General features: G+C 36.1%; 1 protein-coding gene, 2 long non-coding RNA genes and 1 other non-coding gene across 7 annotated transcripts; 1 reads left to right on the top strand and 3 right to left on the bottom strand.

Moving 5' to 3' along the window:
- Nucleotides 1–13,368: 13,368 nt before the first annotated feature.
- Nucleotides 13,369–15,454, bottom strand: LOC145640899 (uncharacterized). Of its 2 annotated transcripts, XR_014115000.1 has the most exons (5): nt 14,498–15,454; nt 14,247–14,399; nt 14,048–14,154; nt 13,786–13,858; nt 13,369–13,708 (listed from the first exon to the last, which is right to left on the bottom strand). It is a non-coding gene; the product is annotated as an uncharacterized LOC145640899 (long non-coding RNA). The 2 variants fall into 2 exon arrangements; XR_014114999.1 differs by having other exon boundaries at nt 14,048–14,399.
- Nucleotides 15,455–16,033: 579 nt separating this feature from the next.
- On the bottom strand, nt 16,034–17,182 carry LOC145640898 (uncharacterized). Its single transcript, XR_014114998.1, has 2 exons — nt 16,681–17,182; nt 16,034–16,287 (listed from the first exon to the last, which is right to left on the bottom strand). It is a non-coding gene; the product is annotated as an uncharacterized LOC145640898 (long non-coding RNA).
- Nucleotides 17,183–20,950: 3,768 nt separating this feature from the next.
- LOC145641242 (small nucleolar RNA R71) lies at nt 20,951–21,057 on the bottom strand. Its single transcript, XR_014115300.1, has one exon. It is a non-coding gene; the product is annotated as a small nucleolar RNA R71 (small nucleolar RNA).
- A 24,577-nt stretch (nt 21,058–45,634) lies between these two features.
- LOC145640897 (ribonuclease MRP protein subunit POP4-like) lies at nt 45,635–65,309 on the top strand. 3 transcript variants are annotated; one of them, XM_081692129.1, is made up of 10 exons: nt 45,635–45,892; nt 46,456–46,627; nt 48,614–48,862; nt 49,396–49,469; nt 49,567–49,826; nt 53,819–53,887; nt 54,022–54,086; nt 58,840–58,941; nt 64,605–64,725; nt 64,993–65,309. In XM_081692129.1, exons 2-9 carry the CDS (start codon nt 46,456–46,458, stop codon nt 64,703–64,705), a joined length of 1,092 nt encoding a protein of 363 aa, XP_081548255.1. In that variant the 5' UTR covers nt 45,635–45,892; the 3' UTR covers nt 64,706–64,725; nt 64,993–65,309. The 3 variants fall into 3 exon arrangements, with proteins under 3 accessions (XP_081548255.1, XP_081548253.1, XP_081548254.1); XM_081692127.1 differs by having other exon boundaries at nt 64,850–65,309; XM_081692128.1 differs by having other exon boundaries at nt 45,635–45,972; nt 64,850–65,309.
- Nucleotides 65,310–72,089: the final 6,780 nt, after the last annotated feature.

Genomic DNA, 72,089 nt, shown 5'->3' with positions numbered 1-72,089 from the left:
CAGTACGGCCTACTTCAAACAATTCCTTCCGGGGATCTTCGTCGTCCCTATGAGTTCCCTATCTCTCAAGAAGTAGACAAATTTGATACTTATTGGAGCGCTAGACCTTTATGGGAAGTGATTACCCAAAAGGTTCCTCCTTCCTTGCCCAATTATGTGAAAAGGTGGCTTCTGAAGAAACCTTCAAAGGACATAAAGAAAAATCAGAGTAAAACTGATGTGAAGAGTCGTCTAGGTGACAAAGTGATTCCTGTTAAGGAACGCTTGGGTGAAAGAGTTGAGTTCAAAACACCTACAATGCCTAAGAAGAAAAGCTCTGCGAAGGATAAAGGAAAAAGGAAAGCTGACACTACAGAGAAGAAGGCTTGGGTAGAAAAGAAACACGGGGTCCTAGCTAAAGGAGAAACCATTTACTCCAAAATTGAATGTAGGTCCTCGAAAGAATGCCTACTAGCTAAAGTTATGGATGAGGAAGAAGACGCAGATAAGAATTGGAAAAGGGCAAAGAAAGAGAAAAAAACATTAAAAGCATTGCTTAACTTTCAATTATTAGACTTAGTTTTAAATTCAAAGTTAATTTATTTAGGCTTTATTTAAATTCCATCAATAATGTAATTTATTTTATTAATGAAATTCTAGCTTTTTAATTAAATTATTTACTTTAAATTTAATTTATTAAATCAATGAAAACCGAAAATTTAATTTTCCAGAAATTTTTTTTTTCGAGTACGGAAGTCGAAAATTTTCCGAAAAACACCGAAATATTCCTAGATATTTTGCAGAACATTGGCGCCGCGATTTTGCGATTGGCGCCAGCTACGGCAGTCAGGCAACAGAGTCTGTCGTCTGGCACTAAGGTTCATCGGCTGGCGCCAGAATTTTTTCTGTGACGCCGATGTTTCGTCGATCTTCTGCTGAATTTTTTATTAAGTCTGGGATGCGAGGTTTGAAAAAAAGATAAAGTGGCCGCACCCGTAAAGGGTTGCCTACGTATCCTTTCTTAAGGAATCAGGCCAAATGTAGCTCTCTTGAGTGTCCTATTCAAGTGATTATGGGTAGTATTGGTCAAGATTTGTCATGTTCGAGAACTCATTACCATCCATGTCAGTTAATTTTGCTGCACCTCCTGAGAGGATTGTTTTTGATAATGTAGGGTCCAGACCAATAAGGTCTGAATTTTCCCCTTGGATCTAAAACATTTTTCCTTAATGCATTTAACACCAAATCTCCTACTTTGATGTTTCTTGTCTTGACCTTCTTATTAAAATGCCTAGCCATACGAGTTTGATAACATTGAGTGTGATGTAGAGCGTCGTTTTTCATCAAGTAGAATTAGCTCCTCATATCTTGCCCTAGTCCATTGAACTTCATCGAGTTTGCTTTCTAATGTGATGCGTAGAGATGGAATCTCTATCTCTACAGGTTGTACGACATCCATTCCATAGACCAAGGAAAATGGTGTATTTCCTGTTGACATGCGAATTGACGTGCGATAACCCCACAATGCGAAGTGAGGTTTGTCAGGCCAATCCTTGTAATTTTCCGTCATTTTCTCGATGATAGTCTTTAAATTTTTATTAGCTGCCTCGACTGCTCCATTTGCTTGAGGTCTATAAGGAGAAGAATGATGATGTTGAATACCATATTTTTGTAGCAATTCTTCACATTCGGCTTGAAAATGAGTTCCATTGTCACTTATCATTTCATGTGGGACTCCATATCGACAAATAATATTTCTTTCGATAAAGAGTGCTACATGTTTTGCAGTGAGTTTGGCGTATGATTGTGCTTCGACCCACTTTGTGAAGTAATCAATTGCCACTAAGATATATTCGTGACCTCTTATTCCTGGGGGAGTGATTTTACCGATGATGTCAATTCCCCATGCAGAAAATGGCCATGGCAACGTGTAAGTGTAGAGTAAAGATGGAGGAACATGTTGTAAATTAGCGTAGATTTGGCACTTAGGGCATCTTTTTACGTATTGGTGGCAATCCCTATTCATTGTAGTCCAATAATATCCTTCTCGCATTATCTTTTGGACTAACATTTTGCCATTTACGTGAGTTCCACAAATTCCTTCATGGACTATCCTCATTACTCTTTGAGCATCCTTTTTTCCTACACATAATAGAGCTCGACCCTTAGGTACCCTTTTGTGTAGCTCGTTGTCTATGAGTACGTATTGGGAAGCCAAGAGTTTTAATGCTCGTTTTTCTCTTTTGTCAGCGTGGGGAGGGTATTCTCCTTTGGTGACATATTTGAGTATATCCGTATACCACGGTTCTTCTTCTTCTTCTTATTCTTCATCCTGGATTACTTCATCGTCTTCTATAGCTTGAATATAGGCCGGTTTATTCCTTTTTTCTATAGTTAGAGGCATTTGCTCAATTTCCGTAGGAATCCTAACCATTGAGGAGCAAATTGATTTTCTTCTCCAGGTAGATATGTGTATTCCACCTTCTCTAACTGATTAGTGAGAGTTTCCAGATAGGTTTGGTAAGGGGCTAGGCTTTTTCTCCTTACTTTCCATCTTTTGGAGATTTTATTGATGATCAATGAAGAGTCTCCGAATATCCGTAACTTTTTCACTCCCAATGCCAAAGCTGTTTCAAGGCCTACCACGCATGCTTCGTATTCAACAGCGTTGTTGGTAACGTCGAAATCAAGCTTTATGGAGATCAGAACTGTAGGCGTCGCTCGAAGTGCGCCTACGTTAAAAGCATGTGTGAATATGCTTGGCACTCATAGGAAGTGGGAATTGACATATACGATTAGGGACAAGGAAAGTAGGGAGCCGCCAACAAGTTTTTAAGGAACTTGTAAACCGTTCACGGATCATAAAAGGCAACCACGAATAAGGGACAACGATAGGCAACAACGATTGACCCGTGAAGGTTACACCCCATTCATAATCCATGAGATTACTAACTCCATATGGTTCGGAACCACGAAAGGAGGATCAGGGATGATGGTACAAAGTGAGTCATGGAGTCACATTCGCCCGTATTGGCCTCTACTCGATTTTTATAGTGAAAAGTGATTCCTGCGATCTCAAAGGCATACAAACAAAATATTCAATTTGCTCCAATCTATTATTAAGCTAAATTGGTTTAATATTAATGCAACACATAATTCTAAAATATTAGTGATCACTTGAATTAATAATAAGATTAAAAAGGAACCTAAACCGGTTGTCCAAATTATCTTATTAGGCGTGTTTTTCAATTACATATTCCCTTATATGATGATCAATAAATATAATAGAATAAACATTAATATTGGAAGCAATTTAACAATAATAATGTGAGTCAAATCAAATAATAATAAACCTAATCATGATACTAGCAATATAAAAATAAAATAAGAGTAATTAAATTAATTAATTACTCACATGTCGCGCGTTCCTTTAAATTGCTACATCATGAATAAATTTTTAGTAACTTCAATAAAATATATAAATCAAATGAAAATTAAATTAAATAAATATAGATTTGATTTGGTCCAAACCCTCAGTTAATTCTACCTTTTCACACCTTGGTTTTAAGTATAAAACTTTGGGTATTGTATGAACTCCTTGGAGTGCTTAAGGGAAGGAATGAAAGAATAGGGAGGCTAGTGTTTAGGCTAAAGAGGGAGAAGAGAATTATTTGATGATCAAGCTTATTGATGATTGTAAAAGGGGTGATATGACCTCTATTTATAGAGAAAAAAGAGGGTAGAAGAATCAAGAAAAGATCGAGTTCGAATCGGATTAAAACTCTTGCGATAGACAGCAGTTTTTGCGGTTTTTGTTTTTATCATATCTTTTGATCCAGAAATCGGAATAAGATGAATAAGATATCTTTGGAAAGCTCTTGAAGTCTACTTTCTAACCCACTTAAAATAATATTAAAATATTTTGTAGAAGTAAAGATATGGCCGAAATAGTGGGACGGTGTCAGTTTTGGATAGAGTTTTTTATTTAATTCATATATTTTCCGTTATAGCTCGCAATTGATATTATAATATATCATTGGAAAGATAATTTCAAGTGCTATCCGACCATATAAAATTTGGATAAAAACTATGATGCACGAAAATAATATATGTCTATCTTTGAATGTCTTTCAATTTAGATATAAATAGGATTTTCAAAAAGAAAAGTTTTATTCAATTTCAAACTATTTAATCTTATCTTTTCAAAACGGATAATTAAGATATTTTATAAACTTATAGAAGCTTCCAATTAATCCTAGTTGGTTTAGGAATGATATTAAATAATTTGGACCCTCCACATGATCATTGGGTCGTAGGTAAGGTGGGCTTAGGTTCGGTTTGGGCTCAGTTTAATATTTTGGCCATAACTTATTCGTTATAACTCGGATTTGGGCTTATAATATATCGTTGGAAAGATATTTTCAAGCCCCATCCAACTATTCAATCATTGGACCTAGATTATGGACCAAAATAAACTGGATCAAACGTTTTTATAAAAAGGACACGAAATGAATTATTTTGGGTTTAAAGGCACGAAAAGAGGAAAATAAGTTATGGTTTGGGGAAATGGGCCAGAATTTGGGTTGGTTTATGAAATGGAAATATGGATTTAAGCACTCCAAAAATTAAATACTCAACCCGACCAATAATGGCGGTGAAAGGTTGTTCATCATCGGGTTTGGTTTTGGGGAGACATTTTTAGGTGTCTACAGGAACATGCTCTTCTTTAGGTGATACTAGTAATACTCCAATGCCACATCACTTTTGGTTTGAGGCTCCGTCGAAGTATAAGGTCCAACAATCGTCTTCCGTGACCATCAAATCTTCGTCTGCAAATTCATTGTCGTGTATTGGCATCGAGTCTTCTATTGGAAAGTCTGCTAGAAAATCCAAAAACATAGATCCTTTGATAGCTTTTGTGGCATGAACCTTACATTGAACTGGGCTAAGTTGATTATTCATCTCGATATGCGCCCATTGAGTGTAGATTTCTCGAATAAATACTTGAGTGGATCTAATCGGGAAACTACGAAGACTGTATGCACGAGCATGTAATATCTTAACTTGGTTGTGGCCCACACCAATGCGAGGCACAATTTCCCAAGTGGTGTATATCGTGCTTCATACTCAAGCATCTTTTTTCTTAGATAGTAGATCGCATTTTCTTTGTCTTCTACTTCTTGTGCTAGCATGGCTCCCATCGTCTCTTTGGTGACTATTAAGTACAGTCTAAGAGGTATTCCCGGAAGTGTTGGTGCTAATACGGGAGGATTTGCGAGATAGGCTTTGATCTTTTCATAGGCTTTTTGACACTCGTCATCCCATATCACTGGTACATTCTTTTTAAGCTTTTTGAAGATTGGTTCACATATTGTTGTCAATTTTGATATGAACCTGCTTATATATTGCAACTGGCCAATAAATCCTCGAATGTGCTTCTCGATTTTGGGCGGTGGAATTGACATGATTGCCTTGATCTTGATTGGGTCTATCTCTATTCCTCTAGAGCTTATGACATAACCCAAAAGCTTGCCTAAGGTGACCCCAAAAGCATACTTAGATGGATTTAGCCTCATGTTGTATTTTCTTAGCCTTTCGAAGAATTTTCTCAAGGCTATTTGATGGCCTGGGCGATCTTTTGATTTTACAATCATATCGTCCACGTATACTTCAACTTCTTTATGCATCATGTCATGGAGCAAGGCAGTCGCTGCTCGTTGGTAAGTAGCACCCGCGTTTTTCAACCCAAATGGCATTACCATGTAGCAGTAAGTACCCCATGATGTTATGAAGGTTGTTTTCTCCATGTCTTCTTCCGCCATGAGAATCTGATTATAGCCCGCGTATCCATCCATGAACGAGAGGAGTGCATGATTTGCTGTGTTATCTACCAGAATATCGATGTGTGGTAAAGGGAAGTCGTCCTTTGGACTTGCCTTATTTAGATCTCGATAGTCGACACACATTCTTACCCTTCCATCCTTTTTCAGAACTGGGACGACGTTGGCGACCCATTCGGGGTAATTGGACACCTTGATAAAACCTGCAGTTATTTGTTTTTGAAGTTCTTCTTTTATTTTAAGAGCTACGTCGGGTTTCATTCGATGTAACTTTTGTTTTACAGGTTTCATTCCTGGAATTAATGGTATAGTGTGTTGAGCTATTTCACTATTAATGCCTGGCATATCTTCATATGACCAAGCGAATACATCGATGAATTCTTTAAGTAAGTTAATTAAATCGGTTCTTTCTTGTTCATTAAGTGTTAATCCGATTTTAACTTCTCTTTTATTGGTTGAATCATTTCAGATATCAACCGTCTCAGTTTCCTCAATTATCAGTGTTTTATTTTCAAGTGTTTCCATTGCTTTAATAAGTTCTTTGTAATTTTCATTGTTAGTTAAGCAATGCTCATCATCTTGGGTTAAAGATGAACACAAGGAGTAAGGAGAAGAAGACATATTATCAAATTCTGAGATCATTACATCAAATAGGGATATGTCCTCAGGGATTTGATCACTAACTATCCTAGGGGAAGAAATAAAAGGAGGGGGCGCTACAACTAAAGACTTAGATGACTCTATAGGGAGAGACTCTGACTCAGACGACTCTTTGAACATCGGTCCTTGCCCCGTTGTGATGGAGATTTTCCTTCCGCTTGGAGTAGTCACCTTGACGGTCTTGCGCCACCCTTGTAGTGATCCTTCCGCTGGAGTGATGAGCTTTGAGGGATCAAAGCTTTCGCTTTGTTGGACTGTTTGGATGAGCGAGGAGTTATCCTCTTTGTATGTTGGCTCATCTTTTTCTCGCCCGAACAGTATTCCCATGACATTAAAGCCAAAGCATGGGGGTGCTTTCTCCTTGTGGATAGGAGTTGAGATTTCTTCTATGAAGTAGCAATCTAAGAAAATCTCAAATCCCGGTTGCCTTATGTCGTTTACGACAAATGGCTTGGGAAATTCAAAGCATGGATAGTCCTCTCCTTCTTTTATGAATTGTCCATTGAGGGTAAGAGGATACTGATCCATTGGGATTTCTTTCTTGTGGATGCAAGCGTCCCTACGTGCCTTTGACTTTTCCTGGGCTCGCTTGAGATCTTCCCGAGTCAGTTCGAAACCAAGTCCGAAAGTGTCTAATTTAGGGAGGCCAGGTGATTCCAGCGGTTTTGCTATTCTTTTCTTCTTTCCTAGGGTCATCCCAGGAAAATGTCCTTGCTTCTTTAGAATAGCGTTCACTATCATATTGGAGTGGGGGTCGTGGCAGAGAGGGGTCCTTTTATCCTCCTTGATTAAGGAGACCTCTTCATTAACGCCCCACAAATCTTCATCATCTTCATCGTGCTCCACATTAATTATTGGATTTTCTATAGCTTTAATCCTCATGGGTGAAGCATCGATTGTAATGGGAATTCCTCCAACTATTGCTTTTACTTGTTGGTGGAGAGATGAGGGGACAGCCTTTAGGTCATGGAGCCAAGGGTGTCCCAAAAGTAGATTGAATGAAGCCTTAATATCTACTACTTGGAATGTAGTAGCGTGTTCTATTGCTCCCGCCGTTATATTCATAGTGATTTTACCAAGAGCTTGAAGACGAGTGTTGTCGTAAGCTCTTATTCCTTGCGTTGACGGGGTTAGGTCTTCATCCCTTATGCCTAGCATTCTCGCAGTTCTAAGTGGTCAGACATTAATGGCCGATCCATTGTGTACAAGAGTCATAGGGATGTTCATTCTCTTGCAAACCACTGTGAGGTTTAATGCCTTGTAATGCTTATAACCTTCTGGAGGTAAATCCTTGTCGGAAAAGGTGATCAAGTTGATAGGACTAGGGAGATCACTCATAAGGAAGTTAGCCAACCCCTCAGGAGTGGTGTCAGAATCTATCCTAATCTTATCCAAGGCATTCATTACAGCCAACCTATGCTCTCGAGATGTTGCCAGAAGCTTCCATACGTTCATTTCAACCTTGGTTTTCTTGAACTGTTTGACAATGTCATTATCTTTTATGATGGGTATGGGAATTTGCTGTGTGGTTGGCATAGGTTGTGTCAAAACAGGAGGTTACATTCTCCCGGATCTTGTGAGGACGTCTATGGATGAATCTTCTTCAACCCAGAAGTCATCCATGGCATATGACACCGAAGGTGGAGGTCCTACCATGTCTTTCAAGTAAACGTCTTCTTCATCGCTGCCCCAAACTCCATTAATATTTACATCTTCTTCTTGTGGGACTTGGACTAGTCTTTTATCATCAATCAAATTCTGAATTAAATCTTTGAATTTAAAATAATTTTCAATAGTGTGACCCCCTGATTGATGATATTGACAATAAAATCTATTTGTTCTTTTTAACGATTGAAATGGTCTCGGTTCAAGAGGTTTGACCACGCCACTCTCGAAGAGAATTTTGAACATTTGAGCATATGGAATCCCAATTGGAGTGTAGAGTCTATTACTCTTCTTGGGTTTATCGATTACTTGCAAAGGAAAGTGTTTCGCATCGTAGGTCTTTCCTGTGGGTGTGAACTCTTTGCTAGGTTTATTTTTCGAGGGTGGAACCTCGTCATACTTCTTCTGAAGTTCCTTCACAACTTCGAGGGCTTCACATAGCAAGTTTGATCCTTCCAACATGGACAGTGTGAGCAATTGTATGTCCTCTTTACTTGCTAATTCTGGAAGGTTATCCACGACATTGAAAAAGATCTCCTCCTCTTCTTCGATAGCGTGGATTTCTTCAGCAGGTTTGATGAGAGATGAGGGATCAACCTCGTTTTCCTCATCAGAGATGGCCAAAGAGTGAGCGAGAGGCGCATTATCAATACTTGGCTTTTTACTGGCAGGGGGCAATGGTAGCTTGTTATTGTCGATTAAGTCTTGGATAGCTTCTTTAAGCTTCCAACAGTTCTCGGTAAGATGGCCCCTACCTTGGTGATACTTGCAATGTGCATTGGGGTTCCAATTAGTCGTCCTCTTCTCAACTGGTGGGTCCCCAAATGGTCCAATAGGAGTTATAAGACCTTTTGCATTTAATCGATCAAATGCGGTTTCATAACTCATACCAATAAGAGTAAAGTTCCTCCTAAATGGTTTCTTTTGTCCTTGATTATTCATAGCAAGGACTTCACTTAAGTTAAAGGTATCAACATTATTTGAGTGGGTGGTTTTGGAAGAAGAAGGATTGTCATTCTTCTTGCCTTTCCAGCCACTGTTGGGGTTATTGTTAGCAGCTTTCAACTTAGCCAGGTCGTCTTCAATATTAATTCCAATGTCGTAGACAGCCTTGAAGGTATGAAGATTATTCTGGTATTTGAGATGTTTGGAGTATTTCTCTTGAAGGTTTTTTTATGAATAACCTTACGGACTCTTTTTCGCTTGGCACCTCAATCATCTTAGCAGAGGTTTCTCTCCATTTGTTAAAGAAAGAGGTGAAACCTTCATTCTCTTTCTGCTTGAGGATTTCAAGTTCCCTATAGTCGGTCTCAACTTGAATATTGTATTTGTATCTATCAATGAAAGCGTTTACTATGGACTCCCAAGTAGAGGTTCTTTCTTTCTCAAGAGAAAAGAACCATTGTTGGCAAACGGTTTCGAGAGATAGTGAGAACAGAGAGGGAAACACCTTCTTGTTGATACCCTTAATACTCATTATTGTTTCGAAGTCTCTTAAATGAAAGTAAAGTTTGTCAGTTGCTTTGAATTTCGGGATGTCGTTGGCATTGAACTTCTGCGGAAGAAGATCCTTGTCCACCGAGACCCCTTGTGAGCTAATCCCTTGAAACTTGTAGTCACTAGACAGTTTGCTCAGAATCTCTTGCATGGGGTCCATGTGTTGTTGTTTCACAGGATCATCAATCTTGAGGGTTAATACCTTTAACGCCTCAGTCACAGTAATCAGTTGGTTCCTAAGCTCATTGACTTCCTCTTGAGTTTCCATTATTGTCTTAGCTTCCCTCTTACGAGCGATGGGTTTGTCAAAAAGTTGGACTTGGATATAAAGGTTGTCTTTGATCAAACGCCCTTCTTTTCTTGACCACGCGCTGTAAATTAAACCATTTTTGTTTTAATTATTTGACTCAAATTGACCTTGACTTTACGGTTTGAAAGAGAAAAGGCAAAAATAGGTGCATATTTTTGGGAAAAGTAAGGTATATATTTTTGGGAGTTAAGTATAGGGTTTAAACAAGTTGATTTATTTGGAGGATTAATATCCGACTTACCCCCCTAAAAAAATGACGGAAAAACGCGCATACAAGACTCCCTTAGACATGGTCAAAGTGTACATTAGTGTGTGCTTTATATGGTGAGTGTAAGTGACATGCTTTGACTGTTGTGTAAGTCCATGGGACTTAGTGCTTAGACTCGATTAATGACTTGACAAGGTATAATTACCAGTAAAAATTAACCGAATCGACTAGAAAACTGCTGAATTAGACATAAAGTGATGACTCGAGCGATAAACCGAACTGTCGCCAAAACAAGAGGACTGGCGCCTCTCTTCGTAGTGTAGCGCCAGACGACAGGACTGTCGCCAGGCGCTACACTCCACATAGTGGCGCTACAGTTCAAATTTTGGTGCCATTGCTGGAGCATCGATCTGAAACTGTTTTCAGTATTATTACTCTACAGGGTATGCCTAAAGTCGTACTAAGTCAAGTCTGATTAAATTATTAAACTTTATTTACTCAAATTAATTAATTAATTAATTAGGCAAAGTTCTTTTTAGTCATTAATCAATTTATTTAATCTTAGCACAAGTCAAAAAAACGGTTAGGAAAAACACATAGAGTATGCACAACCAATAATGCACAATTAGTCAAGTAGGCACAACATGATGCAATGAGTTTGCAACCTAACCATGGCTCTAGTTCTCTAAAGTTCAGGATATGGGTTAGTTAATAGAGGGTCCATGGTTAATTGTCCGGATGCACCACGCGGAAGCCTAATCGTGAAGGGTTGGCGCGAGTGGATGGGACACCGCGAGTTTAGAAAAACTCGCTTCCATGGTTTGGTGAATTCAACATTCTCGGATGTACCCTTTGTTGCTCAGAGCGTTCAATCAAGTAGATGGAGCATGAATTCCCAAAGGGTTATGTCCATATGTAGAACACATATGGGTTTCAGAAAAGTGAGAAAAACTCAATCAGGAAGTAGGATCGAGCAAATAGTGCTAAAAACTGGTCGAAATTAGAACGCATATTTCTAGCTCGGTATTGGAAGAATTTGGTGCCAGCAACCAGAGTCCAGCGCCACTTTTTGGCTTTAGCGCCTGGCGACAGAAGCTGTCTCCTGGCGCTAACGTCAAAAAGTTAGCGCTAGTCTTTGTTCGCTGACGCTAGTTCCTACATGCCTCAGCAGCTTTCTGTGCTCGGTAAAATTTTCCAGTTTCGCGTAGCATTATTTCGATCCTAGTTGTGAAAGATATTCCTCAAATTCCTACGTGTTAAAATCCTATGTTTTTAACTCATTACGGATGGTCTTTCCAATGAGATATTTTTTATGCATATGACAATAATGTTAATAAAAATTACGCACATGAAATACTTAGAAATTTTCGAGTCTCATCCACTCATTCTAAATCATTGCCGAAATAAATTTTAGGAAATAAAATAGAAATCCTCTCCAGTGGAGTCGCCAAAAATTGTAGGGAATATTTCAAGCATTAACCCCTAGCTTGAACCCCACTGTGAATATGTGATCATACACTAAAGTACGGTGGCGTCCAAAAGGAAAGAAGATAGAGCAAAAGAGTCGCCAACAAGTTTTAGGAACTTGTAAACTGTTCACGAGGTGAAGGTTACACCCCTTAACGATCCAAGAGATCGTCAACTCCAATAGGTCTGGAACCATGACTGGTAGTTCGGGGATGAAGGTACAAATCCAACCTAAAAGAGATTGAACTTGCCCTAATAATAGGCCTCTACTTTATTCTGATCGTATTCATGTGCGCTTCCTGACTAACATGCAATCAATAGGATTAACCCTAAACCTGTTTATCTATGTTGGTTGAATATTAATGCACAAATAAAGCTACTATTGGTGATCACTTGAATTATAATCAAATTAATCCTAAACAAGATTATTAATTATCTTGTTAAGCGTGATTACAAGTACCAATTCCCTTTAAACATGCATAAAAGGCGTGATCAAGCAATAACAATAAATATCAAGCAACATAATAATAATAAATAATAATCATAATAATAATTATTAAATTAATCATGTTAAAGCATAATAATAATAGTAAGATCCTAGGCATGATACTAACAAGATTAATAACAAACCCTAGCATTTCACTAAGTAATAAAGATCAAATATATGGCCCTAACATGATACTATTAGGAAAGATAATAAGGCATCATAGAAATCATAATTGACATTATATTCATTACCCTAAACATGATACTAGGAATTTATTGTTGTCACCCTAAACATCAAATTAAGAAAAACATCCTAACATGATACTAGGAATCATAATAACAACCTAGACATGATTTCTATATCATAATATCAATTAAACAATTGAAGCACTTACTTGGATGCCTCGTACCTCTTTCTAATAACAAAATACACGCGTTAGTAACTTCAAGGAAAATAATAAAACAAAGAATTAAATTAAAAAATTGAAATAAAGATTTTGGACCAAACCCTCAGAAATTAAAACCTTTCACGTTTAGGGCGAAGGCAACTTCGAATTATGCTAGGTGTGTCTATATCTTGTGAATGCGGAATTTTGTTTGAGAAAAGGTTAGTTTAGAAAAGTGAGAAAAAGAAAGCTTCGAGAGAGAGGAGAATTATAGAATTGATGATTGTAGATGATTCAAAATGGAGTTTTTAGGAAACTATCTATAGAGAAAATCAGCCAAAAAGATAGAAAAACAAACCTGAATTCTGACGTGAAAAAATGAAATTAGAGCCAGACGCTAACATTAGCGCCAGGCGCCAAGCTTAGCGTCAGGCGCTAATCAAAATTTTAACGCGTTTTCTAAATTCAGATAAAATTTAACCGTATAGGAGGATAAAATCGTATTTTCCTCAAAAACACTCTTTTATTCTGATTAAAGTTCTAAAAAGTCAACAAAAGTCAATTTGTCAATGCTTATTGAATTAGGAATGAAAAGAACCTTCTAGAAGAATCTAGAAGAATAAAATCATTCCTAATTGCATTAGGAATGATAAATCCATATTAGGCCCTCCTCTAGATCATTGGGCCGCATATAAGGCTCAAACCGGGCCCAGTTTAGTTACTTGGCCATAACTTCCTCATTATTTATCAGAATTTGGCTTATAATATATCGTTGGAAAACTCTTTTTAAGCCCCATCCAACTACACCATTATTGTACCCATATTATGGACCATCCAAACTGGATTGGCTGTTTTCTTAAAATAGGTTTTCAAAAACAGAAAGAAAAGAAAGGAAATTAAAACTATCCGCAACACTAGACTTTCCACGACACTTTCACTTCATTCGATTATGATTCGACGTGAAAGGTACTCATCACCGGGTTTGGTTTTAGGGAGACACAAATAGGTGTCTACAACATGAGGACTATGAAGATGTAAAGGATGAGTTTGAAAGTATCATTTATGGTAGTTTAGATCCTGATGAATTTGTAACTCTTACAAACTAGGAGATAACAGTTGACTTGAAGGTACCGCACTTCCAAGGACATCTTTCAATTCATTCACGTCACACTATGCATTGTCCAACAACAAGAGCATTAGGAATGTTCCCCTGTAAATGTATGAAACACACCTTAATCAACCAATTTCATCAATTTCACACATCACACAAACAAATATAACACTTACCACACTAAACCTCATAGTGAATCTCCTGGCAAAGAACTGAATACATGCCAATATAAGAACACCACAGTATGTGCTGCACATAGGAGGGCGTAAAAATAAGTATTGGGGTAAAGTAGTTAGCTCAATCCTCTGAATTATATACTAAAATAGAAATAAAGGAAATCACCAACAATAACAAAGAAAACTCATATCACAACACAGTCTTATATAATCCATAAACATCATCCACAATATCAACCATACAAAGGAAACATGTGCTTACTTATCCCTAAGCTCTAAGATCTCCACAGTACACCTTCTCCAAGATTTCAGCTCATCAGTCTTTCATTCTAGGTCAGCGAGTTTAAAAAGGACGTCGATGCCACTGACCTGTAGATTGAAAACAAAAAAAAATACATTACCAGATAAGTCATTGCCAAATTACATGTTTCTTTTAGCATGCATGACATCATTATTACTACCAGGAGATCAAACTGTGGCGCATGTGTGGTAAACGGGTCAGGGTACATAGAATCTATCATCCAAATCTTACGACCCTTCATGTCTAATGCTAAAGACCACTAGTGTGACTCGTTAGGGGAATCCTTGGGAACCCCAAGCACCGGGACAAAGACCTGATAATTCACCATGTTAATGCCAAAAATAAAACTTTAGAAAATGTAATTCAGACACTTATGAACCAACTATAGAGCAGGGAGAGTAAGTAGCTCACCGCTCGAATCTGTGATAGGTTATAGCTGAGTAGAAGTTTGGCGTACTTGTTACAAATGAATTCTTCTTTCCCTTCGTACAACAGCGGTTGATTCTACGGTCCAAACACAAACAAAGAAAAACAATCAAAGTGTCATCAATTCAGCAAATATATATGACAAAATTAAGGTGAAGTAACCTATAAAATAGGAAATTTTTTGTAGAACCACCCTAAAGATAGGGTCATTTGTGAACAACTACCCATTTTTTTAATTTGTTTAGAACAACTACCCACAAGTTTGAAAACGTTTGGGTAGCACTACCCATTAACATTTTCTGTCCAATTAAGACGTTACAGGAGTCCACTTTTTTCACTTTTGCCATCCAATTAACTCTCCCAATTTGTATAAAGGTTTTAATTTACCTCAATTAACCTAATTAGGGTTTTAATTAGAATTCATTTTAGGGTTCACGAGTTTAGTATTATTTGGGGATTTTGATTTTCAAGGTTTGGGGTTTTTGCTTTTTTTAGCATTAATTGGCCATTGTAATTGATAAAAGTGGAAATTTTGGCCAAAATAACGTTTTAATTGTACGAAAAACGTAAGTGGGTAGTGCTACCCAAACATTTCCAAACCTGCGGGTAGTTCTAAACAAATAAAAAAAATGGGTAGTTGCTCACAAATGACCTATCTTTAGGGTAGTTCTACACAAAATTACCTATAAAATACTAACCGAAAAGCTTAGGTCGAGGAAAATACGCTTGCTTCTATTCACAAAGTCTTTATTGGCCCATTGCTTGGTGTATACCACATTGGCCATTCTTACATAATCAGTTGATACCTGCGATTTATAGTGAACCACTTCAAAGCAATCCCTCTAGTTCGCTTCCATGTGGTCACACTTTATCAAAACAATACAAGGCCTATAAAGCATCAAAATAGCAACAAGCACCAACACATTACAATTTATAATTAAAACCAAGAAATAGAGGAAATAGCAAACCAACACACATTTCTGACTTACCTAAGTGGATCCTTAAGATCCTTCCACCGCTTAGCAAACTGGATCAACCGTGCCTCGAGGGTTGTATGCCTTCGGGTGTTTGACACATTGGTGAAAATGGATGATAAGGTTGCCTCTCACTACTACAAAATAGCTAATATAAAATGCCTTAAATACACTTTATAGGACGCCTTAGAGGCGTTCTTCAACAATGGAGCCTTGTAAAGTTTACAAGACACCTTCAAGAGGCGTTCTATATTCAATACAATATAGAACGCTTACCTTTGATAAGTGTTTCCGATGCTATGTACAAAATAGTTCCTAAACAAGGAAAGGGGAACGCATATCTTATGATAGGCGTTTTGTATACCTATAAAAAGAGAACGCTTATCTCAAATAACAACTCTCTTTTCATCATATTTTTACAAAAAAAAAAATTAAAAATGTTTTTTTACAAAATTATATGATTTCATAAAGAATTAGTTTCAAATTCCAAAAATCAAAAGAATATGAATGAAACAAAAATGGTGGTAATTTGGTACACTGTAGTAGATTAGATCAAAAGTAAGAAAACTAATGTTTTATTATTAAGAATTCACAAATTGACTAACAAATTAAGATTTCAATTCAACTCAATAATAATACACGTATATACATAGCAACACAAATTTAAAAAAGATACAAATCTATATATTATAATCAAATTCAAAGCTTAATTTTAATTATTTTATATCGTTGATGACGAAATCAATCTATGTTGTACCGAGCTTCTTTGCTTCAAAACTTAATTATGTACTCCGTAAGTCTCTGCAACAACAAAAGTTTAATTAGATTTCAAGTTTTAGCTACAGTATAATAAAAGCGCAACAACAACAGTGCAATAATAAAAGTCTATGCAAACAGATTCGGTAATTTTGAAAGAAAAAAAAGTTATTGAAATTTTTTAAGAAAGAACAGTAATTAGTAGTATAATTGTTGAAAATTCATATTCATTTCATACCTAAATTTATCGATAAAACAAAACTGAATCTCCCAATATCTATCCTAAAAACCGTACTGAAATTACAGTAGAGCAAAATAAAAATGACGAAATTATTAGCACTCTTTAAATCATAAAAACAAGAACTAATAAAATCTCAGATCTAAAAATTGAATAAAATAAAATAAATTTATACATTGCTCATAATAAGTGTTGATTACCTCCATATCTCTCGTAACTCGAAGCTAAGATGCTCTTTCCGAAGTAAGACGATGTAATCTAAACAATCCGAGGTGGTGGGCATGCAACGATAGTGATGTAGCTTTTATGGCAGTGGTGGTGGTAGTGCTTGTGACGCTTAGATTTTTCCAGCGAATAACGACTGTGCTTGTGATGAGATTGATGGGAATCGCTTGCCATATTAGAAATTCGAGGGTTTTGATCTGGGAATGGGAACTGATTTCGCCACTTGAATGGAAGGGGAGAAAATGAATTATTTGGAGGGTGCAAAGAGGAAGTAGATAGAGAAAAAAAAACCTCTAGATAAGAATTTGTTGGAGATGGAAGAAAGCATAGAGAGATCTGAATATTTATTGAGGAGGAACTTTAGAGATAATGGAGAAAGAGGAGGCGGTAGAAGCCCACAAGGAACTATTAGGAGGATTAGGTTTTAAGTAGTGGGGGTGGTTGAATAAAATAAGAATTGACAAATCAAGTGGAACTGTTAACATAGAACACCGTTCTATAAATTAAATCCATGTTTTAATTTATTTATATTTAAATTGCGTTGAACTAAATTAAACCGTTCTTCATGAGCGGTGTTCTATTTGATTCAACATAAAAAGTTGTCCTCTAACAAAGGCGTTTTATTTACTTTTAGAGGACGTCTGTCTAACTTAACTGTTGTGTATTTTGTGTTACTTTTTCCACTTTTTGTGGTAGTGTCTGTAGGTTTGACAACCCTCTTATCCGTAGTGCCTTCCCTTTTGCCATTATCATCTTCTTCCTCATCAGATGAAGAATACTTTGCCAAACTGCATTCGGCATCAGCTAACACGGTTATTCCCCTCGAACCAACCAAACCCAGAACTATCTTCAGTCCGGGATCCAACTTGTTAGCTTCCACTTTATTATCAGAACAGCTATGAAACTCCATCCCATTACCCCCTCCAACCTCTAAGTCAACCCCCACCTTGGATTCTTCCCCGCCCTTCACCTCAGCCCCATCCTCTGCATACAGTGGATCATGAATGATGTGCTGAAACACATGATCCAAGTCCTTTTCACCTGAAAATGTATCAGGAGAAGAATATTCCCCATTTCCATCCCCACCTTTGTCCAGTTGTTCCTTCTCCAACAAACAACTGTCCACAACATCATGCTCCTTTTTTTTTTTTTGCACAGCTACTTCCTTTTTTAAGGGCTTATCCCTCTCCATTGGCGCACCCTCCTGCATCTGGCATTTACCCCCTCAACACTTTTTGACATCATCTCATGCAATCCTCTCATAGCATCACCTATTCTTAAGTCCATCACAGGCATCAACTTAGGTGTAATTTTATCAATCACCTACAGGGAATCATGTATATATACATTAACCAATGACAAAGAGCATATAACTAAATTTAATAAACAATAATGCTAGAATCACACATTCATTCAATCCCATTTATCTCACCACCCAAAAAAAAAAAATAGTACCTGCTCTGTTATTTTTTCCAGATCCACCTCCTGTCTACTCTTTCCAACATCCACCTCTTGTCTACTCTTTCCAGAATCCAACTCCTCCCTGTTTTTCCCAACATCTGTCGCCTGCCTAGTTTGAGGCGCAACTACCTCCTTTGTAGTTTTAGGCACATCAACCTCTGGCAAAATATGTTCTTTCACTTGTATTCTTCCCACCTTTTTCTTTTTAACCTCCCGAGGGGTTAACGAATGCTCCTCCCCGTAAGCTATATTCAAAGACTGCAAAATAATAACACCAAATAAGAACCAAAGAACACACCAACTTATGCATTATTCAGACCAAAACAATGTCAAACAACTACTAACCGGCATTTTCCCATAATCACCAGTAGGTTTCTTATCATCAGCAACAGCGTGATTGATTTTTTGTTCCGACCACGCAGCCAATCTTAGTCTCACATCCTAATTCACTGGCACCCGATTCAGGTGATTGATGTGTCTATTTTATATAGTATTTTACCCCCGTCCCTTGGTCATAATTAGTAGTGTTTCTGGCTCTTTAGAGCCACTTTTATTACTAATTAGTGTTTTCTAGTGTTTCGTAGATTTGGTTGACTTTTGCAGGGATTTATGCTTTTGGGGTATTTTCCCGAGATATTTTGGAGCAATCACGAACATTGGAGAAGCACGACCAGAGTTTATAGCCCAGGCCGGTTAGAGCCATCGAACCGGTGATTAAGGGCTTGGTATGTGTGATACCGGGGCATTTGGACCGAGTATTCAAGACTCAAAGAGGAAACCCAGATTGGCCCGAAGAATTGGAGCCCAATCGTAGTCCAAATAGTGGCCCAAGAGAGTCGCCCGGCCAAAGAGGCTGGCGCCCAGAGGCGCGCCCTGCCGGGCGCGAGATTGCTATTAGAGACAAAAAAAAGGCGCGCCCGATCGGGCGCGTGTTTTATTAGTTGATGTTTAACGTAGTTTTAATTTGTTTTAGCTTAGGATTTTTGTACGGAGTATAAATACTCCTCCGTAATACGTTTTTAGGATCTCTTCTTCTTCTCTTCCTCTCCTCTTTACTCTTTCTTTACTCTCTTAATTATTCTCTTAGAATTCTTTCTCTAAACTTTTGTCCTTAATTCTTCCATTAATTCCAGATTACTTTTTGGTAACAATTTCTTCCCCTTTATTTTCAGTTATTTTATTTACTCCCTTGATTATGCTTTTATTTATTTATTTGATTAGTTTTGGTCATGATGATTTGTGAGTAGTTTAATTTCTAGGGTTTATGGGGATCTAATAAATAATATGAAGGGGTAAATTATTGTTGTTGATTATCAATGCTAGATTAATTTCCTATTTGTTGATTTAATGCTCTGTGACTAGATTAGGCCTATCTTTTATGCATGAGTTTGACAATATTGATTCAAGAATCGAGAGATGAGAATTAATGTTTAGGTCTAGTTTCAATAGGCAAGTTAATTTATAAATGGTTAAGTCAAGATTCGAGAGATGAGATTTAATACCGATAAATTAATTGTGTGATTGTAATACGTAGCGAGAGCCCTTTACAATCTGGTTAATTGATGCATTGATGATTGACTATTATTGATTATTGATATTGCATGATAATTTCCTATTGAATTGTTTTAATGTTTTACAATTGCGGCTTGTAAAAGTATAGCAATATTAAATTGATGAATCGAGCAGATGTTAATTTGATATTAAAGGCTATTTTCAATAATAACTTATATCTAGTTAATTGCGAGAGCCTGTTAGATCTATGTTGATTAATAAATTGCGAGAGCCTGTTAATCATGTTATTTATGCAATGTCAATGATTGAATACTATGTTTTACCCTGGAGTATTATTTATTGGTGAACCTATGCCCTAGATCCTTTTATATATTGTTTTCTCCCTATTCCTATTCTTTGTAGTTTAGTTTCATACTCAAATATAAATATTGGTTACTTAGATAATTTAGATTATAATAATTAATTAGGAGTAAAGAGACTTGTTTCCCTGTGGAGATCGACCCTACTTCCCTATCTACTTTAGTTAGAGGATTTAGGTATTTACTTTTGATTAGGGGATACGACTTTACCCTGTCAAAATTTGGCGCCGTTGCCGGGGAGACGGTTTTATTTTTATTTCTGATTGTTTTTGTAGTCTAGATTATTTCTCTTTTGTCTCATAGAGCGTTAGTTCTCTGAGACAAATCTCATATTTGCTTCTAGTTTTTGTTTATGCCCAGGTGTTCCAGATCAGGTTACATCTCATTCGATCCTGAGATCGAACGTTCCTTCCATAGACAGAAAAACTTCTACAAGCAAATCCTAACGGATTCTGGTGATAATAACAATAATCACCGCGACCCTCCAACTGATTCCAGCGATTTAGAGGCATCATCAGACGCAGAATCAGAGATGACGGCTCCAAAGAAGCTTAGTGATTATTCACAACCAAAGCTTACGGATTTTCCACATCTCACCCCTACGCCGGCTCTTGATGGGGTTCAATTTGAAATTAAACCTCAATTTATAACGATGATAGAGAGGAAGCAATTCAGTGGAGCCAAGGGTGAAGACCCGAATCTTCACATTGCCGACTATTGTCAATATTGCAACACCATCAGGCAAGCCGGGGTCACTCAAGACCAAATCAGGGAGATTCTCCTTCCCTTCTCTTTAACTGGAAAAGCTAAATTGTGGTTTAATGGTTTAAATAGAACTACACTTGGTATAACTAACTGGGAAACTATTGTTTTGAATTTCTATAACAAGTATTATCCTGCAGAGAGAACAGCAGTACGACGGAGTGCGATTCAGAACTTTGCCCAAGAAGCCGATGAGTCTTTATATGAGGCTTGGGAGAGGTTCAAGGACTTACAAAGAGAATGCCCTCACCATAATTTAGCACAATGGCAGTTAATCCAAGCCTTTTATAACGGCATTGGAAATTCCTCTAGAATAATTTTAGACTCTGCAGCTAGTGGGAGATTTATGAATCTTAATGTTGATGATGCAGGTCAGGTTATTGAAGCTATGGCGATAAACAATTCCCAATATGGGAATCCTAGAGGATTTGCTAACAAGGGGAAGCATAGTGTCGACTCTGTATCCTTTTTGCAAGCTCAACTAACCTCTATTTGCCAAAAATTAGATAATCTGAGCACTGCTAATGTTTCTGCGATTAATAATAATTCTAATGAGGCTTTCTGTGAAAATTGTGGTATTGTAGGTCACTTGGAGCAGGATTGCAGGAGTTCCGTGGAGCAAGTTAATGCCTTCCAAGATTATAGGCAGAATAACCCATACTCCAACACTTACAATCCTGGGTATCGGAATCATCCATACCTTTCCTACCGGAGCACTAATGTTCAAAATTCACCACCACAAGAACCACAGGCGCCACAGCAACAGCAGCAGAAATATTATCATCCCAATGCTAGCCAGAAGAACCAGCCACAACAACCCTCCTCATCTTCCGACCCTTCTCTGGCGGAAATTAGAGCAATGTTGGTCAATATGCAAAAGCACATGGAGAGCAGAGATGCGACAATTGATCAAATTTTAGTGCATAATAAAATTGTAGATAATCAAATTGCGCAACTCTCTGCTACTCTACAAGCCCGCCAACAGGGAGCCTTGCCGGCACAGCCTACAAGGCCTACGGATCAAGCATTTGCAATTACCCTAAGGAGTGGTTCGAACTATGAAGGGCCCTCTATGCCCAGAGTTGATGAACCTATTTTACCAAATAATGCTAATCTTGATTTCATTAAACCAAACAATGTAGTTGATAGCCCTGCAGGGCTAAAAGATAATACTAACATATCTAATTCTACATTGCAGAGTACAACTCCAGAGAAGGTGGCTACTCCAGACAAGAATAAGAATGCTCCAAAGCCAATCATCAAACTTCCTTTCCCCAATCGTCAATTGAAGACAAACTTGGATAAGCAGTTTGGTAAGTTCCTGGAGGTGGTTAAAGATTTGAAGGTAACAGTTCCCTTTACTGAATTGACCACACAAATCCCCTCATATGCAAAATTTATGAAAGAAATTTTGACGAGAAAAAGGTCTATTAGAGAGGTAGAGACAGTAGCTTTCACTGCAGAGTGTAGTGTCGTACTTCAAAATAAGTCTCCACCTAAATTAAAAGATCCGGGTAGTTTTTCTATCCCTTGTCATATTGGCAATCTCTTGATTGATAATGCATTATGTGATTTGGGTGCTAGTGTTAGCGTCATGCCATTATCTGTGTGTTCCAAGTTGAATATGGGTAAGTTAAAAGCTACCAATATAACTCTACAAATGGCCGACCGTTCTTTCAAAAACCCCTTAGGTGTTTTAGAGGATGTCCCCGTTAGAGTAGGTAAATTTTATATACCTGTAGATTTTGTTGTTCTTGATATGGCCGAGGATATGCAAACCCCAATTATTTTGGGTAGACTATTCCTTAACACTGCAGGAGCAGTCATAGATGTAAGAAGTGGTAAGCTAACACTATCAGTAGGGGACGATAAAGTTGTTTTTAATCTGAATAATGCCCCCAAAAGCTCCATGACTGAGGAGAAATGTTTCAGTGTTAATGTGGTTGTAAATTATTCTAACAAGCCCCAAGCTCTTGAAAAAGATCCCTTGGAGGCGGTATCTTGTGTTGCATCCTTTTCAGATGAGATAGACAAATGGCAGAAGGAAGTCGATGCAATAGAAAGAGCACTCTACAATGTTGGTCTTGGTTTCGAGGACGAACAAGTGGAACCGATCAAGCAAGTTGTGCGAATCGAGCCTACGGTAAGTGTTCCACCATATCGAGTTGCAAGTGTTGAACGCAATGCCAATTTGAAGCAACATTCGATCGACGAAGGGTTTTTAGTGCGTAGCATTGAAGATCTCCCAATCCAAGTCAAGGAGGATCCACCAGATAAGGCGACTTGGCGTCCCACAGGTTATGTCAGGAAGCCGCATCGCAGCCTAAACATTGCTAGACCGGGTGAGAAACCACCCGATCAAGCGTTAGGCCAAGGGTTCTAGAAATTGCACTTGGTAAGAAGGTCGTGCGGGACCTAGATAAACCAGCGCTTTGCGGGAGGCAACCCGTATTTTTAATGTTTTTTAGACTAGTTTTTCCTTTCTTTTTTTTCTTATGAGAGGAGAGATGAGGGAATTTAATGAGTTTTATGAGTGTTTATACAGGCTTGAAGGAAAAGAGTAAGCTAATTTTTGGAGAAAAGAAGAAAATTAACAATCCCCGATTTAGTCTCGGGCCCGACTGGGCGAAGCTCGCCCGATCGGGCGCGAGAGCAAAGCTCTAAAATTAAGAAATTTGGCCCGATCGGGCGAAGGCCGCCCGACCGGGCGCGAAACTTGACGTTTACGGACTTAATTGTCCGCCCGATCGGGCAAGCCTCGCCCGATCGGGAGCGAGAAGAACGAAATTTTTGGCCTACAGATCGCCCGATCGGGCGAAAGGCGCCCGACCGGGCGCGAGACTTGGACGAATTCGGAGCTTAAGATCGCCCGACCGGGCAAGTTTCGCCCGACCGGGCGCGAAAGTTGGGTGAATTAGATCGCCCGATCGGGCGAAGGCCGCCGGACCGGGCGCGAGAACTAACTTGAAAATAACCCAGATCGCCCGACCGGGCGACCCACTGCCCGACCGGGCGCGAGCACATCCGCGTCTTCTTCTTCCTTCTTTTCTTCTTTCTTTCTCCATTTCTTCTTTCTTCCATTACTTTCTCTCTCTAAAAACTCAAATTCTCTCTACCTTCTCTCTAAGATTTCTCCTCCTTTTCTTACCCAAATTCAAAACTCTTTACATATTTGTGATCCTCTCTTCATCCTCTTCACTTTCACATAAAAAATTTTCAGTTTTAATTCAACAAATTTTCAACCCATTTCTTGAACATGGCATCAAAGAGGGCTAGGTCCATTTTTGGTAGGAGCTCCAGTTCGAGGGAGGAGTACGACCCAGACTTGCAGCTCCCGTATTAGCCGACGATCCGGATCGTTAGCCGGGAACAAAAGGAACGATTGGAGCATTTGGTCGGTCGTGAGGTAATTCCTTCTCGATGGTTACACCGCCCTACCTTAGAATCATTTGGTTTGTATGATTTTGTTAAACAATTTTTGAATGATATTGGCATGAGAAAATTTGTTGCCATGCACTATCCTACATACCGAGAACTTACCTGTGAATTCATGTCCACTTTTCATGTTGTTAGTAGTAGGAATGGGCCTAATTTATTTTTCAGGTTAAATAATAGAAATATTAGTTTAACTTTTGTTGAATTTTGTAAAATTTTTGAATTAAATTCTGAATTATCTCACCAGTGGCATGCAGACTATAAAACGAGTGACTTATATTATGCTTTGACTGGTTTACCAGCCCCCGACCCCCAACATGCTAGCACCAAACCTATTCACCACCCTGTCCCAAAAATCTGGCAAAGATTTGCGGGTTTATGTTTTTTAGGTAGGGCCGAGCCTCATAACGCTCAAACTAACGAACTAGCTGTCATAGGACACTATGTATACGGGTTCGGTAAATTGAACATAGGCAAGTTTATAGTTCACCATTTGAGTAGGCATGCCACAACCAGCACCACTTCCAAGTCTCCTATCCGTTTAGGTGGCCTTATCACTCGAATAGCGGTGAAAAAGGTCGGTTTTGTAGTAAACGGACCCCACCAGCTGACCAACTGCGGAACAGATACCTACATGACTGCTAGGTATTTTGAGGATGTGGGGTGGGTTAGACCGGATAGCGAGCAAACACCCTTTTGGTGTATCCTGGGAACGAGCAACCTTTGCCCATTTTTCCCCTACCCAGTCCAGACTTGACCGCCTTTCCCCCAGGGAAACTTTCTTACACTTACGATGCTTTAGTTGCCAACGCTAGGGGGAAGCCGCCACCAGTTCCACCACCCCAGCCTCAGCCCGAGGTGGCTTTCTCTCCACCTCGTATGTCCCATTTCGTCCCTCATGTTGACTTTGACCCAGTTTGGGATCTTCAGAGTATAGGTCAGGCCCTAGGACCTATCGAGCATTCACATACTGACCTTAGGAGGATGGTAGGCTCCTTAGACCAGAGGTTAGGGTACCTAGAAAGGAACCAGGGTAGAGCTCTCTACCCTATGTACGATGATTATGCTCGTCGGGGCAACATTCCCGACGACGCTATTCACCCTGACTGGTTTCAGCCACCACCCCAGGGATACGATAGGGATCCCACTGCCCGTGGTATTTACACTAACTATTCTTCTTTCTTCGGGTATGGGCAGGACATCCCTTTCGGGGGACCGGTGGGGGGGACTTTTCACGCTGATTATTTTGGTGGTAGCTCTTCTGGTGCAGGTGGTACAGGTGGCAGTGGAGGTGCGGGTTTTGGCTCAATGGACGAGGACGATGAGGACTAGCTATGCTGGGCTAGTTTCCGAGCCAATGAGGACATTGTCTGATTTTGGCTTGGGGGAGATTTTGGTTTGGTATTTTTCTTTTTCTCTTTTCTTTTATTTTTGGTGTGTTTTCTTAGGTTAGTTTTATTGCTTTCTTTATATATAAAAATACAAAAAAAAATTGAAAAATAAAAAAATCCAAAAATACGTTCCAATGAATTATAAATTATGCTTCCCTGTGCCCCTTACTTGAGAAAATTGTTTTGATTCTTGGTATTTGATGATAAGCATTGTGGATTAGTTGATCATGATTTGATGTTTGATTGTCTTGAAACCTTTACATGCGTCAATTTTGTCCAACTACTTGTGAATATAGTGCTTGACTAGTTGATTTGGTTAGGAAATGTATAGTTCCATAGTTCCTGATATGTCAATGAATTTGAGTATTGATTTGCAACTATGAGTAATGTTTATATGATTCATTATTATGCACATTGAGGAGGACGAAGGCATTTGTTCTTTTAGGTAGCCTCCAGATATTGTAGATACATTTGTTCCCTTCTTGCTACCCATGTTGTTGCCTTGACCTTTTATTGTTTATTAGCCGCATTACAAGCCTATTTTGCCCCATTGGTTACTAGTCCCAAGCTTGGCTTGGGGGAGCTATTAGTGAGTGAGGTAAGGGAGTTTGTAGTGTGCTTATTATTTGCACAATTTGGGTGGGATTTGAGAAGTTGTTTTGTTGATTATTCATGTTTATTTTTGATGAGTTTGAGAGTTATATTTTCTTGAAAAAATAAAGCATGATATTAAAATAAAAAGAAGTTCAAGAAAAAAAAAAATGTGAAAAAAATAAGTGAACTTCAATAGAAAAAATGTTCAAATGTTCTATTTGGAGGTTGATCAAAGGAAAAAAAAAAAAAGAGCTTCATTGAAAAAAATTCAAGTTTGGAAAATAAAGTTTGTTTATTCACTCTATTTCTTCATTATTATATTTTTATGAGTGAAATTGTAAGTGTTGGGATTGTTTATTATGATTGGAGTATATTTGGTTGGTGTCTGAGTTGGTTATGTTGTTGGAGATGTATGATCATTAGTTATTTTTTATCATGGGTTTTATTAGGATATGGCTCCTTTAAGCATAGCTTTTCTCTCACTTATTCCCAAATTTATCCTACCCTTTACCCTAGCCTTACATTACAAGCTTTAAATACCTTCCGACCTTTGTGCATAGAATTGTATGAATGTGAAAGTGTTGTTTATCAATGCAAGTTATGATTTGGCATATTTCGAGTCAACTAGTAGGATTGAGCGTTCATTGTTTTATACACACGAGAGTGTGAGTTGGGAGGGCATTGTTCACATTAAAGGGGTGGTTGGAGAGCGATCGAGTACATCTTTTACTCGCCACATAAATGAGAGTTGAGTGTGTGAGCACTGGTCTTGAATTCTATATGCTCTTGTGGTTTGCTCTATTTGACAATTGTTAGGGATGAAAGGTAATTGGATGGATTTGATTGGTTGACTCTAAAGCGTGTTTATTTGATTTACCCTAGATCATTCGTGCTTGATTTTTACTTTTGGGGTGAAGCATATTTATTGATTCATTGATGAGATCTTTGCTTAGGGACAAGCAAAGGTTTGGCTTGGGGGAGTTTGATATGTCTATTTTATATAGTATTTTACCCCCGTCCCTTGGTCATAATTAGTAGTGTTTCTGGCTCTTTAGAGCCACTTTTATTACTAATTAGTGTTTTCTAGTGTTTTCGTAGATTTGGTTGACTTTTGCAGGGATTTATGCTTTTGGAGTATTTTCCCGAGATATTTTGGAGCAATCACGAACATTGGAGAAGCACGACCAGAGTTTATAGCCCAGGCCGGTTAGAGCCATCGAACCGGTGATTAAGGGCTTGGTATGTGTGATACCGGGGCATTTGGACCGAGTATTCAAGACCCAAAGAGGAAACCCAGATTGGCCCGAATAATTGGAGCCCAATCGTAGTCCAAATAGTGGCCCAAGAGAGCCGCCCGGCCAAAAAGGCTGGCGCCCGGAGGCGCGCCCGGCCAGGCGGGAGAAGCTTAGTCTGGCGCCCGGTGACGCGCCCGGCCGGGCGCGAGATTGCTATTAGAGACAAAAAAAAAGGCGCGCCCGATCGGGCGGTGCCTCGCCCGATCGAGCGCGTGTTTTATTAGTTGATGTTTAACGTAGTTTTAATTTGTTTTAGCTTAGGATTTTTGTACGGAGTATAAATACTCCTCCGTAATACGTTTTTAGGATATCTTCTTCTTCTCTTCCTCTCCTCTTTACTCTTTCTTTACTCTCTTAATTATTCTCTTAGAATTCTTTCTCTAAACTTTTGTCCTTAATTCTTCCATTAATTCCAGATTACTTTTTGGTAACAATTTCTTCCCCTTTATTTTCAGTTATTTTATTTACTCCCTTGATTATGCTTTTATTTATTTATTTGATTAGTTTTGGTCATGATGATTTGTGAGTAGTTTAATTTCTAGGGTTTATGGGGATCTAATAAATAATATGAAGGGGTAAATTATTGTTGTTGATTATCAATGCTAGATTAATTTCCTATTGATTGATTTAATGCTCTGTGACTAGATTAGGCCTATCTTTTATGCATGAGTTTGACAATATTGATTCAAGAATCGAGAGATGAGAATTAATGTTTAGGTCTAGTTTCAATAGGCAAGTTAATTTATAAATGGTTAAGTCAAGATTCGAGAGATGAGATTTAATACCGATAAATTAATTGTGTGATTGTAATACGTAGCGAGAGCCCTTTACAATCTGGTTAATTGATGCATTGATGATTGACTATTATTGATTATTGATATTGCATGATAATTTCCTATTGAATTGTTTTAATGCTTTACAATTGCGGCTTGTAAAAGTATAGCAATATTAAATTGATGAATCGAGCAGATGTTAATTTGATATTAAAGGCTATTTTCAATAAGAACTTAGATCTAGTAAATTGCGAGAGCCTGTTAGATCTATGTTGATTAATAAATTGCGAGAGCCTGTTAATCATGTTATTTATGCAATGTCAATGATTGAATACTATGTTTTACCCTGGAGTATTATTTATTGGTGAACCTATGCCCTAGATCCTTTTATATATTGTTTTCTCCCTATTCCTATTCTTTGTAGTTTAGTTTCATACTCAAATATAAATATTGGTTACTTAGATAATTTAGATTATAATAATTAATTAGGAGTAAAAAGACTTGTTTCCCTGTGGAGATCGACCCTACTTCCCTATCTACTTTAGTTAGAGGATTTAGGTATTTACTTTTGATTAGGAGATTTGACTTTACCCTTTCAGTGATCTAGATAGAAAATCTACACAAATGCCTAACAACAACTGCAGTGTTAAACCACACATTCTAAAATTATTTAAGTCTACACACTTGCACAACAAAATTATAATTACTGGATATATATTTAAAATAAAAGTGTACATACTCACCAACAAAAAAAGGATACAACCCCCCAGATCCTACAACATATCCATTGCTCTGGAATTTCTTTAGGAATTTCCTTACTGCATCAACCATCCAGTTAAATACAAAAGTGCACCAGTCATACTCCTCAGCTTCATCGTAGATGAACACGTCGGTACAAGCTTCACTCCAAGGTGGCTTGTATTAGTTGTAGCACACAATATGTACTCCAAACTTGCTATCAAAAAGGCTATCTTAAAATCAGCCTTCTCTTCCTCCAACAACAGCAACAAATTGCCTTCCTCGTCGGTCCAAATTAGTGCCCCCAGAGCAGCTGCAAATGAAATGCTATCCTTTTTCCCAAACTTCTGTAGAATTCTACTATGCTCTGCGTGCTTATCCTCATGAATCGTAGACGACAATTCCTTCGACCCCATGGGAATACCCAACACTTCTTCCACCTGAAGTGGACTCAAAGGAAGCACATACTCATCCCTATTATCGAACCATCACCCATCACCCTTGTTAACAACCAGTATACAAATTTATAGGGTAGATAAGTTAGGGGTACACATAAAAGGCCTCCAAACCTCATTTTTGTGACCACCTTCTTCCGATATTCATCCAACCTCATCACTAAAAGTGAAAAAGCCTTCACACCATGCATATTTGGGGCCTACAACATTAAATTCCAAGAAGACAAAGTTCAATCAACAGACACCGGTCCAAGCCTCACAAAATATGACCATTAACCAATTTTATTGCTTCAGTTTATAACATTACAAGCTACATTAAAACAAAATACATCGCATGTCCTTCCATATAACACAACAACATAGCTTAAGGCACACTAATCACACAATCCAATAATACTTACTTTCCAATCTTTTATAAGGGATATAAATTTGACACATCATGTTTACAATTAAACTATTTCAAACACCACTCATCATATTTACATCTTTACAAAGTTCATTAATTCCCCAGACTACCTAATCAAAGGACCAACCCCAAACCTAAGTTCAAAGATTGCAGCTAAGAAAGATAAGAGAGTACCTTCTGCGTAACTCTTGATTGGGTTTTAATGACAACCCCTCTGTCCTTCACCTCTGTACCCTTCGTCTTCTCAGCCTACACAACACACTATTTTTTTTACTTCTATAACACCTAGTATTACAAAACAATAAAGCTTTTACCATTTACATACTACTCACATACCTTTTTCTTGCACCTCTTTCCTATCTTTTTCTCAACATGACCTCGCTTGCGCTTCCCTTTACCAACCTTTTCCTGCAATAACTTGATCAACAGATCTTGGTAGCTCGCATTATCCTGTTCAGGTTCTTCATCATTACCTCCACCTTCCTCCACCTCCACATCTTCCTCATCTATAGGCTGGTATCAGCAGAACCAGATTGCTCACTGTAAAATTCATCAGAACCACCTTCATTAGACCCACCATCATAATCACCACCTTCTTCAAAACCTCCTTCATCAGAACCACTTTCATCAGAGTCCGTTAACACCTCTTTCTAAAAAAACTACATCAGATTTCAATTTCTTCTTCCCTTTACTACGTACCTTCTTTTTAGGCGCCTCATCTACGCCTTTCGAGCGCGCCTACATAAACACAAATATTGACTACCAAAAAAATATCAAACTCATAACCATCACTGACCAAACACATAATATTAAATATTCTACGAACAACAACTCACCAATTCTGATCCCCTCTTCTTCCTCGGCATTATTTCCTCCTACCAAGTTCACATAAATGATACATAAACGGGGTTCCAAAACTACATACAATTATATTCTATTCATTTTATAACCCAAGCATGGCTTAAAGGAAACCATGGTCTTGTACACCATTTCCAACATTGAAGAAAATAAAACTTCAAAGAACAAAACAGAGTTTAACCTTGACTCCTTCATTGACAGATGAAGCTTAAATCTCTCCCCTAATACTCACATACGCATACAACAACATGCATTTATAATTCAATACATCTACCACAACAACAAAATCAAAATCAATCATTCATTTACATTGATTTAAAATCAATAACACACTACAAGAAAAAGGGGAATTAGCAACTGATTTTTGCGACTACCATAATAATTAGTCGCAGAAATTATTTTTGCGACTGAAAAAGACGAGTAGTCGCAAAGTTTACAACCGATTTTGTTATAGTTGTTGTGCGGTCGCTAATTAGCAACTGATTTTTGCGACTACCATAATAATAAGTCGCAAAAATTATTTTTGCAACTGAAAAAGACGAGTAGTCGCAAATTTTGCAGTCAATTTTGCAGTAGTTGTTATGTGGTCGCTAATCTGCGACACTCTTTTAAGTTTTGTGACTAAATTATAGTTATTGGGTTTGTTATGAAATATATAGAAATTAGAGGATTAAGAGAAGAAGGTAATAAGAGAAGTATTACTACTTGTATGTATTACTCTTGGTAATATTTTTTGTGTACATCATACAAGTGATATTGCATGGTTATTTATAGTAGTAAGAATCACTATTACATTGTGGGCTATAACCTTAGAGGGTGGCAATTAGGGTTGGCTACTACATTAAATGCAATGAAGAAATTGGAGTGTGGACATTCACACCTTGACTAAATTAATTAACTCTTAACACTCCCCCTTGAATGTCCATACAAAATAGGGTATATATTGCCTCGTTAAAACCTTGCTAGGTAAAACCTTTTAGGATAAAAGCCATAGCTAAGGGAAAAGAGTACAACAATATATTACTATATGCTTTAGTGTATTGCCTCATTAAAAACCTTGTCAGGAAAAACCCATTGGGATAAAAACCTGATCGAAGGGAAAAAGAGTGCAGTGCATATAATGCTCCCCCTGATTTTAACATAGTTTATGAAGATGACGCATTCCAATCTTGTGGACCAACCGCTCAACACTCTTCGAAGGTAGGGACTTTGTAAACAAGTCTGCAAGATTATCAGATGATTGGATCTGTTGGACATTTATCTTCCCTTCCTTTTGCAAATCGTGCGTAAAGAACAGTTTTGGGGATATATGTTTAGTCCTATCACCTTTGATATATCCTTCAGTTACTTGTGCGATGCATGCAGTATTGTCTTCGTAAATGATGGTTGGACTTTCAGTTACTTCTTTCATCCCACATTCTTCTTGGATATTACCGATCATTGACCTTATCCATACACACTCTCGTCCTGCTTCATAAAGGGCAATCAACTCAGCATGATTTGATGAAGTCGTAGTCAAGGTCTGCTTTGTTGATTTCCAAGATATTGCAGTTCCATCATAGGTGAACAGATATCCAATTTGTGACTTGGCATTTTATAGGTCTGATAGATATCCAGCATCTGCATATCCGATGAGGGTGGCATCTTGCCTTGATTGATAAAGAAAACCAAGATCTTTCGTTCCTCGTAGATATCGTAGTAAGTGTCTTACTCCTTTCCAGTGTCTCTTCGTTGGTGTGTTGCTAAACCTGGCTAAAAAATTCATAGAAAAGGATATATCGGGTCTAGTATTGTTAGCTAGATAAATTAGAGCCCCAATTGCACTCAGATATGGTACTTCAGGACCAAGGACATGTTCGTTTTCCTCTCGAGGTCTAAATGGATCATATTTCATAGTCAAAGACCGAACAATCATCGGGGTGTTTGTTGGGGTCGCTTTGTCCATGAAAAAATGTTTTAACACTCTTTCAGTGTAGTTAGACTGATGGACAAAAATACCATCATTTAAGTGCTCAATTTTCAATCCAAGACAAAATTTAGTTTGTCCAAGGTCTTTCATCTCAAATTCTTTCATCAAGTACTTTGCAGTTCTTTCAAGTTCATTCGGAGTTCCAATGATATTTAAGTCATCAACATAAACCGCAACAATTGCAAATCTTGATTGTGATCTCTTAATGAAAACACAAGGAATGATTTGATTATTCTTGAACCCTTCTTTCATAAGGTATTCACTTAGACGATTATACCACATCCTTCCAGACTGTTTCAATCCATAAAGTGACCTTTTTAATTTTATAGAAAGTAAATGTCTAGGCTTGTGGTTTTCTAGTAATTTTAGTCCATCTGGGACTTTCATATAAATGTCTGTATCGAGCGACCCATATAAATATGCGGTCACTACATCTATCAATCGCATCTTTAGTCCTTCTGAGACTGTCAAGCTTACCAGAAATCTTAACGTAGTTGCATCAACTACGGGAGAATATGTCTCCTCATAATCAATCCCTGGAAATTGAGAAAAACCTTGGGCTACAAGTCTTGCCTTGTATCTAACAATTTCATTTTTCTCATTTCGTTTTCTCACAAATACCCACTTGTATCCAACTGGCTTTACACCTTCTAGTGTAAGGGTTATTTTGCCAAACACTTCTCGTTTTTCGAGTGACTTTAACTCTGTCTGCATTGCCTCTTTCCATTTTGGCTAATCATGCCTGCAACGACATTCTTCCACTGTTCTTGGTTCACTATCATTTTCGTCATATGCCATTTCAATTGCAATGGAATATGCAAATATTTCATTTACGATAACATCACTTCTATTCCAATAATTCCTGGTAGAAACAAAATTTATTGAAGTTTCATTGTTATCGATGTCATGGTCATCTTGTTCATCCCATTTCAGATTATCATCTTTTTCTTTATTCTCATCTGTATTTTGTCTTTCTTGACCTTCCGTAAGGGGAATGTTGTTGATCTCATCAGGTCTTTTTAGTTTTCTTGGTTTAGAGTCTTTTGAACCAAGTGGTCTTCCACGCTTTCGGCGTGCTAGAGATTCATTTTCAATGATCTTATCACCAGATGGAATTTCAATTCGTGCAGGGGCATTTTCAGCTGGTATATGTGATTTTGTCACTTTCTTTGCATCTATAAATGTATCAGGCAGCTGATTTGCAATGCTTTGTAAATGAACAATTTTCTGAACTTCTTATTCACACATATTTGTTCGTGGATCAAACATTGACAATTGTGTTGCATTCCAAATGATTTCTATTTCTTTCTTTCGTGGGTCCACTTTCTCTCCCCCTAAGGCTTGGAATACTGTCTCATTGAAATGACAGTCGGCAAATCTAGCCGTAAATAAATCACCGGTCATTGGTTCAAGATATTTAATTATGGAGGGTGATTCAAACCCAACATAAATTCCCAGCCTTCTTTGTGGACCCATCTTTGTTCGTTGGGGTGGAGCAATAGGAACATACACCGCACAACCAAAAATTTTTAGATGTGAGACATTAGGTTTTCGACCAAAAACTAATTATAGTGGTGAGAACTTATGATAAGCAGTTGGTCTCAATCTAATTAGAGTTGCCGCATGTATTATGGCATGACCCCAAGCAGATGAAGGCAATTTTGATCTCATCAATAATGGCCTTGCAATCAATTGTAGTCTCTTAATTAATGACTCAGCGAGTCCATTTTGTGTATGAACATGAGCTACTGGATGTTCTACAACAATTCCAATCGACATACAATAATCATTAAATGTTTGGGATGTAAATTCCCCAGCATTGTCAAGCCTTATTCTTTTTATTGTATGGTCTGGAAATTGTGCTCTTAATTTAATAATTTGAGCAAGAAGTTTTGCAAAAGCAACATTTCTACTAGATAAGAGACTTACATGTGACCATCGAGTTGAGGCATCAATTAATACCATAAAATATCGGAATGGACCACATGCAGGATTAATTGGTCCACAAATGTCTCCTTGAATCCTCTCTAAAAATGTTGGAGATTCAGTAGCAATTTTGTTCATAGATGGCCTTATTATTAATTTGCCAAGTGAACATGCAGAGCATGTTAATTCATCTGATCGAGGGATTTTAACATTCCTAATTGAATGTCCTACTGAATTTGCTATAATCTTGTGCATCATTCCTGTACCAGGATGACCCAAACGATCATGCCATAAAGTTAGCAGATTCTTATTATCTAACTTCTGGTTAGATATCGAATTTATTTCAACTGGTTGTATATCTATATGATATAACCCTGAAGAATATGCTGACAATTTCTCATACACTTGTTTCTTGCCATGTTTTTCTGCCGTGAGGCATAAATATTCCTTTTGATCCACTATCATTGTTTCTAAATGAAAACCATTTTGACGCACATCTTTAAAGCTTATAAGATTTCTTCGAGATTTACTCGAATATAAAGCGTCATTAATGATTAATTTTGTTCCATTTGGGAGTATTATGCAAGCTTTTCCAGAACCTTCTATTAGCTTGGCTGACCCAGAAATGGTATTAACATTTTCTTGAAACAATTTTAACTTTAAAAAATATTTTCTATCCTTCATAATAGTGTGTGTTGTTCCACTGTCCAAAAGGAATTGAAATTTGGAACCAACTTCGGGCAGATCCATATCTTCATAAAATAATAAGTTTAAGATAATTAAACTGGACTTACTTTATCAATGATGAAAAATTAAAAGTACATAACTTGAACATGAAAAACATAAAGAAAAGTACATAAAGAAAACATAATACATATCATAGTAATTGATGGATTATCTAAACATGATTATTCTCTCCAAAGATAAATTCACCACCAGCTTCACCATTGTCTATGAGGAAATCAGACACATCAAAGCTAGTTCCAGGGACATTTTCTTCATTAACGTAATTTGCTTCAGCATGTTTTTCTTTCCCTTTAATGGAAGCCTGGTATAGTTCTACCAGATGTTTGGCCGTACGACAAGTACGCCCCCAATGTCCAGTCATGCCACATCTATAACATGTGTCTTTTCCTTTTGTGGCGGCTTGATTTCTGTTTCCTTGTTGATGCCCCCATTGAGTGTTGTTTCTAGGGGGGAAATGACCTCTACCACAGCCATGACCACGTCCACGGCCACATCCGCAGAAATTTCAACGACCTCTGCCACGATTATTATGTTTTACACGTCCACCTCTATGAGCAACATTTGTCTCGGGTGGATTTGAGCTTTCTACAGCATTTGTTTCATTGAATGCTTGAGACCCAGTTGGTCTTAGGTTGTGATTCTTCAACAGAAGATCGTTATACTTTTCAGCAACCAATAATGTAGAAATAAGCTCAGAATATTTTGCAAAACCTCTTTCACGGTATTGCTGTTGCAATACAATGTTGTTAGCATTGAATGTAAAGAGTGTTTTATCTATCATTTGCACTTCAGTGACTGGTTGATCACAATATCTCAATATTGATACAATTTTATATAGTGATGAATTATAATCACTGACAGATTTAAAGTCCTGAAATCTCAGGTTTGTCCACTCAAACTGTGCTGAAGGAAGGAGTACCCTTTTGTGGTGGTCATACCTTCCTTTCAGGCTATCCCATAGTTCTTTGGGATTTTCCACCATTAAATACTCAGTTTTTAAACTGTTATGTAAATGATGCCTTAAGAGAACTATAGCTTTTGCTTTCTCTTAATCAGTAGGAACTTTAACTTGAGCAGGGGCATCTTTTTCATTTCCTGGGATGGTAATTTCTTTGATTGTATGTTCCAATCCCTGAGCCTTTAAATTCATTTGGGCATCAACTGTCCATTCAAGATAATTATGTCCGGACAAGTCTAATACGTCAAATTGTCTTTTCATCAAGTCTCCCATTTTAACTACAATCAAATAGATAATTATTATTAAGTCAATTAAGTAAGTGATAATTAAAGTAATCAAATTATAATCATAATAATAAGCCATTTTAAAACATATTTTGCTTCTCCCCCCCCCCCCCTTGGGTTATTATTATGATTTACATAAAGTTAAGCTAAAATTAAGTATGATAATTCGTTTGTTAAACAATAACATCAACAATAATAACAATAACAATGATAATAATAACAATAACAATAAATACTACTACTATTACTACATCACCAACAACAACAACAATAATAATAATAATAATAATAATAATAATAATAATAATAATAATAATAATAATAATATTAATGACATACATTAATGATAAGACAAAAGGAACATTTATTATATCAAAATGCACTTATAATCTACCTAGAAGACAAAAAAAAAACTTGAAGTACTATAGAGATTACATGCATTAATTCCCTTTGTCGAAAAAAAACAAGCGCTACTTATGTAAAATGATGAAAATCATCATTGCCATTAATAAAACTACTAGGGCCATAATTAAAACTAAGTATAGTTTTAATTTCCTTAAATCTTCTACAAAGGTAAAGGGGTGTGGTGGTTGTCGGTTGTCGACGGGGAACATGGTGTGTGGCCGGAGTGAATGGAGGAAGAAGAAGAGGAGATAATTTGGGTAAAGTTTAAGGAGGGGATAAGGTTTGTATGGTGAAATAAGGGGGGTGTAATCCGCTTTTTATAGGGGGTAAATTATCCGTTTCAGCTTTACACAACTGTAAAAATATCATACAATGTTCTAGTAGACTGGTAAAAAAAAATCGTAATCAAACTATTAATATTTACAAACGTAAATAAGTATCACACTAGGATGCAAGCCGTAGTGGTCCGAGAACCCTAATCTATTCATGTGGTCAAGGGTTCGAAAACTGAAAGAAACATAAAAATAAAGTGTGTAATCTAAAAATTAAATAATTATAAAGGTTGCATCATTTTTTTTTTTTTCATTTTAGTAATTATGCACAAGTAAGTAAGTATGAACATGATTTGTGTGACCATGAAATTTACTCTATTAACATGCATACAACAAATATTTCCACATGCAAAAGTAATTATATATTACTTTCTATAACCATGCATGAGAGTTACCAAACTAAATATCATAAATAAGGTATGTATTGATATCTTCATTTTTATCAACATGGCTAATTATGTAGAGTAATTTTGTGGAGAAATATATTGTGAGTTTCTGGTATAGAGGATCCCGTATGGGCAACTATAGAGCATACTCTTCAAAATATATTTTGTGAAAGAAATTGAATCTTTGTAAAAATTGGCTAATCGGTATAAGTATACTTGATTGAAGATCGTGCTGATAACGTGTTATGAAATATATAGAAATTAGAGGATTAAGAGAAGAAGGTAATAAGAGAAGTATTACTACTTGTATGTATTACTCTTGGTAATATTTTGTGTGTACATCATACAAGTGAAATTGCATGGTTATTTATAGTAGTAAGAATCACTATTACATTGTGGGCTATAACCTTAGAGGGTGACAATTAGGGTTGGCTACTACATTAAATGCAATGAAGAAATTGGAGTGTGGACATTCACACCTTGACTAAATTAATTAACTCTTAACAGGGTTAACAATTTTGAATTTATTTTTTTAAATTTGCGATTGCTATTGCAACTATTCAGTAGTCGCTACCGTCGTTAAAATTTATTAAAAGAGAAATTGAAAAAATATTAAAAGAGAAATCAAAAAGGATTTTTTGACTTTTACCACACAAAAATCACAAAATTATTTTTTTTACTACCAAAACTTTTATTTTATCACAAAAAAAAAAAAAAGTTAAAAATTGTTTTTACCACATGTCGTCAAAAACCTAATCAAAATTTATATATTATTCAATTTTTGTGCCAAACACATGGTCTTTAGGAGTTTTGATAGTTTGGATCCTTGAGGTTAGAATTGACAAAAAATGATCAGAATTGTTTCCTTTTGCGTGTCTAAAAATACATCGATTTGCGTGAAATACTCAAAACGAATCATTTCCGATCATTTTTTGTTAATTCTGACCTCAACTTGAATCTATAAGGCCAAAATGCCCCCATAAACTCATGAATAACATGTTTTGCGCACGAAAATTAAAGAATTTTATAAACGATTTAACGGTTTTCTTTACGGTAGGTAGAAGAAAACAATTTATTTAAAATATTTCATTAAGGCCGATGTTCAATAACTTATTGAATGGCGGCAACAAAGAGGACAGAAATTGGTTTCCCAATTTCCTTCATACGTGCCACATGCCAGTTACCTAAATTAAAAAAAAAAAATTTATTCTCTCTTTTCCTCATACTAAACCGTTTTACTTTCTCCCTCTTCCTCATTTTTCACTGGTATTTTCTCTCTCCTCTTCGGCGATCTTCCACCATTCTCCTCTCTTCCATGGGCGATTTCTAATTTTCTATTTTCTCTTTCACTTGCGAACTTGTTTCTCGCAAATTTCAGATTCGTTTCTTAATTTTTTTTGTGCATTTTTGTTAGGATTTAGTAGTTTTGTTTTTCAATTTTTAGGTTTTTTTTTTTAATTTTGTTCTTTCGCTCTTTTATAGTGCTTTTTGTCTTGTAAATTCTGCAATGGTGAAGAAGAAGAGTAAAAATTCAGAGGCAAATGATGTTTATCTCAGTGCAGGTTTTTAAACTATTTTTTTTTTTCAAATTTGTTTTTAGTTGATGTTGATTTGTTTTTGTACCGAATTTTCATGATTTTTTTGTTTATTTTTTTTAGGAATTTTCAAGTTAATGTGTTTAATTTTGATTTATTTTGTTGTTTATTGTATTTGATTGTTTATAAATTGATTTTAGGTTTTTTGAGTTGATGTAAATGTGTTGATATATGTCCAAGAACAAGTGCATGTTATTTTCAGAGTTTCCAATTGAATCTTTTGCTTAGATTTTAGGTAGAGTATGAGAATTGATAGGGATGATTAGTATATCACATTATCATGTGGTTGTGATTATAGAAGTTGTTACTGAAGCTTCTTTGCAATTTGTTATTTGTGGTAGCTTAGGTTCTATAAAAGGAGATAATCACAAAAGAACTTGAAATCAAGTAGTATTAACATACAAAATGAATGCAGGAGGGGATGAAGGAAATAAGAAGGCGATGGTTAAAAGAAATGCAATTGTGGATAGTGTTGTCCATGAAAGTAGTAAAAGGGGAAAGAAGAAAGCAAGAGAAGAGAATAATAATTCTTCACAAGGAGTGCAAATTAAGGAAGAAGCCAACAATAAGCGATTGAAGATAATGAGGTACTTCCGATATGATGATTACAAATATGCTCTCTGACATTCGATTTTATATGTTGATGCACCTTATATTGTCTATGGTAATTTTGTGCTAATGATGGGCTAATGAATTGTGATTGATAATAATTGATAACTTTTAGTTTGCTTTTTATCATGGAATAGTTTAGATTAGGATTAAAATAGTTTGATCATGGTTGAACAGTTAATAAATATATATAAAGACAATTGCTCTGTAGCTCATCAATTATATGGGTCACTTTTGTGATTAAATAGGCCACTTTTAATTTGTGGTTATATCTTTATTAGTATACGGGTAATTAATATGTGATTGACTTTTGTGATTATATAGGTCACTTTTGTGATTTTGGGTAATATGTGACTGATTTATGTGATTATATAGGTCACTTCTATGATTTTATAGGTCACTTTTGTGATTATACCTATATCAGTACATGAGGACTTTTGTGATTATATATATAGGGTCACTTTTGTTAGTATATGAATAATGTTTACCAGTATAAGGGTAACATAGTGAAGCCTCAAGTTTGTTTTATGTATAAAGTTATTGCAGGAAGGTGGCTTTAATTTGAGGCTAGACCAGTTATTTGCTTTTATGTATGTGCTTGTGTTGTACTAATGTCTAATTTTAGACTAGAAACCATGCATTTTTATCATCTGAAGTCATCTAGAATCAGTAGCATTTATCATTGGGAAGCCTATATAGTCTTAGTAAGTTGGTAGATTGTGGAAACTTAGTGAACCTTTGTGGCGATGCAAGCTAGTGGACCAAAAGTCATATGGTCTCTGATGTGTGCTATAGTGCAAAACCAGTCATAACAAGTCATTAGAAGCGATGCATTTGTCTGTTTTATTTTGACATTGGTAGGTGGATTGTGGTGACTGGTGGAGAATATATGAGATATGAAAGTATTCTATTGAGATATGAAAGTATTCTATTCAAGGCTATTAGCTCAACTGGTAGAGCAATGTACAATAGTGTACATGATGTGGGTTCAAGCCCCACATAGCCTACGCAATTACACATAGCATAACACTTGTGTATTGGTATGTGTCGTTTATCACCATTGTTGGTGTACTAACAATAGTCGTTATAATTTCTAATGGGAATAGCGCTCACTTTAATTGGAGTTACTTTTGTACTCAATTAGGGTCACTTTTTTCCTTCATTAGGCCGGGTCACTTTTGACCTTGATTAGGGCCACTTTTGCTTTGAAATAGGGTCACTTTATCCTTAATTAGGGTCACTTTTGTTTTGATTAGGGTCATGTTTCCCTTAATTAGGGTCACTTTTGCTTTGAAATATGGTCACTTTATCCTTAATTAGGCTCACTTTTGTTTTGATTAGGATCATTTTTCCCTTGATTAGGGTCACTTTGGTCCTTACTTAATAAGGGTCACTTTTACCCTTCAGTAGGGTCACTTTTGCTGTGAAATATGGTCACTTTATATTTAATTAGGGTCACTTTTGTTTTGATTAGGGTCACTTTTGCTTTGAAATAGGGTCACTTTTGTTTTGATTAGGGTCATTTTCCCTTAATTAGGGTCACTTTTGCTTTGAAATAGGGTCACTTTTGTTTTGATTGGGGTCATTTTTTTTTCCTTGATTAGGGTCACTTTGGTCCTTAATTAATTAGGGTCGCTTTTACCCTTCAATAGGGTCACTTTTGCTATGAAATATGGTCACTTTATCTTTAATAAAGGTCACTTTTGTTTTGATTAGGGTCACTTTGACCCTTGATTAGGGTCACTTTGGTTCTTAATTAGGGTCACTTTTGCCCTTGAGTTGGATCACTTTTACGGTTTTTCCCTTGATTAGAGTTACTTTTGTCTTTGATTAGTGTCATTTTTGCCCTTAATTAGAGTTACATAGGCTATGCAGGACTTGAACCCACATCATGTACAAGTACAACTATTGCACATTGCTCTACCATTTGAGCTAATAGCCTTGAAATCAAACACTTGCACAAAAGCATTCGAAGACCATGTACACCCAAACAACCACATCTAACCATTTTTATTTCGTATCCAAAGACCCCAAAATAAACATAAATTATTAAACATCAACCTTAATGAAATATTTGTCTTTTTTTGTTAGTGAGTTGATAACACGAAACCTATATTTCAATAAATTAAGAAAACTCAAAAAAAAAAAAAAAAAAAAAAAAAAAACCTCAAAGCAGTAATAACTTTGCCATAGGAAGATTTAGCTTAAACTACAACTTGTGAGAAATCAATCAAAATTAAATCAACAAAATACATACAAATCAACATAATTTATAAATTTGTTCAATGAGAGGAAAAATCATGAGACGATTGACACATAACTTCATATGAAGTATAAAATATAATTCGAAGGTCTAATAACAATCAAATTATAAAAAACGATAAACAAATTCTGAAATTGAAAAATAAATTTATAGATAAATTACCTTAATTATGATCAAAAGTTAGGTTATCAATTCGACAAAAATCCTTCAATTTGCAGATATGTAGTCATAGGAGGTTGAATTTCTTCCCGCCTTTGAAGAATTGAATTAGACCTTGAATAAGGTTTAACATTTAGAGAAATTAAATGCAATTGTGTAACTCAGGTCGAAATCTGTAGTTTCTTCAGTTTTGATCTCCAGATTTTCATGTTATGACGCTTGAATTTGCCTTTGTGATTGTAGAAAAACTTGAATTAGGTTTTCGTAATTTGAGAAGTCGAATGATTTCACCATTTATAATCGAACATTGGAGGTTAGAGATTCCCCTATTGCTCTCTCCTCATTCATGCTTGCACTTTCTCTCTCCTCGTTCATGTTTTCATGTTCTCTCTCCTCCATTGTTGCTGCCTTTGAGAGTTTGAGCTTCTAATGAACGCTAATAATTTTGGAAATAAAATAAATATATATACACTGTTTACACGTGCCAAAAAACGGATGTACAATAAAAATAATGTACATTGGGGGCATGCAAATTTTTTTGTTTATTTTTTATGGTATAATAAAACTTTTAAAAGTTTAGTGGTAAAAAACTATTTTGTGTTTTTTTTAAAAAAAAATTTTTTTGGGTAAAAGTGAAAAAAATTCATAAAAAAAACCCTTAGTCAAGTTGTTCCCTCTAGGCCTGAGCAAAACTATCTGATTATCCGATAATCCGAAGATTCGATCTGCACCCGATCCTAAAATTTAGGATAACCGATCCGAAATTTTTGGATTCCAGATCGGATATCGAAATTTTGAGTTTCGATTATCCGAAAATAAAGTCGGATATCGGATTTCGGATCGGATATCCGAAAATTACTTTTTTTTTACCCATATTTTAAAGTTCAAATATTATCCATATGCCCATTGTCCAACAGCCCAAGCCCAACAAAAAACTCAACTTACCCTAATTTCAAATCCGCCTCTCTCTTCTCAGCTAGTCTTCTCAGAGGCCTTATTCTCTTCACCTTAAAAAAATAATATTAAGTAAAAATAATAAAATAAGTTCAGTTCAATAAAATTAGTTTCAGTTTAGTAAAAATAATTTCTGTTTAGTAAAAATAAGTTCAGTTCAGCAAAATTCAGTTTTATTAAAGAAGAATTATAATAGAAAATGTAAAAATAATTTCAGTTCAATATAATTAATTTAATTTCAGTAAAAATAATTTAAGTTCAGCAAAAAAGTTTAGCTAAATTAAGGTGCGCAATTTCTATAGTACTCCTGGAGTATCGTGAGCATGGTACTCCAGGGGGTCAAATACTGGCTTTTTAATTAAAAAAAATCCTTGTTCTATTTTTGTTCTTCTGCTCTTCCCTTTGTCTTACTAATTTTTCAAAAAATTTCAATAATCACTCTATTATTAAGAAATTTTGTTGAATTGAAGAGCTAATTGTTCAAATTACCAAAATCAGAAAAAACAAAACCCTAAAAATCAATTGAGTGTTTTATATTTATGAGAATCTGTTAAAATTTGAACAACAATTTGAATGAAGATGATTTTATTTAAAGAAGAGAAAAAGAATCGAACAAATTTATGAGAATTTTCAGAAGAGATTTTACGTAGAAGTTAATTTACTTGAAAACTGATTGAGCTCATTTTTTCAAAGAGGGATATCAACGTATTGTTCTGTAAAAATAACATACATTTGAAAATAACAAAAAGTTGAAGCAAAATAACAAAAAGTTCAAGTAAGATAACACAATAATCTGTTAGCAAAATAACAAATGATTTTAGTGAAATAACACAAGGTTCGTGTGAAATAACACAAGTTTATAGTAAAATAACACGGGCTGAGGTTTCCCCAAAATAACACTAGAATTTATCAAAATAACACATGGTTTACGTAAAGTAACACAATGTTTTAGCAAAGTAATATAAGGTTATTTTAGCAAACAACAACACAAGATTTGCGTAAAATAACATAATGTTTTACCAGAACTACATAGTATTTAATTAGTAAAATAACATAAAGTTTTCATAAAATAACACAACGTTTTGGCAAATTCAAAAATAACATAGATTCGATTGAATCAAATCAAATTAACATATTTAGTTCAAATTAGCAGTATCATTTTCAATTAATTAACCTAAAAACAAAAGAAATTAAATATACTTACTTTGTTTTGCTCATTCTTGTTCATAATTGTTGTTTCTTTATATTTTTCATGAATATAAACCATATATTAGGTAGTGAAATTGATTTTCAGCTTTAATTGAGCAATTTTGTACTTGTTTGAGTGGTTAAAATAATAATCAAAAGAAATTTTGTGGTTTTGTTGAGAAAAATGAAGGATTTGATGATGCTAAAATGGTGGGTTGGGAAATTAGAGAGAGAAAAAATGGGGAGAGAGAAAGTGGAGAGAGAAATGAAATTGAAATTTTGCTTATTTTAGGTTTACATTGATTTCTATATTCTCAGAGCTTTTTATGTTATTTTGTTTTAAAGATGTGTTATTTCATTTAATATGTTGGAGTATCATGAGAATAGTACTCTAGTAGTACCTAATACTAATTCCTGAGGTGAAGAGAACGGGGGCTTTAGTGTTTTTTGAGTTCTCTCTCGATCTCTCCTCTCTTCTACTCCTTTTCTCAGAACTTCAGACCACCCCATCTCCGACCACCTTCTCCCAGGACTCCCACCAGAAGCGGCGCCCCGCCCCTCACTCATCCACCAGAAGCGGCGACGCCCCTCAGTGCCCTCACTCCTTCACCAGAAGCGGCTCCCCTCACTCCTCCACCAAGGTAATTAACCCTTTTCCTTTTCCTCTTTTGAATTTTTGATATAATTTATAATTTTAATTAGTTAATTTGGTTTTCAAAATTCTATTGTTCTGTTTTTTTGCTTCTTCTTGATTTTTAGGTTCTATTAATCTATTGTTATTGATTAAATTTGTGGAAAACGTTAATTGTGTGACTATTTTACCTTTTACACCAATGTTCTAAGCAGGGGACTCAATGTTCTACTGACATATAGAATTATAGATGAGATTCAGTATATTATACCATTAGCTAAGAATCTTAGTTATGAGATTCAAGTATAATAAAAGGGTGAATTCCTTAAATAATGTTGAAAGAAATCAAAATTCCTTAAATACGTCCCTTTTTGTCAAAATTCCCGCTATACCGTCCACATCAGCAAAGAATTTTTTCTAATGATTTAACACAAAACCGCTGAGAGTTACCGGTTTCACAGTAAATCTACAAATAATACTCTTTCTTTATTTCTGTTTCTCTTTCACTACTGTCATGGTATTAAAAAAAAAAATTGTTCCTTCGTAAACCTCGCTTCCGACTTTCCAAGCAACCTGTATAATATCCTCAAGCACACCCAAGACCCACCCTCACATCAACCATCAGCAATTAAGGAGGAAGAAATTCACAGTAGGTCTGAGAATAAGCTAAGGTTGATTGTTGGTTGTTTCCAGTTTTCCACCGCCCGACGGCCGACGCTGCTCATCGCCACCACTACTAGCGGTTAATTTAGCCCTAAGTTAATTGAATTATATGAATTTGATTATTGCATAAATAACTGATATCGTGGAGTATTAATTTAGGTTCGTTTGCAATTGCTTTATTTTTTTTGTTGTGAATATGATAATGACTGATAATGAATTATATGAAGCGAAATCTTCTTAGTTTGTTTTTATTCTTATTATTCCTTTTCTTTATTTTTGTGTTGTGAATATGATAATGACTGATATAGATAGAATTAGAAAAATAAACAGAAAGATTATACATAGATTATAGGAATTTAGGATTAGTATTTAGTAGATTACTTAATGTTATCTTCTAGTAATTGCTATAATTTTCTGTTTTAAAAGTTTCATATTAATTGTTATGGCGTTGTTGAACTGTTAATTTTCTGCTGTTATGTTGGGAGAAAATTTCATTATGTTTCTGTTCCTGTCATCCTATGCTCGTACTTCTGCTGAATTGCTGATATAAATTAGTCTGTCAAAAAACTTGTGTTTGAAAAAAAAAAAGTAAATTCAGTTTTATTTTGTCAACTAATTTACATTTTGATTTATGTGTTTTAGATGGATGATGCTACTGTAGAATCTGCTAACGTAGCAAATCAACCAAGTGAAGAGAAGCCCTTGGCATCAACCGCTGCCAATGAGGAGCATGCTGGAATTGAAAAACCACCACAGCCACCAAAAAAAAGGCCTTCAACCATGACTAGTGATGCTGATGGAGCTGAAAAAATAGGTAAAAAGAAAAGATCTTGGCTTTGGGATCATTTTGAGTTAATAGTAAAAGATGGGGATAAAAGATCAAAATGTGTGTATTGTTCTGTTGATGTTACTGGTGACTCTAAAAAGGGTACAAGTGCTATGAAAATTCATTTAGAAAGGTGTAAAGAATACCCCCCTAATGTGAGCAAATCCCAAATGCTTCTTGCTTTTCAAACTGAGCAAAGTCAGCAAACATTAGGAGATGCTAGTGTAGGTGATAATGCAAGTGGGGAAAAAAAAAGGATAAACTAGAATTTTGGAAGTTTAGTAGGCCTGATCACGGATCGGATATCCGATTCGAAAGGGGATTTCGGATCGGATATCCGTATCCGAAAATACGTATATTTGCTATTTGTATCCGATCCGAAAAGTTCGGAAATTGGCTAAAATATTTCTGTCTTTACTGAGCTAAAATACCTTGTCTCTCTGTTGACAACCTATGGATGTGGTTCTTTCACAAGATCATAATCAAATTTTTACTTTGTTAAGAGTATGTGAGATATGATCATAATTAAACAACAATGGGTCGCTATGTTCAGTTGCTCAAATACCATTCCAGTTACGGCTTTTAAGACCTCCACTCATAACAACAAAGTCAATCCAATTATAAAATCAACCACAAAATAATTCACAACTTCAAAAATTACTTCCCCAATTACAAACTCAAGATGAAGCCTAATTCCCCAATTACAAACTCAAGATGAAGCCTAATTCCCCAATTACAAATTCAAGGTGAACCCTAATTACAAAATCAACATCAATGGGTCGCAAATTAATTCCCCAATTACAAATTCAAAAACATAATTAACCCTAATTCGCTAATTCACACTCACAACAACAAAGTTTACCCAATTCAGCATATAAAAACCAAACAAAACCCTCAATCGATGAACAAACTGTAAAACCGTAAATTACATAAATAAAACTTCAAAACAACCAACACAACATACAACAATTACACATAAATAGATAAATATCCACACAGCCATTGAAGTTAATTTCACAAGTGGTTTGCGCGCCCTTACCTTAAATCAAAGGACGCAGCAGATAACTACACTTGCAGAGACTTCAACGCAACGCACTAAACTTCTCCTCTTGCGTCGTCGAACAGGGGTCTGGGAGGAGAGAAACACAAGACCACGAGGATAGGGACAGGAGAGGAGAGACAGAGAGAGGAGATAGAGAGAGGAGAGGAGAGAGAGAGAGGAGAGGAGAGACAGTAAATGAAATGAGATTTCAAAACAAAACCTTTTCAATTCCAAAATTCCAAAACCCCTGTCACAACAAAAAAAATCGGTTTTTAGGCCAAAGCCATGGGAATTGACGATATTGCCCTCCTATACACTTCCTTCGTCAATAGCACTCCGACATCCTAATCCAACTACTACTTCCAGTAGTATTAAAAACATATCGTTAGGAAGATTTAATTGATATGCACGACACGTGTCAGCAGCTGAAGCACCTAAATTTACCACGGGGGTTTGGTCTTTTTTTTTTGTTTTACCTTTTTAGTCAATAACCGGATACCAGGTAGATAAAAATCGCCGCTTCTTTCAATTGTATATTCTGACGATCACCAGTTTCTGTTGAAGTGGTGGTTTACACGGCAGAAGTAGTAGCAGTGGAGGTGGTGGTGGTGTTGATTATCTAATTAGGCTGCAAATACTTATAATTAATTTTCAAATTTAATTAGGGTTTTATTGAAATTATTATAATTGAAGATGTTTTGTATAATGCAAATATGATTAATAAATTGTATGGTATATCATTTTATTGTATATTACTCTTTTGTTACCATTTAGTGACTAAGCCTAGACATTTGCAATGACATTTCATTATTTGTTTGAATTGTAAAATTTAATTTATAGTGTGTAAATTGTGACGAATTGTCAAGCAAATTATTAGTAAAAAGAATTTTGCTTATTATATATAAAGAGGTTATGTTCAACTTTGGATGCAGCGGGTGAAAGCTTTGATTCAGCAATATTTGGTGTCATGGCAACAAAGATGTTTGTAGACGAACAGAAGAAACGGACCATGGAGGCATTGGAACGCCGGTTTGCTGCTGCGAAAGCCGAGGCTCAGCCTCAAGTAAGGGAAAAGCGAAGGCGTGAGGAGACGCTTTCGAAGCCTGCCCCTGTTGGTTCTTCTATAGGACCTTCGGCTGAAGCATCAGCTGCTTCTGTGCAGAATGCTTCATTAAAAAAAGGTCTGTTGTTTTTTTATTGCCATCAAATTATCTTGACATTTGTTTTATTACTTATTAATAACTGAGATTGAATTACCAATTGAATATGTATCTATAGATTCTTGACATGCATAGATGAGTAAAATTACTCCATTTACAGTATAAAAGTCCTCTTTTGTTGTTCTTGAATAGAAGTTAATAAACCTAAGATTGTTTCAATTATCTATTATGCGTTGTTTTCTTTTTTGGATGCATCCTTGCAATAAATTACCTTTGCTTAATGATTATTTTATCCAGTTATAATCCAAGTTTTATTGATTGGTGAGATAATGCTGAAAGTTTTGCTTTATGTGGTTTTTTTTGAACTTTAGTGCTGGAAGGAGAGGGTCTTATTGCAGACTGCAGATAATTTCGTATAACTGTTTTTATTAACAGGCCGCAGATAAATTTTTTTGGTGCCCTTGTCTGGATGAAGATTTTCTGCCTCATGCTGTTGATTATTTACCTATTTTATTAATTTATTTGATGGAACTCACTTGTGCAAATTCTTGCAGATTTGGAAGGAGAGGGTTTTACTTACTCGTGTATTTGTGAGCCTGTGCATGAAAATCTCCTGACTAATGTAGAGGTGAGAGTGGTTGATGCATATTTTAGAAGGGAGTTTCTACTTTTTTTGGTACATGTATGGGGCTTATACTTTTTAATATTTTTATTGGATTGTTCAGCTATCTAATAAAGACAAGACCGCAGTTGATAAAATTTTGCATGAGCTCCTTCAGAAGGGCGATTCTGCTCAGAAGTACATTCAGGGCTCTAGGAGTGTAAAGTTTGATAATTGGATTCTACTTGATAATTTTGTACAAGGGAATAATACATCTGTCGCCCGCTTAGGAGTGTTGCGTGCAAACTCCAAGCGTTCTAAGAGGCATATGTCCATGAATCAGCTGGAAAGGTGTGGGTCCAATCTGCCTCAGGACCTAATCAAGTGAGTGCTTAAATGATTTTTTTAAAAAATAAATAAATCTGTGTATAGTAAATTTTCATCTTTCATTTTTACAGATACAGTCATCTTTTTGCATATATTTCTAAATGTCTGGTTGAAATATAATTTCCTTATCAATATATCAATGTTCAATGTGTCAAGCACTTTCATTGGGACCTTATAAAAGACATTTGTTTTTCCCTGGACTCATTTAAGGATTTTAAGATCTTGTGAATGTTCTGATGCTAGTGGGGTAGAAAAAATATAGGAAGTCAGTGAATGTTCTCATAATATCATCAGTGGTGATGAGGTGGAGATTGTAGTTTTATGGGCTGAGAAATGGAGATGAGAGAGAAAAGGCATGAGTTACTGTTTGGTGATGGTTGATTTTTTATTTCATTTTTATTTTTTATTTTTTTTTGGTAAATAAGCAAATTTTATTGCACCAAAAATGGGATACAATCAAGTTCCCAAGGAACATGTTGCTTAGGCCAATGCAGCCTAAAGAACAAAACCTATACAAACATTATCTATACAATTAGATTTTCAAGCCATTCTCTATTATGTACACTTAAATTCGAGCTATTCACACCTAACAACCTACTTTTAACCTCATTCTTTATGTGTTTAACTACAACAGGTATGTGCATGATCTTCTGCTCTCAATATGCTGTATTTCTTGTCTTCCAGATCTGATAAAACACAACCATAATACAACTGTTAAGAACACTTCTCTGAAATCTTGAATGTAACCTGTTCTGACTCTTGTTATAGTACTCAGGTGTACACTATTAGGCCCAAAACATCTCAGACCATAAGGCACTGCTATATCTGCATTGACAGAATAAGTGACTATGAGACTCATCCACATCTCTGCACAAAGTAAGCATAACTTCTCATCATGCTGCAGACCCACATGTATCCTGTCTCTAGCTTTTACTTTTCAGTCTCTTCTGAATAGCCAGCCAACTGATGCTTAGGCAAAGCTTTTCTCTCCCGGACCAAAGAGCCACATCTGCATCTTTGATCACCAGCTCTAAACAATTCAGCATGCCCTTTGATGTTATACTTTCCCTGCCAATTAAGGCATGGGAAATAACACTCTTCAGCTTCTCCTTAACCTCACACACTTATATCCATTACCAACTGCAACTAGTTTTAGGTCTGTAATCTAGCCAATTCTGTCCTTTCAAATAGACTGCATTCACCCATTTTATCCGTAGATTCTGATGCCCAAACCTCCTCCTTTCTTTTTACAACACACCTTTTCCCAAGCTACACTTCCAGGTTTTTTACTATCTTTTCCATGCCAAAGAAAATTTCTACACAAAGCATTAATATTCCCAAAAATGGACTTGGCAAGACCATTATCTGAGACTAGTATACTTGAATGCTCATTAAAACTGAATTTAACAGAACAAGTCTAGCAGCAAAGGACAGATTCCCAAGATTCCCAGAGCTCCAGATCTTAGTCCTAGCACAAATATTGTCAATCAAGTGTTCAGCTGCTGCTGATATTCTCTTAGAACAAATAGGCACTCCCATGTATCTAAAATTACAAACCCTGTTATGCCCAGCATCTCTTAAACCAAATTTCCATTCATTCCAGTGCAGTAAACTGAAGTCTAATTAGTAGCTTTAAAACACACCCTAAATCCTTCATCAGCAAACAGGGTAAAGTCGTATCCCCTAATCAAAAGTAATTACCTAAGTCCTCTAACTAAAGTAGATAGGGAAGTAGGGTCGAATCCACAGGGAAACAAGTCTTTCTACTCCTAATTAATTATTATAATCTAAATTATCAAGGTAACCAATATTGTTGTAAATAAAGTCTATACTACGAAGAATAAGATCGGAGGAAATAAAATAGGGAGAAATTAAATATTAAAAGACCTAGGGTATAGGTTCACTAATAAACAATAATCCAGGGCAAATCATAATAAGCAATCATCAAGCATTGATTAATCAGATTATAAAGGGCTTTCGCTACGTATTATAATCACAGAGTTAATTTACCGGTATTAAATCTCATCTGTCGAATCTCGACTTAACCATTTATAAATTAGTCCGCCTATTGAAACTAAGCCTAAACATCAATTCTCATCTGTCGAATCTCGAATTAATATTGCTAAACTCATACAATTAAATCCGGCCAAACCTAATTGCATAGCATTAAATCAATCAATAGGAAATTAACTAAGCATTGATAATCAACAATCATAAATTTACCCTTCATATTATTTATTAGATCCCCATAAACCTTAGAAATAAAACTACTCAAGCATCATCATAACTAAACTAATCAAATAAATAAAGCAAGATATAATCAAAGAAGTAAATAAAATAACTGAAATTAAAAGAGAAGAAATTGTTACCAAAAGAAATATGGATTAATGAAAATAATTAAGAACAAAGTTGAGAGAGAATTTAAGAGAGAGAAAATATCCTAAGTAGAGAGAGAAAATCTAAAAGAGAAGGTAAACAAAGATTACGTACATAATTCGTACTTAAACCCTCCTAAAACAAAAACTAAAACAAAACTAATCAGCTTCTAAGAAAAACACGCGCCCGATCGGGCGAAGGGCCGCCCGATCGGGCCCGCCTTTTTACTCTGCCCTTGCTTGGTATGCCGCGCCCGATCGAGCCTACGCTCACCCGATCGGGCGCGCTTCTTCCTTGAGGGTGCTTTTGCGCGCACCCGCCCGATCGGGCGTATGCTTGCCCGATCGGGCCCGACTTCTTCTTCGAGGCTTGAATTTCGCTTGGGCTCGATTCCTCGGCCCAATCTGGATTTCCTCATCGGGTCTTGATTAATTGATCCAATAGCCCCGGTATCGAATACCGAGCCCTTAATCACCGGCTCTCACCGATCTTGGGCTTCAAGAGTGGTCGTGTCCTTCTAGCTTCCGTAGTTGATCCATGAAAACCCGGGAAAATGCTCCAAAAGTGCAATTTCCTGTAAAACTCAACTAAAATTACGAAAACACTAGAAAACACAAATTAGTAATAAAAGTGGCCCTAAAGAGCCAAAAACCCCACTAATTATGACCACGGGACGGGGGTAAAACACTATATAAATTAGACATATCAACTTCACCTTTCCTTTACAGCAGAGAATAAGATCATCATCAAAACACAGATGAGTCAAGCCCACTGGTTTGCACCTTTGATGAAACTCAAACCCTTCAATGCCACTGACAATCTTCAACACCCAAGATAGATATTCAATACAGAGCACAAAAAGCAAAGGTAAGAGTGGATCACCCTGTCTCAGACCCCTTTTTTCGCCAAAGAAAACATGAAGGGAACCATTAATCATAAAAAAAAAAATCTAGGTGTGCTGTGTGATTTGATACATGAGAACGTGTAGCTTTCTTCAAAATCAGATTTTAGATCTTTTAATGAGTTAGAAAATAAAGACCCTCGTACTGTTTATTTGATGGCATTTTTTTCTGTATAAAATTGCTTAAGTTTGATGATGCTGATGGGCTATTTAGGCTTATTGACTTATCACTTTTATGAGTATATTTGTACTTCTTAGTCTGGTCTATTTGCTTTATTGAAGTCGTTTGTCTTTGATTTGTGTGCTAACACATTTGTCTCAACTGCTATAATTTGGTATAAGTTTAGTTATCAGTGTTTGTTTGCTGAAGTTCTTATTTTGTTTCCTTTCAAATATTGTTATTGGCTATGACCTTGGTTTTAGAAGTAGGTTGCGGTTGTCCCTCCACCACACAGGGATGTACATTTTGAGTACCTGATTGTCTTGGGTTGTTTTCATATATTTTTAGTTTCTGTAGTATCTGAACAATTAATAGTTATCACTGCATCAGGCTGTCTCTTGAATCTGTCCACTCCACTCTCCATTCAAATATATATATATATATATATATATATATATATATATATTTTTTTTTTTTTTTTATTTTTTTTTATTTTTTATTTTTATGTTAGTTCTTGGGCCCTTTATTGAGTTTACCTTGTCTTGTTTCTAGATTTGAGCTTTTTATGCCAATGCATGAGATGTGGCAGAAGTATGTAATGCAGCTTTTGAAAAACGGGGGGTAAGAGCTCCTCTTGTGGATTTTATTTTATTTATGTATATATTTATACATCAATATGAAAAAGTGCATTAGTCTCTTTCTTACCTTATAGTGACATTTGAATTACATGTTCATATATTTCATTGTGTCTGTAGGAAAAATAAAAATCATGTGGCCCACTCTCTATTTGTTGCAGATCTCCATGGTGCTATTCTTCGAGGTTTCTGATTTCATTGTGCTTTAATATATTATATACTCTATGCTTCGTATTTAATTCAGCACAATGCAATGTTCATGACTAAAATTGGAATGTTTGATTTAAATTATCAGTAGGTTGCCTGATTCAAAATGGACTGAGGAAAGAGATTATATCAAACACCAGGCTTCCTAGTATTTTTTTTTCTTTCGGTTTTGGGGGGCAGGGACTGAAATAATTTTTATTCTAATAAGTGCAGCATACCTAGCTTGAGGTCAAGAGCTTACATCATGACTGGTGGAAAAAACCAATGTGGTCTTACAAGTTACAACCTACAACCTACCCAATTCATACTTTGTATTTGTTTTGTTTCTCATTTGGTTCAATACTCTGAATAGCCTCTCTTTATCATTGTTGTATAAGCTCTGCAAGGTCTGGTCTCCTTTGAATAGTTTATGGTTCTGTTTATTCCATACAGATTGGACAGGTGCAGCCAAAGGCTTTACAAATCAGCTTTAATACCTCTATATCTTTCAAGAATTCCATTTCATTCCTCCTATATTTTACTCTTGAATTGCCACAGGCAGCATAGTTTGTACCAGAAGCTCATCACAAGATTCACAATGTTGCAATTGTGAAATAATTCCACATGATTTTCCTGCTATTCTTAATATGGATAAAATAGAATTAACCTGATTTTCTGTTTCAAGATTTTGCCATAGGTAATTGTGATTTAAACTAAATAACTTTTTTGAATTTTGAGCTATGGGACCAGAGAACTCTAGTCCATTCCTTCCATTTCTCCACCTCTCCTATTGATGCCAACCCTGCTCTCTCTCTCTCTCTCTCTCTCTCTCTCTCTCTTTCCCCAACCCCCTTCTCCTCCTATATGTTATCCCTTCTTATATGCCTCCTTTCTCTTGTTTTCTCCTAGATCAAATCCATTGCCTCATAACTGACCCCTTTCCTTTCTTCCAATTTGTAACCAATCGTTTTGAAAGAATGATGAGCTTACAGATGCAATAGCAACTTCTCACTATAATTTTGTAAGAAATTCTCCTATTTCATGTATTATAGAAAATCTTAAATCTCATCTCAAAATTCTACTTTAGGAAACCTACATAATAAATCTAAGAATCAAACAAATTTGTAGTTGTGTTAGAGTTTGTCTTATTTCTTTGTTTCTAAATAATTTTTTTATGCGTAGCAGAAATATGAACTCAAACACAGTTTGGAAATTAGTTCATTATAGGAGGACCATAGTTCTTTAAATTCCTGTAAATTGTCGAGGGAAAGTGATATTCACATTAGCAAAAGTATACCTTTTCTTACCTTCTGAGCATCCACAATGAAGCACTTTAGGTCCCAGCTTGCAAAATTAAATAGATAAGCAACAAGCCTCACCAATGTAGAGTAACATCAGTTGTAGCGCTATGAAACTATGTAGCTCTACAAAGCTACGTAGTTTCACGTTGAATGATGACAATAATGCAAGCAGTTTAATTGGGGCCGCATTTATTTAATGTTGTTGGTTTGATTTTTACCCCCTTTGGTTCGGAGTAATTAACATACTTCCTCTTTCGATCGTTAATAAATTGTACTCTGTACGTGTTACGTTGTGATTTTTATTTTCCCTTCCTAAAAATTAAAGTGTCGTTTAGTGTTTATATTTCAGATTTTTTGTTTCCAAAAATTTTAATCCACACTCATCCACAACTATAAATACTTATATTCAAAAGACAATTGCAAAGTTTGAATTGTATAAAAAATAAATGAAAATGATAATTGGCATGTGGGACCTACTAGTACTTGTGGCTTTCCATTGAAGAGGTTGTAGCTTGGAATTGATAAAGTTTGAGAATAGTGATGTGGCAAAGCAGAGCTACAAAGGTTGTAGCTTCTTATTGTGGATGCTCCGTATTTGTGAGTCTATTGCCGCTTCTTGACACATGTTTAGCCCTCTATGATTAATCACAGAAATTAGCTCTCTGCTTTTATACACAAGACTATACATTAGTCTTTGGGGTTGTTAAGCTCTTCCATTCTTAATTGCCTTTTTTGAATTCAAGCACAAAATATTACTTGCCCATCTTTCGTCCATACAAATTTGCAGCCTAGATTGCCTCCAGTTCTCCTATAGGAGAGAGGCAAGGAAAAATTTGGAACCAAACAACCATCTTCTTTTCATCACTAAATAGCCTGTAAAATATCGCATAGTGCATACCGTCAAAAGAAGCATCACAATCAAGAGAAATACTTTTGATGGGGTTGGGGCCTGGGGGGTGGGGAGGGGAAGTGACATATTATCTTGGTATTGGGTAGAAGAGATTTCTTTGATGAATGTAAACTTTCTAGGCCAGACTTTGGGCTTTGTCAAGGCACGCGCTGGTGCGTTGGGCTGTGTTCTGGAAAAAAGCAGTGTTCCTCAGAGTCCATATTGACCAAATGAAGAAGGAGAATAGCTATTAAGGAGGGAGAGGTTTTGAGAAAGAGAGGTTTTGTTAATGCAAGAGTAGGTTTTTTGAGTCAAGTATAAAGGGTATCTGTGATAATGGTGGGAGTGGGTTTCAAACTTCTTTGACAAAGGAACGAACTCAACAAATTTAGCGAATCCTCCCTAGAATTGGGGCATCAATTACATGCCGGTGAGTTAATGATTTTTCATAAAAAAAAAAAAAAAAGAAAACCTTGTCTATGAGCCAGCCTGTCTTTAAAGACAAATCCAAGGATGAAATGGATTTATTGGGGGAATATTTATCTCCCATATGCAACTCGAGTGATTGTCAAAGCCTCTACATGATTTCTTGATAAGATTTAAAGCCTTATAGTTTAGTATCTACTCTTACAAGTGGGGGTGAAAATAAACGATTCCAGCATTGGAGTTAGGGATACAGATGAGTATAGGATTAATTAGATCTCTGATTTCTTGTGGGAGTTGGAGTGCTTATTCTAGTTGCAAGATTTTTTTTCCACTTTAAATTATCTAGCCATGGTGAGAGGGATCTCATCCCCAACCAACTATCAGTCTAGAAAAAAATTATATTGGTCCCACATTCTGTTAAAGGGATCTGTGATAACTTTTCAAAATTTTCTCATACTCCTGCAGGTGTGAGACCTCTTTGCAGAATACTTAAGGCCTAACATTAGATTACAATATCATCCCCTTAGCTTTTGCACAACAAGGTTATATATATATATTTGTCAAGACTTCCCACCCTAATTTGAGATAGCAGGCTTTCTTAAGGTCTTATGATATTTAATTCCAAGCCCCCTCCCCTCTGCTTTTTATGTCAAGCAATCTTGTCCCAAGCCACCCAGAGAGTTCTTGAAGCATTATGGATTGGGATAAGATTGCCTGACCAAAAAAAGGAAGGGGGGGGGGGGGCTCGGAGGTATCCTCGTCAGATTATTTAATTAACCCTACAGTGGGAAAGGGCTTATGCTCTTTTAACAAAATATGCAAGAAAATTAATGCAACATTAATATTCATATTGACCGTATCGCTGCCCCAAAAAGGTAACTAGTTCTCATGTTACCTGTTAGGCTGGTATTGATTTATGTAACATAGGGTTGGTAAGGGGTCCTCATATACAATAGTTTAGAGAGAGAGAGAGAGAGAGAGGTGAATATGTAAGATCTGAACTAATCAATGAAAGCGGTAAGGGGAATAACTAATCAATGAAAGTGGTAAGGGGGCAATGTGTAATTATCTAGATATGAACCCATGGACCAGTCCGTGCATTTATAAGGGCCTCCAAGCAATTTTCCTAAGCACTGACCTATCATATAGTTTAATTTTTTTTTTTTTTTTTTATATTATTATTATATTTTCTTAGACGTCCAGGGAATGTTTTCGAGCTGCATATTTTTATCTGATGTTTGATTATCTCCTGAATTTTTAAGAAATATTCAATTACAATATGCAATTTACCGTAGGGAGAAGGAGTTCAAAACTTAGACTTCAAATTTCATAAATCATGGTTTTCTAGGTTAACATTATAACATTGAGTCTTCTTTTGGACATTTGTACATGCACAGTCTTATGTAGTAATGTAGATCAACTTTTTTGTAATGCCATTACATAATAGAGTTTTAGCGCACTATGGGACGTATTTTTTTGACCCACTGGCCAATGTTTGAGTTATAAATTATTTCATGGCGTGATAACATCATGGACTGTTACATGATATCCTAAATCATGGTCAGTTTTATAAATTCTAAAATTATGCTCCTTCACATATCACAGTTCATAGGACCACATAGGACTATACTGAATGATGTGATCACCCGCTTATGTTGGAATATCCAAATTATTAGATTTCCACTTAAATGAATTTTAAAGTACATTATGATAGATGATACATATAACGTTTAGAATCATAATGCATAGCTGCATAGGAATGAATCTAATGGTCATATACCATTTCTTACACAGATGAATTCTTATAACAAATTTCTGTGTAGTACATGCAAAAAATAGTTTGGACTCAAAAGTCTCTTGGTTTGTACTTTGGAGTTAAAATATTCAATTTTCTGCTGCTCATATTATCAAATTTGCCTTTTGATATATGTGTTTGTTATTGCAATTTCAACTGTACTAAATATATCTTTCATTTTTAAAAGTAATGGCAACTTGCTGATAGGATTGCTTGCAAAATTTTGTATGAGATTATTGCTTGTCTATGTCTAAAAGTGGAAACTAGCTAAGAACTCCATGGCAAAGGTGATCTTTTTCTATACCTGTTTGTAGCTCATTATATCCTTTTTTAATTGGCAGTGGTTGACTGCAAAATGGATTCTTTTATTGGGGTGGTCGGCATCATGATCCGTGAAACAGCTGAGACATTTGGAGTAGTTACGCAAGAGAATAACTTTCGAGGTAAATACACAGTAATCTGAAATGTTATTCATTTGTATTTAATAAATCTTACTGGAGCTTTTCTTCATACTTGCTACCCCTTTTGAAAATTCAATTGTTGGCACCATTTGGATGTTTGTGTACAATGTAACCATAAGACCTGTCCTCTTAGTTGTCTCATATGCCGAAGTAAAGGTTGTGGTAAATGATTTCACGTCATGACGAGGTTTGACTTTTTCTAAAATGTTATCTGGTCAATTTGCTTCTATTCCCAAGCTTTTGTTTTCTATGCTTAAAGAAATTTTGAAGGGACTGATCAGTCTTTATTACATCTATCTTCACTCAATTATTTTTAATTGACTTTTTTATTTGGAAAAACAGTGCGTTTTTAGGTGATAATGGTAATGGACGAAAAAATTGAGGTCAAGTTTTGTTTTTAAAGAGAAGAGGGAATGAAATCAAGAGAGAGACATAATGAAATAGGAATAGCCTTAATTTTGGAATATTGTTTGGGTTGACAAATTGACTTCACTCCTCTTTTTCCATCTCTCACCATTGTTCATGTTGCTCGACCATAGTTTCCTTGTTTCTAATAATCTCACCACTGACCTCTCACTTGTTGCCGCTCCTACTTAACCACTCATCGAAGCTTTAGAAGTCCAATTCAACCATGAAAGCTCCGGATCGTGAGTTCTTATGGTTAAGTTTGATCATCTAATGTCATGACTAATGATGTGTATGCATCTCTCGTTCTCCCTTTTTATGAATTTTTTTCTTCAAATTTTGGTTAATAAAAGGTAGTGGGTTTTTTATGGTAGTATAAGTGGTGCTAGGTGGATTTGTGGTGTTTGTGTGTGTTATTTTTATAGTGGGAAAGTGTATTTTTGGACAATCAACAAGATCAACAATCCCAATTCACCACAAATAATCAAGCAAATAATTCACCTATCAAATAAACAATATGGACAGCAATATGGCAGAAATTTTAAAGCAAACAACGCACGATATTTTTAGTGGAAAACCTTTTCGATGTGAAGAGTAAAAACCATACGACCATTTGAGGAGTACACCTTAAGATTCTCTTATTGATAATTTAGGGTAAAATATACCCAAATCAGTCAACAAAAGGTTTATACACCCACCACCAACAACAATAAGAGATGAACAATTGAGAGATAAAAGGTATAGAAATCAACCAAAATGCGGGTCTCTATCCAGCAACAATTTACGGAGAGACTGTAGCAAACCAAAGCTTCAATCAACAATCCAACTGTTCAAATAGAGGTCCTATGTGTCCTCAATAAGCTAACAATTCGATTTTTTTGGTAATAGACAAATTACTAAAGGCTCTCTTTGAAACCCTCTTATTTCTTTCTTTAGATTTTTGTCTTCGTGCCACTCTTACTACCCTCATTTCATCGAAGGGTTACTACTACAATGCCTATTGAAGAAGCCACAGAGATAAGCACCAATCGAAAACTAAAGCAAGTATAATGCTTAGCTATTGGGCCATCCAAAGTGGACCAAATTTAAAACATATTTTACCAAGACTTAGGCTGGACCTATAGCTATAGTTACGGTACAAGATGAGAGATTTGTGATTCTTTGCTATGAGCTCATTGACTTGTTTTTCCTAGCATTTACCTCATCATCCTATATTTCTTCCTCATTTGATGAAAACTCATCCAGAACAACACCATCATCATAAAATTGGTACATCAACATAGATTGTACCTCATCAACATTATCATGAATCTCCTCAACATTCTCATTTGTAGGAGTAAGAGAACAAACAATATTAGTAGTATCAGAAGACAATGACAATGCTGAAGTAGAAGTGTTCCTTGGACTCATAACCAACCATTCTATATCTCTACTTCTCAATACCTCCTTTTTTGGGTCATATAGTTTGAAACCATACTCTTCATCACCATAACCAAAAAATACACATGGGTTAGTCTTGGAATCAAGCTTCGGTCTTTGTGGCACATGCATGTATGCCTTGAATCCAAAGACTTTGAAATGCAAATATGAAGTATCACATCCCTTTCATGCTCTCTTAGGAATGTCAAGACCAAGAGGAATGGATGGAGAATGATTGATCAAGTACACGACACATTATATCGCTTCAGCCTAAAATGTCCTAGGAAGATCAGTGATTCTAAGCATATGTCTCACTTTCTCCACAATGGTTTCGTTCATTCTTTTTGCAACTCCATTGTGTTATGGTGAACTTGGTTGTCCTCTCATGTCTAATGTCATGCCGTGAGAAATAATACTTGAATTCATTCATAGTATACTCACCACCATTGTTCGAAGACGGTTGAACTGTTTACCTTTCTATCATGGCATGAAATTTCTTGAGACCTTGAATAGTCGACTTTATGACTTCAACATGAACACCTAAGTTTTTCCGAGTAGCGTCATCAATAAACATGACAATATATCTATTGCTACCAGGAGATCAACTTCAATGGGACCACAAACATTAGAGTCTACTAACTCTAACTTGGCTTTGTGATAGACATACTAGAAAAAGAAGCTCTATGCTGCTTTATTACCAAACAGTTAGCACAAAGGTCAAGATAAACAGTTTTATCTATAGGAATAAGTTTTTACCGATAAAAGTTATAATCCTTGTCATTCATATGTCCTATTCTTCCGTGCCATAAGTTAGGAGAATTCTTCCCTTTTTCTGCATTCAACTCACCATTCAGCTCACTACACTATGTATGTCTTATACAAAGAGCAACATAACTCGCTTGGAGCAACCCTTAAACAACTTCCAATTCCCATCACCACATGTATGTCGGAAGCCTTCATGGTGAAGAACATTAGTAGACAAGTTAAGGCGTACATTAGGAATATGGCATACATTTTTCAATGTAAGCATGCACCTAACACTTCTCTTTTCATGAATATCACCTAACCCAACAATGCTTGCTAAGCTCTTGTTTCCCGTCTCCACACTACCAAAGTCACTAGCTTTGTAGTTTAGGACTACAAGCCAGTATTTACGTGAACTATCAACATGGTGACACGACACTAGCTGCACAAATCAAAGTGACCTCATCATTAGTTTTGCAGTATTTTAATCATCTCCCATTTTTTGCGAATCTTGTTCCTCACTTGGTTTTTTCTTCCAATAGTAGCAAAACTTTTTGTTGTGGGCTAACTTATTGCAATAATGACATGTCCTAATCTCTTTCCCATCTTAGATCTCCCCTTTGAGTTACCACAACCATTAGGACCCTTGCCCTTGCTTATTCCTCTATTCTCAACAACAAGAGCTTGTGAATTCTCAAATCCATCTCCTTTCTTCTTATATTGAACATGCTCTCTTTGATCACATCCAATAATAGCACATCACTTTTAGTAGAGTTGCTAATAGTCACAACCAAGGTTTCTCAACTATTCGGCTTGTAGAGTTTACTAATATTAGTAGTAAGCTTGTTAATGATGTGTTAGGATTCACTAAGATGCTCAGTACTTCTCACATTTCAATTTCAGATTAACATGTCTCTTGATTAATGAAGGTAATGAGCGGACTTTCTTTCATGAAGACCTTTCAATTTCTTCCACAAGTCATATGGGCTAGGCTCTCGAGACACATGATTGAATATTTTATATCAATCCACGGTCTAATAGTCCCTAAAGTCTTTCAATTCTACTTTACCCATTATTTTCCCATCCATTTTTTCAGGTTTTTGCTGGTTAAGAATCCTACCGTTTGCCTTTGTGATGTTTCAATTAGTTCATGTAAGTCTTTGCAGTATAACAAGTCTTCCATTGTCATTTTCCAAAGGGGAGATACCTTCACTTTGACTATTAGTAACTCTACTAAGTGGTGAGCTATCTTTTGATGTGATCAAAGAGAGCTTGTTCAATATAGGGATAAGAAGAAAGGATATAGGAGTTGAAAATTTACAAGCTCTTGCTGTTGAGAATGGAGGAAGAAGCAAGAGTAAGGGTGTTAGTGGTTACTCATAGGGGAGGTCCAAGTTTAGAGATGTAAAAAGGAAATAAAGGAGGACTATAGGCCTCGTGTGGTGACGTTGAAAATTCTAATTCTTGGGAAATTACTTCATTTGTAAAGTTGGGAATTGTACAAATGTGTTAGGTTATTATGTGGGAATTTGTAAATCCTAAGAATCCCGGGGTGGGGGTGAAAAAATTCCCTTGTTCTTTAGGAAGTTAATTCTCATGAATTGTGATTTATTTCATTTGTTTTGTAATGTCAACCAACAACATTGCTAAAATGAAATTCATGGGGATTTTGAGTAACTATGGATATTAAAAACAACCAAACAACATCACAGTGTCTGATTAAAATTGCCTAACAAAAAAAAAAAAAAAAAAAAAAAAATAAATACTCACACACACACACACAAAAAAAAAAGGTGTTGTTTTCCTTTTCCATTCTTGAAATCCCCAACACAAATACCCCTTAAGCTCTTCAAAACCATCATTACAAATCAATATCACCTCTTAAAGTGTTAATGGAAATTTTAAGATTGATGTGTGAAAATTATTGTACAACATTGTTTGTAGAATTTTGTATACATTGCCACCGAATGAGCATTACCATCTTATTTTGTTGTTGCATGTGTCACAAAGAAATAGAGGCGAGGGAGAGAAAAGAGAGTATTTGAACTCAATAGTTCAATCATTTTTTCAAGTTACAACTGCACATCAAAGCCCTAGACTACTTGAGGCTGAATATTCGTATCAGACCTATGTATCATTGTTTGACTATCTATTTGGTTGAAATTTCCATATTTTTGGTTTATATTTGAGGTTTCAACCCATATTGGAGTTTTGATGATCCACGTGAGGTAAAAGAGTTTGAGAGGAACTTTGTTAGATTCTTTAATTTTAACCATGTATCTTACTCATTATATAAATGGAAATTACATTTTCAAAATATCAAGCTTTTCTTCTTTTTTTATTTTTTATTTTTTTATTTTTTATTTTTTATTTTTTTTACTAATAGCAGAAGATCTTAGAATAAGTATATGGACAAATTTTTTTAAAATAATTTTATCATCGATAAAAAGAAGTTATTAAGTTGTTACGGTTTAAATTTTATACTTGTAGCTTAATCCGTTGTTTACCTAGCAGGCCAAGGTGTGTCAGAAGTATTAAAAACAGAAAGTATTAGATTAATTATAGTATTAGAGGTTTATTGCCATTATTGGGAATATATGTGTCAATAACAAGTATTTTCTGAGTGAAACACATGATGCAATTCTCTATGTGGGGCTGTCAGGGTTAAAATATTTGATTTGATGAGAATGTGGGTTTTTGAAGTTCTGAGTAGTGAACCAGACGATGTCAGTTTGGTTAATTGAAAATCCATTACAATACAGCCGAACAGATTCGATGCAGCCATATCATTGTACCATGGTTATTATTGAATGCTTGAGATTTTGTGCAAAAATACTATTGTCTTGTCATTTATTGTTGACAATTGCAAGTTTGCAAAGTCTGTGACTCTACAGATGTTGAGTTTGGACTTTGGAGTATTCCTTTACTGTTAATATGTGCGGTCAATAAATAGCTGCAAGTTATCACGTCTTAATTCTCTTAATTCTCTGTAGATCTCTTTTCGTGATTAGTTCCAATTTCTATGTTTATTATTTGGTTTCCAATATCGAACCTTTACATTGCTTAAACTTCTACAGTTATTCCAAAACGGAACTGTGTTTTTGTATTTCAAGCTGATTGCTGGAGAATCACATTACATGGTGATAAATACACTTCAAGGAAGTTGGATGCATTTTAGTATTTTCCGTTTTACATGAGGTATTTTTTTCTTCTAAACATGCTTCAATTTCAATTACACTTGTCTATCTTATCTTGGTTATTTGTGCTTGATTGCTTGCAATGCAATGCAATGATTGATATCGTATTTTGCTATCCCTTGCAGAATGTTACTGTGATGATGGTAGATTGACCAAAAATAAGCTAACTTTAAACTTGAGTTTACTGTGCTATGAGGCGGAGTTTGAATGATTATCGGGGGTTGTTATTGAAATATTGACTCATGAGTCTTGCTGGATATGTTTGCAGAGAACATGAGGGAGCCATTTCTTGTTTGATAGTTACTGGAAAATATTGCTTATAACTTAGCTCAATGTGAAATGGTCTACTTGTTCTGCAATATTGGCATCAAGTGCCAATGAAGGGCCGTTGGAACTCCGTCAGATGGTGAGATGCAAAGGTAATCGGACATTGTGGCAGTTATAGGGAGAATGTGAGATCCTTCTAATGAGAGTTAGTCAGGAGATCAATATATTGTTGGTTAAAGGCTTGAGGTTTTGCTAATATATCTTATTGGTGTGAAATTTTGAGTAAGACTGTCAGAGATCAATATAAAGCCTTTTACATATAGCTTGTACTACAATTTTTGCGTGGAAATTTTGTTATATCATCTGGTCTTTAGCCATTTGATTTATTTATTTAATATACTACCTCCGGTCCACATTTGTTGCAACTTTTGCCATTTTGGGCTGGTCCACATTAGTTGCAACTTTCCCAAATGTTTCCTAATTAGTAAATTTTTATTGGTAAAATTACAATTTTACCCTTAATTTATTTTTTAACCAAACTTATTAAACAACTAACCTAATCTATGTACACTAACTAATTGATTAATTAGATTAATCTCTCCCACAAAAAAAAAAAAAAAAACCCCAACTGTTTAAATTCCTCATCATCCCAACCAACTCAATTGAATGTAGGAGCATTTATTTTGGAGAATTCTCCAGAATAAATACCCTCCAAACCCTAGTTCTTTTTCTCACTCCTCACTGTTCGCCGAATTTGATCTCCTCTCTCTCTCTAGATCGTAGTCTATGATTCTCTCATCTCCATCTCTATTTTCTCCCTTCTTCGTTCTTTGTTATTTTTGTTGAGTCCCACTATGTCTTCTTCGAATGACAAAGATCTGGATCTTCTTTGCCATGAGACCCTTGAAACCAGTGGAACTAAGCGGCGATTTGGCTGTGTAACGTACAAGCCCCAACAAGGAACGGGTAACATGAAACCCGTTCGCCGTGCTTCAGTTATTGCTAGGAGGAAGATCCTTGGTGCTAAATTGGCTGAATATGTGAGCGATGAGGAGGAGAAGGTTGTCCCTGTGTTTACGGCTATACAGGAACCACCTGGCCGTGGTGGTACCTGAGGTGGCGGCTGAAGTTGTTGAGGCCGAGGTTTTTGCCGCTGGATCTGCTACCGGTGAGTCTAACCTAGTAGAGGTGGAGGTGTCTGAGGTGGCTAAGCCACCTGAGTCCTAGGAAGAAGGTGAAGGGCCTTCCACCGATGCTAAGCGGATCAGATCTGGTCCACCTGAAGGGATGACGAGGGAGGAGGTGATCGAGGCGTACCTGCAGATCTACTACCCTCAATTCAACCCTCCTCCTAACTGATTCAGCAGCGTATACTCTATAAACCCTAAATTTTTTCCTTAATCTGTTGTTTGTTTGTTCTGTAATCTCGTTGAATGTGTTGTTGGTATATTGTTTCATCTGTTTTTTTGGTATACACCCTAATTTTGTTGTTTGTTGTGTTTTGTGGTATAAACCCTAAGTTTATTGTGTCCTTTGTTTTGTTGGTATAAACCCTAATTTTATGCGTATGGATATGGTTGTTGATGTGAATGTAATGTTGGATGTTGGTGGGATATGATGACTCTTTGTTGATGAGAATTTATGCGGGCTTGTATGCTGTATGTTTTTGGTTCTGTGGTTAGGGTATGGATCTATGTTAGTTGTTGTTGGTAATTGGTAATAAGTTTTGGTAGTATCCCTGATGCATAATACTCAAGCCATCAGTTGAAAGTCCCCTGTTTATTAATGTAGGCATATTGAAGTTGGTGTTCCTATGCATTTGAGTCCCTTATTTGCAATGAGTCCCCCCCTATGTTGGTGTGAAGTGCATGTTTTATTTCCATATGATGATGGGACTCACCCGATAGCTACTTGGGTGGTCTGGATGCTCCTGATACCTCTTTTAGAGGTTTGATGTTGAGGTACCAGCACTCAGTAAAGCTTTGACTGAATACACACCCATTCTGATGGAAATACTAGTTCATGATATAATTGTAATTATTGTGCTATTACATGTTTGGTTAGACAAAAGGTGTAGCCTAGACTAATTACATGACTGCCTAAAACATATGTCAATTCATATTTACCAAAATGACACATAACCTAGATATAAACTCACTCAAAAAGTTGTTTGAATATTAAAAGGTTATGTGTGGCAGTCATATCTTGAGTCCTTCTTCCATTTGCATTCTTGTGTTTATGTGCTTCAGTCTGCATCCACTTTCATGTGTCCATGATCATCTACTATATCTGTGACTGAGTCTAAAATTGAACAATTTCACCAATCAGATTCCTATTAACTTGTAATAATTGTGGTAGTAGACCTTGACTGTCCAAACTTCTCTTTTTCATGTGAGGGGGAGAGAAGTTGTTTCCACCTTGCTTCTCTAGTATCTTTATCAAGCATGATTGTAGTGTAATCCATGTGTACTTGTTCAAAACTGGATCAAACTCTTCAAAAGCTCTTGCAACTTCTTGTATGAGCTCATCTAGATTCCTTGGGAATGATTGGTATTGTAGTGATTGTATGACACTAAACAAACCCAAATCAAGAACATTTGTTTCTGGTGATTGAGCTGGTTGAAAAATGAATTGAATGTTGAATCCATGTGCATTACATGCTGCCTGAAATTCTTCATCTCTTGGAACTTGGTGAGGTCTTGCATTATCCCATTGGATGATGATGTCCTTTCGTAGGTGTTCTGGCCACTTCTTATAGATTGTTGGAATGACATGTGTGAGTAGCATATCCCTGATGCATTCTTTAGTGACACTTTGAAGTGCCTTAGTCTCTAGAGTCCCTGCATCTCTGTTTACAATAATTTTATTGTACATCGAACATTTTTGCGAAAAGTGACCATTTTTCTTTATAAAAGTGACCCTTTTTCTTTACAAAAGTGACCTTTTTTATTACAAAAATGACTCATATTTTCACAAAAGTGACCCTTTTTTTTTCACAAAAGTGACCCCTTTTTTTCCACAAAAACAGAGTATCAAAATAAAAAAAATAAACACAAAATGCAAAAGTTAACTCAATGGCTCTACTTTCATCCCGTATCTTTATCTCTTCTCAAAACTAAACATTTCCACCATTAACAAACCTTCAAATTCTCTCTCCTCCATCAAACCCTCAACCCCCTTCTCCCTCTCCGTTACCAACTGCAGCATTGAAATTGGAGAGAGAAAGTGGGAGGAATTATGAAGTTTTTAATATCACCGCAACATTGAAATTGGAGGAAAAGATAATTAAAGAGTTGGATTAATCTTTAAGATTTAGAGCAAAAGTAGTGTTGAAGTGGAGAAAGATGTCGATATCGTCAAGTATCAGTTCCTTTAGATGCCATGAACCTTAAAAGAGGAAGGAGAAGAAGTTTCCAGCAACCGCCATTCAATAAATAATGTAAACCGGATTTTTTGTAAAGTTTGTGTATTTTCCATCATGTATCATGTTGTTGTGCTCATCAAATAAGGGCTTCTCGATCATTCCCATGAACATTGCTTTGATCTTGAATCTCCTTGATTGTTGTGCCCTGTATGGATCATCCTCTGTGGGTAGCTAATAAAATGTTCTTGTCTCTGGATTAATGTAGAACCATTTTTCATCCAAATGTATCCATTGCTGCATGTCTCTGAATTTTGGGTCCCCTTGTGCTGGAATTGGATCAATGTGACTTAGTACCCATTTAAGTCTTGATATTTTATGCTTCTCTGTTAGAGCTGGATGATTTGTGCTGGTGTGTGTCATGAGCTTCCCTTGTTGCCTTAGGCTGTGCAGTCCTGTTTTGGGAATTTAAATTAAGGGCTGCAGCATATCCTCTTTCAGTCCCTCTCTTGTACAGTGGAACCGAAGTTAGAAATTCATTTGTGTACACTTTTGGTTTGGGTCCTGTCCTACCCAATTTTTTTTGTTTTCAACAACTGCAATTGTGCTAGAGATTGCTTGATTAGTTTGAAATATCTTATTGTTGTGGATTTGTGCACTGAATGTTTTCTAGCCAAATTGGCTAAGAAACCTCTTGGCAGTGAGTCCCCCTCCATGTGCAACATTATCTCATCAACAAGAGTTCTTTTTTGTTCCACAGTCAATTCATTGTTTACTCTGTTTTCTCTGGTTGTGCCTCATCATTGTTTGCATCATCATCTCCTTCATACCCATCACCATTGGCTTGCTGTTCTTGGTTTTCTTCAGCATCTGAATCGTACCACCATGGATATTCTTCTTGGAAGAATTCACCTTCTATGAACTCATCATCCAATGCATGCTGAGATTGAATGTACTCATCCATAAGTTCATTTATGAACTCTGCCATGAGTCCCTTTCTTTTTTTGATTTCAGGTTGGCTTTTTGGTGATGAAGTGGTGGCTGGTTTTTTTTTTTGACGATCTTCAACGGAGCCTATTCCTGTAATTACAAATGCTGCATCTACTAACACAGCTGTAGGAATTAGGTTAATGCTAATCTTGGTTTAGAATGATGTAATTTGGTAGGGCTGCCTGTATTTTGAACTAACAATACTTAATTTCTGGTGATGTAAGCTAACTACTCTATTAACCCCCTCCCAACCCCTCCCCAATTCCCCTAAAACTGATCTTTTGATATGGGGTTTTGAAAAGGATGCCCTCCTTTTATATGGGCCATTTTGTTGGATGATGAATGAAAAATTTGAAATTTGGGGTAACTTCACTTCATTTTGAATTTCGGTGAAAAATTAGGAGGGAAAAAAGGTGGGAAAAAAATTTGCCAAATGTTGTTAAGCTGGCAGGAAAATTAGGTGGGAAATTCTCACTAAAAACCAAAAAGTGGAAGTGGTCCTCTAAAGTCAAATAAAGAGACCACATGTATTCCCTTCACATTTCTCCCCTAATTACTTTACCTTACTTTTTCTAATCAACCCCTTAAAAGTTTTGCCTCGGCCTCCGCAACTACCTCCAAAGTTGCAACAAATGTGGACCGGAGGTAGTATAGAGAAAAGTCTTGGCTATTTCCTAAGATAGTATATAAGTAACAACTTTTGGGATGAAAAGTTCACGCCAATAGTTACTCTAGTTGTGAATGACAATAACAAGTGTATTAATATGAGGTCCAAAGTAACAATAGTCTTGTTGGTAATTGGAGAGTTGTACTAACAAGAGGTTTAAAAGTACTAATGATACTTGTTCTTGTCATTAATGACAATAGTAATTGATTCATTATGTTCATTGTTAAAGATTTTTTTTTTATTTTTTTTTTGTTTTTTAAGTTGTTGAAGAATTATTTCTTCTCAATTTCCATTACTATTTTTTTTTTTTTTTATGTTTTTATTTTTTTTTTGAAACACGATTTCCATTACTGTTAAAAACTATAGTTATAATAATAGCAATTTCCATTACTACTATTCATAATTAAAATTCAATTCAAGAGAGTTTAGCTAGCTAGAGTGGTTTCACATTTGATAGTTTAGATTGGGTGAACGGTTGTGGATTTGTTTTATATTTTTGAAAACTTATCAATAATGATAATTTTAAAAACTGACAATAAAAAAAGGGAAAAATTGCCCGGAATAATTCCACCTTTGGGTCGTCCACTAAAAATAATCCCACCTATGGATTATTTTCAAATAATCCCACCTTTGACCCCCCTTCTTTTTTAATGGTGGGATTATTTAAGGGGGGTTAAAGGTGGAATTATTTAAAAATAATCCATAGGTGGGATTATTTTTAGCGGACGGCTTAAAGGTGGGATTATTCCGGACAATTTTTCCTTAAAACTATTAACCCAAACAGGCAAACATGAACTGCTCACATGCCATCACAAAAAAACGTATTTGGAGCATAGGAATTTTGTACTCTTGGAAAAGGAACACACTAGGTAAAATAATTGTATAATTTCCTGGACCAGCCAGCTAAATAACCAACCCAAACCATAAATTTACAATAAATAAGTGTCAATTTTATTTAAGGCTGCATGTCACCCTCTATTTGATGATTTAAGTTTGATATATAGAGACAAAATACGTGAATAATAAGGGGAAATTGTGTGGTAATAGGTCTTTGCTTTTGCAACCAAAGGTGGTTTTTTTTTTTTAAAATAAGATCTTTATATGTAGCGCTATCAAACAATCCCGTTAGGTGTAAAAAAATTTTAAAAAAATAAACGGATTTTTCATTTTTTCACCATATACTATTGAGTTTTAAATTATTTACCATATACCATCAAAAACTTTCAAATTCACCATATAACCTTCAGTTCTATGAAAATGTCACAACATGCCATTTCTGTTAACTTAATTAGTCATTAACATTAATTATGACATGTGGTGCTTGCAATTAGTTCTTATTAATATTATTTATTTATTTAATTATTTTAGAAAATTTCTTATAAAAAAAAAGAAACTTTAGGAAAAATAACACCACCAACTTAGCCACCACCAGCCCAGCCCTGACCCCAACCCCGGCTAGCCGGCGCTTCGGCGCCTACTCTACTTCCCGGCAACCATCCCCCCTCCCCCGCCGTCGACTACCCTGACCCTAGCCACTACCCTAGTCGAAAACCCAACCACCACATTAGCCGAATTCCCCCACCGCCACCTTAGTTGAATTCCCCTCTCCCTCGCGCCTTATCCCCGAAGAACCTCTCCTCGCCATTCCAAATTACTCGAAATCCCAACGAACCACCACCCCAAAACCCCATTGCAATCGCCCTAATTGTCGAGAACCACCAACCCAAAACCCTAAAACACCAAAATCGAAACCCTACATTTTGGTTTTAGGGTTTCGACGTACTTAGTTGTTCAATAAGGTGGAGATGGAACCAGAAGGGGCGAATTTGGTTCCCCGATGTGGGGGAGGAGGTTTAGGCAGCTGGTGGTTATGGTAGGGTTTTTTTAGGGATATAGGGGGTTCTTAAGGTGCAGGCATGGTGGTTTTTAGGGTGTAGGCACAGTTGTTTCGAGGGAGATTGGGGTTTTAGGGGGGGTTCTAGTCGAAATCCGCGCTGGCGCAGGGGTTGTGGTCAGATTTCTCACCGCGTGGTGGCTTGCTGGGGCGTGGGTGGCTGGTTGGTTTTTTTTTTATTTTTTA

Source organism: Chenopodium album, chromosome 7 (genome assembly GCF_948465745.1).
Source record: "Chenopodium album chromosome 7, dcCheAlbu1.1, whole genome shotgun sequence".
In the NCBI taxonomy this organism is placed as follows: Eukaryota; Viridiplantae; Streptophyta; class Magnoliopsida; order Caryophyllales; family Amaranthaceae; genus Chenopodium; species Chenopodium album.
Note: the sequence above shows the minus strand (reverse complement) of the source record. Positions and strands in the feature narration are given on the sequence as shown.

Coding starts and splice junctions, on each gene's coding strand:
- LOC145640897 (XM_081692129.1), top strand. CDS start 46,456: ATGGATGATGCTACTGTAGAATCTGCTAACGTAGCAAATCAACCAAGT. Junction 53,888..54,021: donor CAGCTTTTGAAAAACGGGGG/GTAAGAGCTCCT, acceptor TTGTGTCTGTAG/GAAAAATAAAAATCATGTGG. Junction 54,087..58,839: donor CCATGGTGCTATTCTTCGAG/GTTTCTGATTTC, acceptor TTTAATTGGCAG/TGGTTGACTGCAAAATGGAT.